Here is a 72089-nt window from a genome sequence, read left to right as displayed (position 1 = left end):
GGCCCCCTATCGCAGCCACTCCCGCTCATAGCAGCCCGTCCTCAGTCTCTGGCGCGCTAGGTGGGCCTTCGTCTTTGGCTGAGCTCGACGCCGTCACGGTAATTACATGTCGCACCAACATATATATATATATATATATATATATATATATATAATATTCCATTTTTCGTTGCCTTTCGGATGTTTTATGCCACACACATATGTGTTTGCAGGCCAAAGAAACCCCGTGCACCATACTCTACTTGATCAAAGGCCAGAAGGTGGACGTGGAAAGTGGATGATAATGAACCCCTTGCAACCCACGTTCCACAACCAGTCGATCCCCGCTGGGCACTTCAGGGTTAGCTTGTCCAGTGTGAAATCGGGGCACGAGCATTTGCCTCCTCCAGTACATCCTGTGGGAGAGGACGACGAGACCCCGCCGCGGATTGGAAACTGCAAGGGTTGGGTGCTGCTATGGCCGAAGAATCTTATTTGTCTAGAGCCGGCCGAGAGCACACCAATAACCACACATCAACAACCATGTGCGGAGACCACCACCCCGCCTACGCAATTACCAGCTCCTGTAGTGTTGGGTGAGAGCGGCGGACGACGTGATGAAGGGGGTGCAGTAGTACTGGCTGATGTAATCGGTCCTGTAGAACATATAATGGATGATGAGATGGAGGTCGACCCAATGGGTTTCCTCAATACAAACGCGTATGACTGTGACATATATATGATGAGTCAACCATATGACGAATCGGGCTATCAGCATGCTAATGAGGATATGGATGATCTGCCCGGGCAGGAAGGTCGTACCAGGGATTGCAAAAAGTCTCTCTTCATGAAATCCTCATAGGACACGCCTGAAAATGCCGCCTCAACACAGGCTCAACTAGCCGAGGGTCGTACAGTGCTTAGCCTGGGAACACTGGGGCAGGGGTTAAGGAAGGGTCTGGAAGGTGTGCCCAAGAAAAAGGAGAGGAAGAGATCGGGGAAGATAGCTGCCTCCAAACAAGCCAGAGCACATAGCAGCCAGATGATGGATTCTGAAGAGCGTGTACCCGTGAAAGGTGCGGCCATGTTCCATCTCACGGACGAGCCAATGCTACCGTCGAAACCGCTAGAGGCACTATCAGGGGATCTCAGGAGACTGCACGACCATGTGCTGTCGACTGAGAAAAGCCTACTAGCCTCGAAGGATCCAGGATATCCGACATACGCGGCTCGTGTGCCTGAGGGGAAGTGCTACGTCGACACACGGCCCACGGAGGTGTTCTTCCTATGGTTTGACCATATCTTTGAGATGTTTCTGACAAGGCGGCTCGATTTTACAATCGTCCGCCTTTTTGCGCTACATATGAGCTTCGTCATGAAGGGAGAAGAAGTCTCGCAAATCTGTGTGGTGGATCCGTACTACATGCATGAGTCTTTCTTGAGTCTCGGTGACTTTGAGCGTGCAACTGCTAGGGACTACCTCCAAAACTTCATGGTACAGAATAAGGACCAGGAAATTGTCCTCCTGCCTTATCATCCAAAGTAAGTCAGTTCCGGACAACCCTTTCGTACATTTCAATCATTCCTTCTCGCTCATATGAAGAATAATTTGAGGTATCTTTTCCCCGCAGCAACGGGCGCGCCGTCCTTATTGTTCTTTACCCGCGAGTCTCCCACGCCGTGTATTTCGACCCTTCCAGAGACTACGAGAAGAAGGACTACACCCACATAATGAATATTTTGGATGATGCTCTCCAAGGCTTCAGCATTAGAGGTGGCCACATGCAGATCAGGAAACAAAGGAACAAGAAGATGGGTTTCGCGCATAAAACTAACTTCTGCTGCATCCATGTCACAAAACCAAGCAAGAAGGATGGATTCTACATCCTCCATCTCATGATTGAGTTCAACACGGATCACCAAAAGCTTCGCATGACAAGCAGAAATGATGAACATATCCACAAGTGGCTAGATTCTCATGGAGAAGCGGATTATAAACTTAGAGATGACTTCTTTCGCATCCAAAGGGACATTGCGACGATCATCATGAAAGAAGTCATCGGTGAGAAGGGGATGTTCCACCACGGCCCTATATCGCGATCTGACGTCCGAACTCGCATAGGCATGCAATGTCAAGACCTCACACCATTCAAGAAGCTAGGGTCCATCCTCGATGATATGGAAGGATGGAACTTCTAGTGATTTACGATGCCGATGATGATTATATGTGTCGGTTGAACTTGTATACTTTCTGTAGCGATGAAACTTTGTGATGTCCACGGTCCCTGCCGAACTTGCGTAACGCTAATTTGTTTGTTTGGGTACGATGACCTGCGTACCTCTAGTTAATTAGTTTGCGTAGTGTATGTTGCATCTAGTTGCTAATTAACCCTTTCTTTTTTGTGTTGCTCTAATATATTTTGTTGCATATGATTGTACATCCTCTTGATGAACATGCATCTCTAACAGGTACCTAGTTTCTTGATGGTGAGATGGCGGTGCTATGTCGTGTACAAAGGGAAGGTTCCGGGGGTGTACAACGAGTGGCCTGAGTGTCAGGCGCAAGTGAATGGGGTCTCGGGCGCCAGCCATAAATGCTTCAAAAGCAGACAAGAAGGAGAAGCTAGTTACTTGAGGTTCACGCTAGCGCGAGAGAGGACTCGTAACCGCCGCCTCATGTACTGCATAGTTCCGCTCTCACTCATAGTGATAGCTCTTCTCGCATATACCATTGTTTAGATGGATGACGTTGTAGTTGCAAGTACTCGAGACTTGCATGTATCGCTATTTTTGAGATGATGACAAGATACCACTTTGTATTGGATGATGATTATGATGAGACTATTTGTATGTATATGCTATGATTACATTTGTGGTCTCGCAGCCATTGGTATGTGTATCATGATGACATTTGTATCTGCTAAAGATTCTTGTGTAAAGCCTGTTCAAATACAAAACAAATATGCAGAAAAAAAACAAAAACTACTAAAACTAGTAGTAGCGAGTGGAGAAAAGTTAGCAGCAGCGCCACGATAGCAGTAGCGCGTCCAGGCAACGCGCGCTAGAGCTATTAGCAGTAGCGAGTTTCCATGAAGTGCGCTGCTGCTGCACTTGTATAGCAGTAGCGCCGGTGAGCATGCGCTACTACTACGTGTTAGCTGTAGCGCCTTATTAGTAGCGCCGGTCCTCGCGCTACTGATACACCTAAAACCCGCGCTGCAGCTAGCCTTTTCCCTAGTAGTGAGTGCCAGTTTCTGTTTTTTCCTTGTTTTTTAGCTTCGCAGAAAAGGAATACCAAACGGAATAAAACTTCACAATGATTTTTCTTGGACCAGAAGACACCCAGGGGACTTGGAGTCCAAGTCAGAAGAGCCGCGAGGCGGCGGCAAGGGTGGAGGGTGGCCCTAGGGGGGCGCGCGCCCCCTACCTTGCCACCTCCTCGGGACTCCTCTGACATAGCCCTTTGCCCTATATATTCATATATATTCCAGAACCACTAGAAGCATCCACGAAAACACTTTTCCACTGCCGCAACCTTCTGTTCCCGTGAGATCCCATCTTGGGGCCTTTTCCCGCATCCTGAATGAGGGGGATTCGATCACGGAGGGCATCTACATCAACTCTATTGCCCTCCCGATGAAGCGTGAGTAGTTTACCACAGACCTATGGGTCCATCGCAAGTAGCTAGATGGCTTCTTCTCTCTCTTTGATTCTCAATACCATGTTCTCCTCGATGTTCTTGGAGATCTATCCGATGTAATCTTCTTTTGCGGTGTGTTTGTTGAGATCCGATGAATTATGGATTTATGATCAACTTATGTATGAATATTATTTGAATCTTCTCTAAATTCTTATATACATGATTTCGTATCTTTGTATTTCTCTTCGAATTATTGGTTTGGTTTGGCCAACTAGATTGGTTTTTCTTGCAATGGGAGAGGTGCTTAGCTTTGGGTTCAATCTTGCGTGATTTCACCCAGTGACGAAGTAGGGGTAGCGAGACACTGCCGGCAGAAACGACACCTATGGGATCACAAAGAATCCTTTCTACGGTTGACAGGGCGCGGGGCTGTGGGAAGAGCGGGATTAGAAGATCGACGCGGGGGAGTTATCAAGGTTCGCTCCGCAAGCGATGGGTAATACCCTACTCCTACTGGTGTATGTTTATCTAGTGTTCTTGGACTTGCTACAGAGCGTGCAGGGTCCAAAAAGTTCGAATCCTTTCTCAGTACGCCGCGTGCCTCCTTTTATAGTCAAAGGGGCTACCATAGTGGCACACAGGAGGTGGAAAGTTGTACACTAGTCGAGTTTATCTCTGGCACCGTAGGACAAAATGCATTAAATGCGCTACTTAGGTGTCCTCTTGCTTTATCGGGGACGGCAACGAAGCCCGTCCCGTCCGTCGCCGCTTCGCCTTGCTCCGACACGCGTCTAGGACAACGAGGCATGCAGCGCCATGTAGGCTGGCAGGCTGCTGAGCTGGTGTGGTGGCAGGGTCTTCACGAAGATCTGCATGTCACCACGCAGGTGCTTGCTGAGTTGACCTGGGAGCTGCATGCCGCCACACAGGTGCCTGCCTAGTTGGCGGGCTGGCACCTGTGTGGGAACGGCGGTGGAGCCTTGGCGCGGGCCTGGCTGCGGCCTCGTAGATGTCCTCGGCAAGAGCCTTACCCGGGGGCCCCGGCAAGGATCTTGGCGGGGTCTTGCAGGCGTCCCCGGCAAGGGTCCTGCCGAGGGTCTCGTTGGCGTTTCCAGCAAGGATCTTGCCGGAGGTCTTCGTCTTCTGGTTCTCATCTACTCTTGTATGCTCTTGGCCTTCACAAAGATCTGCATGCCACCATGGGGGCGCCTCCCGAGCCTTGGTTCCAATGTGTCGATGGTGTCGGAACTCTCGAGCTCAAGGGTGGCGGCCTCGTTGATGTTGGGCAAGTTGCCCCGGCAAGGCTCTTGCCAGGGCTGTGGAAGCCGCCCCAGCAAGGGCCTTGCCAGGGGAGTTTCACCTCGCCCTTCTGCTCTTCACGATTCTGGTCTTGAACACTGCTTTGGTAGTCTTGCGTCCTTGCCTCCTTTGCCCCGCCAAGCATGGTCGTAGGTGCGGCTGCAACTGCTCGCGCACAAGTAAAGGGGTACCAAAAGGACCCCTACTTTTGTACACCGACAGGAGCCCCCGGGCATGGGCCACACATAAGCGCAGAGCGTTGTTGGGCCAGACCCAGAACGGCGCGCGGGCACGTGAGGCGGAGTTTTTACTGTAGTAACTTCCCTTGCCAGTTGCGCTTCCCAACGACCCGCGTTGAATGCGTGACGTGGGGGTCGTGCGTGGGGCGGTTGCTGCACGCGTGCATCACATCGTGGTAAATGGTAAAGAGGCGGCCTGCGCTTTCCCCATAAAAAGGAAAAACCGCAGGCGTGCTGCTCACCATCTGCGCCTTTTCCAATCTCGGAACCGCCGTTCCCCTCTTCTTCCTCAGGCGAAAGATTATAAGCTCTCGCCTCTGCTCGCCGCCGCCGCGCCCCCATTGCTCTCGATTCTTCGCCCTCTCCTAGCCGCCATGGCACCCAAAACCAGCAAGGGCAAGGGAGCGGCCAAGGACATCGGGGAGAAGGAGGCGCCGGACAGCGAGCTGGCGGTGCTTCGGATGCAGCACGCCTACTTCCCTTCGACAGTCGACGCGGTCCACTGATAACCCACAAGTATAGGGGATCGCAACAGTTTTCGAGGGTAGAGTATTCAACCCAAATTTATTGATTCGACACAAGGGGAGCCAAAGAATATTCTCAAGTATTAGCAGCTTAGTTGTCAATTCAACCACACCTCGATAACTTAGTATCTGCAGCAAAGTGTTTAGTAGCAAAGTAATATGATAGTAGTGCTAACGGTAACAAAAGTAACGGAAGCAAAAGTAGTATTTTTGGTGTTTTGTAGTGATTGTAACAGCAGCAATGGAAAAGTAAATAAGCGAAGAGCAATATGTGAAAAGCTCGTAGGCATTGGATCGGTGATGGAGAATTATGCCGGATGCGGTTCATCATGTAAAAATCATAACATAGGGTGACACAGAACTAGCTCCAATTCATCAATGTAATGTAGGCATGTATTCCGAATATAGTCATACATGCTTATGGAAAAGAACTTGCATGACATCTTTTGTCCTACCCTCCCGTGGCAGCGGGATCCTAATGGAAACTAAGGGATATTAAGGCCTCCTTTTAATAGAGTACCGGAACAAAGCATTAGCACATAGTGAATACATGAACTCCTCAAACTATGGTCATCACCGGGAGTGGTCCCGATCATTGTCACTTCGGGGTTGCCGGATCATAACACATAGTAGGTGACTATAGACTTGCAAGATAGGATCAAGAACTCACATATATTCATGAAAACATAATAGGTTTAGATCTAAAATCATGGCACTCGGGCCCTAGTGACAAGCATTAAGCATAGCAAAGTCATAGCAACATCAATCTCAGAACGTAGTGCATACTAGTGATCAAACCCTTACAAAACTAACTCGATTACATGATAGATCTCATCCAACCCATCACCGTCCAGCAAGCCTACGATGGAATTACTCACGCACGGCAGTGAGCATCTCTGGAGCCCCGAACGGACTCCAGATCAGCCCTCTTGAGAGGTTTTAGGGCTTGGCGGCGGCTCTATGGTAAAACGCGATGAATCCTTCTCTCTGATTTTTTTCTCCCCAAAAGTGAATATATGGAGTTGGAGTTGAGGTCGGAGGAGCGTCATGGGGCCCACGAGGTAGGGGGCGCGCCCTAGGGGGGCAGGAGCACCCCCACCCTCGTGGACAGGGTGTGGGCCCCCTAACGTGGATTTTTCTTTCGTTATTTTTCTTATTTTCCAAATAGATGTTCCGTGGAGTTTCAGGTCATTCCGAGAACTTTTGTTTCTGCACATTAATAACACCATGGAAAGTCTGCTGAAAACAGCGTCAGTCCGGGTTAGTTCCATTACAATCATGCAAGTTAGAGTCCAAAACAAGGGCAAAAGTGTTTGGAAAAGTAGATACGACGGAGACGTATCAACTCCCCCAAGATTAAACCTTTGCTTGTCCTCAAGCAATTCAGTTGATAAACTGAAAGTGATAAAGAAGAACTTTTACAAACTCTGTTTGCTCTTGTTGTTGTAAATATGTAAAGCCAGCATTCAAGTTTTCAGCAAAGATTATAACTAACCACATTCACAAAAACTCTTAGGTCTCATGTTTACTCATATCAATGGCATAATCAACTAGCGAGCAATAATAATAAATCTCGGATGACAACAGTTTCTCTAAACAATCATAATATGATATAACAAGTTGGTATCTCGCTAGCCCTTTCTGAGACCGCAAAACATAAATGCAGAGCACCTTTAAAGATCAAGGACTGACTAGACATTGTAATTCATGGTAAAAGAGATCCAATCATAGTCATACCCAATATTAATTAATAGTAATTGATGCAAATGACATCTGCGCTCTCCAGCTAGTGCTTTTTAATAAGAGGGTGATGACTTAACATAAAAGTAAATAGATAGGCCCTTTGCAGAGGGAAGCAGGGATTTGTAGAGGTGCCAGAGCTCGGTTTTGAAATAGAGATAAATAATATTTTGAGCGGCATACTTTCATTGTCAACATAACAACCAAGAGATGGCGATATCTTCCATGCTACACACATTATAGGCGGTTCCCAAACAGAATGGTAAAGTTTATACTCCCCTCCACCAACAAGCATCAATCCATGGCTTGCTCGAAACAATGAGTGCCTCCAACTACCAACAGTCCCAGGGGGAGTTTTTTTTGCAATTAATTTGATTTAGTTTGCATAAAGCGACTGGGCATCCCGGTGACCAGCCATTTTCTCATGAGTGAGGAGCGGAGTCCACTCCTCTTGAGAATAACCCGCCTAACATGGAAGATAAGGGCGGCCCTAGTTGATACATGAACTATTCGAGCATACAAAACAGAATGTTTATTTGAAGGTTTAGAGTTTGGCACATACAAATTTACTTGGAACGGCAGGTAGATACCGCATATAGGAAGGTATAGTGGACTCATATGGAATAACTTTGGGGTTTAAGGGATTGGATGCACAAGCAGTATTCCCGCTTAGTACAAGTGAAGGCTAGCAAAATACTGGGAAGTGACCAACTAGAGAACGACAACAGTCATGAACATGCATTAAAATTAATAAACGTTGAGTACAAGCATGAGTAGGATATAATCCACCATGAACATAAAGATCGTGAAGGCTATGTTGATTTGTTTCAACTACATGTGTGAACATGTGCCAAGTCGAGTCACTTAAATCATTCAAAGGAGGATACCACCCCACTATACCACATTACAACCATTTTAATAGCATGTTGGCACGCAAGGTAAACCATTATAACTCAAAGCTAATCAAGCATGGCACGAGCAACTATGATCTCTAATTGTCATTGCAAACATGTTTATTCATAATAGGCTGAATCAGGAACGATGAACTCATCATATTTACAAAAACAAGAGAGGTCGAGTTGATACCAGCTTTTCTCATCTCAGTCAGTCCATCATATATCGTCATAATTGCCTTTCACTTGCACGACCGAACGAGGTGAATAATAATAAGAGTGCACGTGCATTGGACTAAGCTGGAATCTGCGAGCATTCAATAAACAGGAGAAGACAAGGCAATATGGGCTCTTGGTTAAATCAAGAATAATGCATATAAGAGCCACTTCAACAATTTAATTATGGTCTTCTCCTATCGACCCCGAAAGAAAAGAAAAGAAATAAAACTATTTACACGGGAAAGCTCCCAACAAGCAAAAGAAGAACGGGAAATATTTTTGGGTTTTCTTTTAATTATTACTACTACAGCAAGAAAAGTAAACTAACTAAAAGTTACTACTAATTTTTTGGTTTTTCTTAAGGTTTATTAAACACACAAGAAGAAAGCAGGAAAAAGAAAAATAAACTAGCATGGATATTACAGTGAAAGGGTATGAGCACCGACATCTAGCAATGAGTGTGTGAACATAAATGTAATGTCGGTGGGAAATACGTACTCCCCCAAGCTTAGGATTTTGGCCTAAGTTGGTTTATTGCCATGGATGGCCTGGCGGATATCCGTAGGTGTAGCTGGGGTCGTACTGAGATGCAGCAATTATCGCCTCCTGAGCTGCAGCGTGGTGGCGAGCTGCCTCCGCCCTCCTCTTGTACTCATCTGCCTCCTCTCTGGTAATAACATATCTTCCTTTTGCCTGATAATCAAAGAAGGCAGGAGCAGGGAGAGTAATACGGACAGTGCGACATCTGTCAAAGATTAAGCGATACCGGTGAGGTGATTCATTCCTCTCGACAAACTCGTGGTGGACCATAGTATTATAGTCTAAATAAGTAGGAGTCAACTCAACATCATCCTCACGAACGTCCACACCAAGAAAAATCAGCTAAGCGGGTTGCATAAATTCCTCCAAAGAAATCTCCATTAAATCTATTATGATGCAACCTACGTGCAACAATGGCTCCCAAATTATAAGATTTGTCTCCTAACACAGCACTCCTAAGAATACTATGGTCAGGGACACACATATGACATGCTTCATCTTTACCATTTATGCACCTACCTATGAAGAGAGCAAAATAATGTATAGCAGGAAAATGAATGCTCCCTATGGTAGCTTGTGCTATATCTCTAGATTCCCCCACAGTTATACTAGCAAGAAAATTTCTAAATTCAGATTTGCGGGGTTCACTAGCAATACCCCATTGTGGAAGTTTGCAAGCAGTAGTAAAATCCTCTAAGTCCATGCTATAAGATTTTTCATAAAGATCAAACAGGACAGTTGGAGAATTATGTGAAGATGAAAATTCAAACCTCCTCACAAATGAACTAGTGAGATGATGGTATTGGCTGCACTTTTCTGCCTCGAAGCTCACAAGATCAGCGTTACGCAAATATGCGTTAAATTCTTCCTTGATTCCTGCTCAATCCATAAAATTTTCTGAAGGCCATTCACAGGGCCGCACTGGAGCGTCCCTTGATGGCTCGTCGTCAGCATCACGCATTGCAAGCCTGGGTCCTTGCTTCCTTGAAGAACCACCTTGGAACATTTTCCTAAGCATATTTCTTCCTCTGAAAAATTTCTGAAATTTTTAGCAACTTCAAACAAAAGTGAACCAAGCTCAACAAAATTGATAGCAACTACTCCTACAACTACTTGGAACCATATAAATTTGACATGCAAGCTCAAGAACATGGTCACCTAGGCAGCACAGATTTGCAATGAATAAAGCACTAGAACAAAAACTAATTGGACCAATGGAGGAGTCACATACCAAGGAACAATCTCCCCAAGGAGTTTTGTGAGAGGTGCTTTGAGCAAGGAGATCGAAAATCGCAGCAAAATGAGCTAGAACTCGTGCTTGAGCTGGATATTGGTGTTTGTGGGAGGAAGAAGGAGTGTGTGGGTGCAGGAATAAGTGGAGGGGAGCCACTGTGGGCCCACGAGGCAGGGAGGCACGCCCAGCGGGTAGGGCACGCCCTCCACCCTCGTGGCTAGGTGCTTGCCCCTCCTGTTGTGTTCTCAGTGCCAGATATTCTCAAATATTCCAGAAAAAATCATATTCCATTTTCAGGGCATTTGGAGAACTTTTATTTTCGGGGTAATTTTATATTGCACAGATAAATCAGAAAACAGACAGAAAAATACTATTGTTTACTTTATTTCAACTAAATAACAGAAAGTAGAAAGAGGGTACAGAAGGTTTTGCCTTCTAGTTTCATCCATCTCATGCTCATCAAAAAGAATCCACTAACAAGGTTGATCAAGTCTTGTTAACAAACTCATTCCGAATAACATGGAACCGGAGAAATTTCGAATAACACTATGTTACCTCAACGGGGATATGCACATCCCCAATAATAAGAATATCATATTTCTTCTTGACAGTAGGAAGAGGAAATTCAAAACCTCCAAAAATAATCGATGGAATTTTTCCAATAGAGTTGATACTGTGGACTTGAGGTTGTTTCCTCGGAAAGTGTACCGTATGCTCATTGCCATTAACATGAAAAGTAACATTGCCTTTGTTGCAATCAATAACAGCCCCTGCAGTATTCAAAAAAGGTCTTCCAAGAATAATAGACATACTATCGTCCTCGGGAATATCAAGAATAACAAAGTCCGTTAAAATAGTAACGTTTGCAACCACAACAGGCACATCCTCACAAATACCGACATGTATAGCAGTTGATTTATCGGCCATTTGCAAAGATATTTCAGTAGGTGTCAACTTATTCAAATCAAGTCTACGATATAAAGAGAGAGGCATAACACTAACACCGGCTCCAAGATCACATAAAGCAGTTTTAACATAATTTCTTTTAATGGAGCATGGTATAGTAGGTACTCCTGGATCTCCAAGTTTCTTTGGTATTCCACCCTTAAAAGTATAATTAGCAAGCATGGTGGAAATCTCAGCTTCCGATATCTTTCTCTTATTTGTAACAATATCTTTCATATACTTAGCATAAGGATTCATTTTGAGCATATCAGTTAATCGCATACGCAAAAAGATAGGTCTAATAATTTCAGCAAAGCGCTCAAAATCCTCATCATCCTTTTTCTTGGATGGTTTGGGAGGAAAAGGCATGGGTTTCTGAACCCAAGGTTCTCTTTCTTTACCGTGTTTCCTAGCAACAAAGTCTCTCTTATCATAACGTTGATTCTTTGATTGTGGGTTATCGAGATCAACAACAGGTTCAATTTCTACATCATTATCATTACTAGGTTGAGCATCATCATTAACATTTTCACTAGGTTCATGTTCATTACCAGATTGTGTTTCAGCATCAGAAATAGAAATATCATTTGGATTCTCAGGTGGTTCAGCAATAGGTTCACTAGAAGCATGCAAAGTCCTATCATTTTTCTTTTTCTTCTTTTTAGAAGGACTAGGTGCATCAATATTATTTCTCTGAGAATCTTGCTCAATTCTCTTAGTGTGGCCTTCAGGATACAAAGGTTCCTGAGTCATCTTACCAGTTCTAGTAGCCACTCTAACAGCATAATCATTTTTCTTACTATTCATTTCATTGAGTAAATCATTTTGAGCCTTAAGTACTTGTTCTACTTGAGTGGTAACCATAGAAGCATGTTTACTAATGAGTTTAACTTCACCTTTAACATTAGCCATATAATCACCCAAGTGTTCGATCATATAAGCATTTTGTTTTAACTGTCTACCAAAATAAGCATTAAAATCTTCTTGCTTAACCATAAAATTATCAAACTCATCCAAGCATTGGCTAGCAATTTTAGTAGGAGGGATTTCAGCTTTATCATATCTATAGAGGGAATTTACCTTTACTACCTATGTCAGGTTATCAAGACCATGAGGTTCTTCAATAGGTAAAGGATTAAGATAATATGTTTCTTCAACAGGCGGTAAATTAAGACCATGTATTTCTTCAATAGGAGGTAAATTCTTAACATCTTCAGCTTTAATACCTTTTTCTTTCATAGATTTCTTTGCCTCTTGCATATCTTCGGGACTGAGAAATAGAACACCTCCCTTCTTCGGAGTTGATTTAGGAATAGGCTCAGGAGCTGGCTCAGGAAGTGTCCAATTATTTTCATTTGTCAACATATTATTCAATAGAATTTCAGGTTCATCCGGTGTTCTTTCCCTGAAAACAGAACTAGCACAACTATCCAGGTAATCTCTGGAAGCATCGGTTAGTCCATTATAAAAGATATCAAGTATTTCATTTTTCTTAAGAGGATGATCAGGCAAAGCATTAAGTAACTTGAGAAGCCTCCCCCAAGCTTGTGGGAGACTCTCTTCTTCAATTTGCACAAAATTATATATTTCCCTTAAAGCAGCTTGTTTCTTATGAGCAGGGAAATATTTAGCAGAGAAGTAATAAATCATATCCTGGGGACTACGCACACAACCAGGATCAAGAGAATTAAACCATATCTTAGCATCGCCCTTTAATGAGAACGGAAATATTTTAAGGATATAAAGATAGCGAGATCTCTCATCATTAGTGAACAGGGTGGCTATATCATTTAATTTAGTAAGATGTGCCACAACAGTTTTAGATTCATAGCCATGAAAAGGATCTGATTCTACCAAAGTAATTATATCAGGATCAACAGAGAATTCATAATCCTTATCAGTATCACAGATAGGTGAAGTAGCAAAAGCAGGGTCAGGTTTCATTCTAGCATTAAGAGATTGTTGATTCCATTTAGCTAATAACCTCTTGAGTTCATATCTATCTTTGCAAGCTAAAATAGCTAAAGCAGCTTCTTTCTCAAAAACATAACCCTCAGGAATAACAGGCAAGTCTTCATCATCACTTTCATCAATATAATCAGTTTCAATAATTTCTTTCTCTATAACCCTAGCAATTTGTTCATCAAGAAATTCACTAAGTGGCACAGTAGTATCAAGCATAGAAGTAGTTTCATCATAAGTATCATGCATAGCAGAAGTGGCATCATCAATAACATGCGACATATCACAACGAATAGCAGAAGCAGGTTTAGGTGTCGCAAGCTTACTCAAAACAGAAGGTGAATCAAGTGCAGAGCTAGATGGCAGTTCCTTACCTCCCCTCGTAGTTGAGCGATAAATTGTTGTCTTAGTGTCTTTCAGGTTCTTCATAGTGACCAGCAGATATAAATCCCAAGTGACTCAAAGAATAAAGCTATGCTCCCCGGCAACGGTGCCAGAAAATAGTCTTGATAACCCACAAGTATAGGGGATCGCAACAGTTTTCGAGGGTAGAGTATTCAACCCAAATTTATTGATTCGACACAAGGGGAGCCAAAGAATATTCTCAAGTATTAGCAGCTGAGTTGTCAATTCAACCACACCTGGATAACTTAGTATCTGCATCAAAGTGTTTAGTAGCAAAGTAATATGATAGTAGTGGTAACGGTAACAAAAGTAACAGAAGCAAAAGTAGTATTTTTGGTGTTTTGTAGTGATTGTAATAGCAGCAACGGAAAAGTAAATAAGCGAAGAGCAATATGTGAAAAGCTCGTAGGCATTGGATCGGTGATGGAGAATTATGCTAGATGTGGTTCATCATGTAACAATCATAACATAGGGTGACACAGAACTAGCTCCAATTCATCAATGTAATGTAGGCATGTATTCCGAATATAGTCATACGTGCTTATGGAAAAGAACTTGCATGACATCTTTTGTCCTACCCTCCCGTGACAGCGGGGTCCTAATGGAAACTAAGGGATATTAAGGCCTCCTTTTAATAGAGTACCGGAACAAAGCATTAGCACATAGTGAATACATGAACTCCTCAAACTATGGTCATCACCGGGAGTGGTCCCGATTATTGTCACTTCGGGGTTGCCGGATCATAACACATAGTAGGTGACTATAGACTTGCAAGATAGGGTCAAGAACTCACATATATTCATGAAAACATAATAGGTTCAGATCTGAAATCATGGCACTCGGGCCCTAGTGAGAAGCACTAAGCATAGCAAAGTCATAGCAACATCAATCTCAGAACATAGTGGATACTAGGGATCAAACCCTAACAAAACTAACTCAATTACATGATAGATCTCATCCAACCCATCACCGTCCAGCAAGCCTACGATGGAATTACTCATGCACGGCGGTGAGCATCATGAAATTGGTGATGGAGGATGGTTGATGATGACGACGGCGACGAATCCCCCTCTCCGGAGCCCCGAACGGACTCCAGATCAGCCCTCCCGAGAGGTTTTAGGGCTTGGTGGCGGCTCCGTATCGTAAAACGCGATGAATCCTTCTCTCTGATTTTTTTTCTCCCCGGAAGTGAATATATGGAGTTGGAGTTGAGGTCGGTGGAGCGTCAGGGGGCCCACGAGGTAGGGGGCGCGCCCCCACCCTCGTGGACAGGGTGTGGGCCCCCTGACGTGAATTTTTCTTCCGTTATTTTTCTTATTTTCCAAATAGATGTTCCGTGGAGTTTCAGGTCATTCTGAGAACTTTTATTTCTGCACATAAATAACACCATGGAAGGTTTGCTGAAAACAACGTCAGTCCGGGTTAGTTCCATTCAAATCATGCAAGTTAGAGTCCAAAACAAGGGCAAAAGTGTTTGGAAAAGTAGATACGACGGAGACGTATCATCCACCTCAGGGACTACTTCAGGCCCCTGTGGGTGAGGGCGACGATGGGGCACCCCGCCATGCGCATCGTCCCCGCCGATTTCGCCAAGGCCGGCCCAAACCGGTACCCTTTCTTCATCGACTACTTTTCTTGCGGGCTCTGCCCCCCCTTTCTCTGATTTCTTCAACGGCATCATGCACACCTACGGCTTTCACCTCCTCGACTTTACGTCGAATGCCGTGGTGTGCATGGCCTTCTTCGCCCATCTCTGTGAGGGCTTTGCCGGAGTGCTCCCCAGCACGGCGCTCTTCCGCCACTACTTCTATCCCCGCATCCAGCCAGGGGATGCCATTTTTGGGTGCATCACCTGGATCCCGAGGACCCAGGAGAAGGGCACATACCCGGAGGGTGCCCAGGAGGAGAGGTGGGATGAGTGGCGGGGCCGGTGGCTCTGGATCAGGGAGAAGGATCTGCAGGAGTTCTGCCGAGTTTGTCAGAGCCTGCTGACCCGCTGCAAGGACTGGAGCGACCTCAACGCCAACGACAAGAAGCTCACGGTCGCCACCACCAGGATCCATCGCCTCACCATGGCCGGGCTCACCCTTGAGATGATTGGGGCCGATTTCATCCGTCGCTGAATCGCCCCACTGCACAACAAGGGGAGACCGGCCTGGGACTTCAGGAATGCAGCCGACATCATGAGGCTCCGCCCTGGCCTGAAGCATAACTTCACGGTGATGGGGCACGCCCATTTCTGCCAGAGGCTCTTTCAGCTCAATGTGGACGGCGACGGCAGGGCTGAGAGGACCGGCAAGGCCGTGAAGACCTGCAACGCCGTCAAGGGGCCTCTGCCTGGGTTGCCGGTGGGATTGGTCCCGCTGAGCAACAACTCTCGCCAGTCCGCTATCATCGCCATGATGTCGGATATAACGCGCACGGCCTCAACCTGGCCTGGGGCGAGCCACCAGCAGAGAAGGTGCAGGAGTTTTTCAACAACCTGTCAGAGAACTATGTCCATGACGAGCCACTGCTCATCCGCGACACCACCAAGGAGGAGCTGGACTACATTGCTGCCAGGGCGGCGGAGGCGGCGATTGCCTGGGAGGCCGGTAGCATCGGCACCGTGGAGGACGAGGCCGACACGGCCACGGAGGAGACGGAGCTCGCCCAATGGGCGAAGTCTGCCGGGGAGGCCAGCGGCGCCGGGGCCCCCCTCATTGAAGATGTGGGCGACGAGTCGTCCGAAGAGGAGGCCGAAGCGGACGACCCTCCGGCCGTGGGGAAGACGCGCGTCCTGCGGCGGGCCAGCTCCGGCGAGCTGATCCGGCCTGACAGGACCACGCAGCGGCAACCGGCTCAGGAGCAGCTCGTGCGCCAGACGAGGGCGAGAAAGGCCGCGACAGCGAAGAAGACGGTGAAGGCCGTGGTGGAGAAGAAGACGGCGACTGCCTCCTCCTCGTCCAAGCGGCGCCGGACCCCATCCCCTTCTCCCTCTCCTTCGGACAGCACCCTAGAGGCCGAGTTCGACCTCGGGTCTTTTAGCCTGAAGAGGAAGAGGAAGCCGGTGGAGGAGGAGGTGGAGGACGAGTAAGTATTTCGCCCCATCATCTCCTGACCTCACGCCTGTGTTATCCTTCTTGACTTGATGTTATCTTTACAAGGACACGGAGATGCTAGCCCAGAGGGTGGTGAAGAGGGCCAGGGTCTTGACCAGCGACAAGCCCCTGGTCGGCGCTCCGCACACGTTGGTGTGGTGGAGATCAGCCCGGACAACAGCCCCCGACGCAGCCCCCGTTCCATCCCCCGGCGTGAGTTCATTACTCACTCTTCGTTGACGCGTGCCGGGACATGAATCCTTGGTGCTGACCTTGTCGGGTTTGCAGGAGGAGAGAGGCGGCAGGAGGCGCCACTGAGGGCCACTCCCAACACGCCGCCCTCGTTGACCACGCCGCCCAGAGGGGCATCCCCGGCAAGGGCACCAAGCACTGAGCCCATGCGCACGGAGGAGGAGGAGGCGAACTTGGGTGCTGGTGGTTCCGTCCCGGCAACAAATGTTGGCAGGGAGGGAGCCACTCCTTCTCAGCCCGGCGGGGGTAAGTTGTTTGCTTCCCGTCCCTGTTCTTTCTCTTGTTCTGAGTTTTGATATTGGCCTCGCTCCATTTATTTTACTGGTTTTCAGATCCTCCCTCGATGGACAAGGACGACATCGACATCGTCATCAAGGAGGTCGCCAGGGATGCTGAGGCCGAGGCCACCAAGGTTGCTGTGACGCCCCCGATTTGACCGTACACTAATCATGCACGCAAATGTGTACGATCAAGATCAGGGACTCATGGGAAGATATCACAACACAACTCGACAACATAAATAAGTCATACAAGCATCATAATACAAGCCAGGGGCCTCGAGGGCTCGAATACAAGTGCTCGATCATAGACGAGTCAGCGGAAGCAACAATATCTGAGTACAGACATAAGTTAAACAAGTTTGCCTTAAGAAGACTAGCACAAAAGTAGCAACGATCGAAAAGGCAAGGCCTCCTGCCTGGGACCTCCTAACTACTCCTCGAAGCCGAACTCCATGTAGAATCATCCTCGGGATCTCTAGCTCCTGGACTCCAGCATCTGGTTGCGACAATCAGGTATAGAAAGGGGAAAAGAGGGAGAAAAGCAACCATGAGTACTCATCCAAAGTACTCGCAAGCAAGGAGCTACACTACATATGCATGGGTATAGGTGTAAAGGGCCATATCAGTGGACTGAACTGCAGAATGCCAGAATAAGAGGGGGATAGCTAATCCTATCGAAGACTACGCTTCTGGCAGCCTCCATCTTCCAGCATGTAGAATAGAGTAGATTGAAGTCCTCCAAGTAGCATCGTATAGCATAATCCTACCCGGCGATCCCCTCCTCGTCGCCCTGTTAGAGAACGATCACCGGGTTGTATCTGGCACTTGGAAGGGTGTATTTTATTAAGTATCTGGTTCTTGTTGTCATAAGGTCAAGGTACAACTCCGGGTCGTCCTTTTACCGAGGGACACGGCTATTCGAATAGATAAACTTCCCTGCAGGGGTGCACCACATAACCCAACACGCTCGATCCCATTTGGCCGGACACACTTTTCTGGGTCATGCCCGGCCTCGGAAGATCAACACGTCGCAGCCCCACCTAGGCTCAACAGAGAGGTCAGCACGCCGGTCTAAACCCTATGCGCACAGGGGTCTGGGCCCATCGCCCAGTGCACACCTGCACGTTGCGTACGCGGCCGGAAGCAGACCTAGCCCCCTTAATACAAGCGCGAGCTTACGGTCCAATGCGGCGCGCGCCACTCAGTCGCTGACGTCAAAAAGTGCTTCGGCTGATACCACGACGTCGAGTGCCCATAACTGTTCCCGCGTAGTTGGTTAGTGCGTATAGACCAAATGGCCAGACTCAGATCAAATACCAAGATCTCGTTAAGCGTGTTAAGTATCCGCGAACGCCGACCAGGGCCAGGCCCACCTCTCTCCTAGGTGGTCTCAACCTGCCATGTCGCTCTGCCATAAAGTAACAACTGGGGGCCGTCAGGAACCCAGGCCCACCTCTACCGGGATGGAGCCACCTGTCCTTTCAGCCCCCTCACAAGAATCACTTGCGGGTACTCAACGAGCCGACCCGACTTTAGTCACCACATGTGTCATGTATATAAAGTATATAGTATATACCCGTGATCACCTCCCGAAGTGATCACGGCCCAGTAGTATAGCATGGCAGACGGACAAGAGTGTAGGGTCACTGATGGAACACTAGCATCCTATACTAAGCAGTAGGATAGTAGGTAAGGGTAACAACTGTAGCAACAATGACAGGCTATGCATCAGGATAGGATTAACGGAAAGCAGTAACATGATACACTACTCTAATACAAGCAGTATAGAGAAGAATAGGCGATATCTGGTGATCAAGGAGGGGCTTGCCTGGTTGCTCTGGCAAGTAGGGGTCGTCAACTCCGTAGTCGAACTGGGGTCGCCGGTAGTCTCGGGGTCTACCGGAAAGAAGTAACGGAGGGGGAACATAATAAATAACAGAGCAATCAAAGCAACACAAAGCGTAACATGAAAATACGCGGTGCTAGGTGTGCCCTAACGCGGTAGTAGGTGATACCGACGAAGGGGGGAAAACATCCGGGAAGGTATTCCCGGGGTTTCGCGTTTTCGGGCAGATGAACCGGAGGTGAAATGTTACAGGTTCACTATGCTAGGGACGCGTAGCGGATGAACGGGCTGCGTATCTGGATTCGTCTCGTCGTTCTGAGCAACTTTCATGTACAAAGTATTTTCATCCGAGCTACGGTTTATTTTATATGAATTTTAAAAGATTTAAATTAATTTTATCATTTATTTAATTAATTTAATACAACATTATCCAGAACAGTGCATGCTGACGGCATGACGTCAGTAGTCAACAGGGCGTTGACTGGGTCAAACTGACGTGCGGGTCCCGCATGTTATACACTGCTTAGTTTAATTCGGGTTTAGCTAATTAATTACTTTTAATTAAATTAACTAATTAATTAGATTAATTTAAACAGGATTAATTAACTTAATTAATTTAGTTAATTAATTAATTAAATTTACTTTTATTTTTTTTCGTTCTGGGGGTGGGGCCCATATGTCATAGGCTCATGGCCTTAACGGGCGCTGGGTGCACGGGTGCTGGGCAGCGGGCGCACGGGCGCCAGCCCGAACAGAGGCGCACCCGACCGGGCGCTGCGGGGTGGCAGGGGAGCTCCGGCGAGGGGGGTACGGCGCGCGGGGCGGGCAAGGGCACCGACAGGGCAAACGGATCCGTGGCGGGCGGAGCAGAGGGGGCGTGGGCGCGGCAAGGGGGCTGTGCAGAGCAGCTGCAGGGGGTCTCGGGCGAGCGGCACAGGAGTGGCATGCCACCAGGGCGGGGACGGCGCTGCGCGGGCGTGCGCATCGAGCGTGGCCGGGTCGCGCGGTGCGACAGCGGAGTACGGGAGCAGAGAGGGGGAGGAGAGGGGAGGCGCAACCGGCGCGGCGGCTCACCACGAAGCTGTAGGGAGGGGGCAGTGGGCTCGAGGCGGCTTGGGTGGACCGGCAATGGCGGGGCGAGGACGAGGCGACGATGGAGAGGCGGGGCGGGGCAGTCTGGCGACGGCATCGGGGAGGCGGCGACGTCAGGGGCAGGCGCAGGGTCGGGGCGCGTCGTGCGGGAGGAGATGGGGAGGCGGGTGCCTGTGAGGTGGCGAGGGCGATGTCGAGGCTCGATGCAGGCCGTCGATGGAGAGGCGGGGCGGGGTCGAGGAGGCGGTCCGGCGGGGGCTAGCGATGGCGTCGTCGTGGACGATGGTGTCGAGCGGCACCGGGCGGCGAGGCACGGTCGTCGGGGCGCAGCGGGGTCGATCCCGATCTAGGTCGGGTCGAGGTGGGGCGGGCGCCATGCGGGGGGAGTCGGGGAGGCAAGCGCCGGCGAGGGGGTGGCCGGAGGCGCCGGGCGGCGGCAGCGTGGCGAAGGGGTCGGGGCCCTCTGCCCCGATCCAGGCGGGGAAAGGGGAGAGGGGCGTGCGGGGAGCGAGTGGGGGAGTGGGGATCGGGAGGAAGTGGGTTGACCGGCTAGGGTTTCGGGGTAGTGGGTGTATAGGCGCAGCTGGTGGGCTGGCCTGGTGGTCTGGTGGCCTGCTGGGCCATGGCCTAGTTGGCCAGGGTTTTTTTTGACTTTTTTTTATTTCCTTTATTTTTATTTATTCTTTTGTATTTTATTTTAGTTACATTTTATTTTAGTTTTATAAAATGCCAAATGAGCACCTAAATTAGTATTACTAATTAGTCCACTGCCACAATTATTTTGGCACATTATTAAATTAGTTATATTATTATAACTCTATAAAAGGCATTAAGTTAATTGTCTTTGTTGCTGTTTTAATTACTTTAGAGCCCTAAAACATTTTATCAAAGTTGGTCTCTCCACCAATATATCCTATGAATTATTTGCCACAATAAGAACATTTTAGTTTTTATGTTTGAAAACATTTACTGTTTGCCAATATTTTAAATGTGAATTTGAATCGTTTTGAACTAACGCGAGTTTATCAACAGTAACCGTGGTGACATGGCATCTTTAACAGAGGTTTACTGTAGCCTAATTGTCCGGGCGTTACAATTCTCCTCCACTACAAGAAATCTCGTCCCGACATTTAAGGGGTAGAGCAAGGGGGAAGGTTTGGTAACGAATCTAGCGGGTCTTTTCATTCTGGCTTGCTCTTCTTGAAGAGGTCGATCCATTACGTTGATGTCTTCAATTCTCTGCTTTAGGTCATCGTGATGAAGTCGGCATTCTTCCTTCAGGAATTCCATCGTACTTACGAAAGAATAAAGGGTGGGTATTCCGGGAGAACGGACCTCTGCAAGGTTGACTATCTGGTCAATAACATCGGGGAAGGTGGTGGAAAGTAACTCTCGAATTGAAACTTAAGAAAATATCGAGAGCAAAGTAAGAAGGTGCAAAATAGAAGTTTTCAAGCGCATAGGAAATCATTCGTTGCCTGAAACGAAGTGTTGAAGGGGTTTAGAGCAATGTGAATAAGCATTGCATCTGATATCAGAATAGATCACCAGGCAGGTGGGCGTGAATTACATACAAAGTCAAGCACGATGAATAACTTTGACAACAGGGTGTACAGGAGAGTCAGGTTTCGATCCTGTGGAACTGTGGGTTATGGGCCCACCATGTGGGTTAAAGTAGGAAGGACGGTGACATCTTGCACGATCATGTAAGCAAGGCATGCCAGGGAATAACCGGTCAGTTATGTTGGCAGCATCGTTGGTACCAAGGGCGAGGGACGAAGAGAACCATTTTCCTGCTCGTTAAACAAGGAGGACCAATAGGCAAAGTTCTCGTCCATCGGTGGTTACCGAAATGCCATCAACAAATGCAACAGGGTCTTACTGACAGAGTAGTACACCGAGGTGTTTACATAAGCAGTGAATTATTACTGCTTAGATCATATAGATCACAAGAAAGATTAAATAAAATAATGGAAAAGAAAAGGGTGATCATCAGATTAAACAGAACAATGGAAAGGAAAATGTGTTTAAACACATATTTCAAGGGTATATCCTTCCCAAGGACAAGCTGAGCATTATATCCATGACAGGATATAATGTAGAAAACTCTTTAGGTAGGGGAGAGAAATTTCATGACATTACCCATACAACGGTGTTTGGATAATTGAGCAGGAAACATTTAGCATTGGGCTTCAAATGTTCTTGTTGAAAATCGGAGTACCATAGACATGCTTCGAGATAGCATTGACATGGTCAACAGGTGAAGATCAGACTTTGGAAACAAAAAGGATCCATCAGGAACAACTTATAGAATAAGTCTTACAATTTCCTCATGGAAGAATGGATAACCTTGCTGAAAGGAAGAACTATAACAATAGGTCCTCCGGTCAAGTGTGCTAGGCATGACATCACCTTACCGGGTCATATAAAGACCAATGTTATAACTCTTGAAAATATGCTCCAACCATCATAGCTGGCCGAGATTCAGATCTAATCGGTGTTAGGAAACCTCAGACTCAGGATGCTTGAGAAGAAAGGTGCAACACAAATTGTCGGAACGACATCGAAGATTCTCGGGAGATGAACTATGGAAGCGAGTTCCGAACAAGGGTTCATCATTAAATCAAGGAGAGGTGAGGAGGTGACTGATTGACTCAGCGACAATCCATTGAGATTTCCAAAAGATGGATTTCCACAACTATGTGAACGAGGAGATAACACTAACTAGATCGAATGACTTAATGATGTATGCTCGAGGAAAACATACACAGTTAAAAATTGGTTGAAATGTGCACCCGAAATATGGGCTAGGTAGCACGATCAATGTTTGAATGATGATTCATTAAGCCATAGACGTAGAAAGAAACTATAGACCAATAACTTCAAAGCAATAGGGTTGCTAGAAGTTTAGAATTTACACATCACAACCATTTGTCAGTATTTCATTTAGAAACAACACGGGGACCAAGAAAGAATGGTGATGGCGAGAAGTATCACTGTACCAAGAATTCTTAAGAGGTCGAGCAATCTCAAGACATTCCTGACATAAAAGATGGTAATACTCCAAGGTAAAGAAGAACTAAGGCTGGATAGCGAGGATCTCAAGGTACAACACAAAACACGAACAAGTTTGTGTTGAACGGAAGGCAATAAGGTGGTCAATGATAACACAAATCATCGTGGGCAAGGGTGGAATTTCTCATCATGAATTCAAGTGCTATCCTAGAAGAGCTCAGAATGCCGATGATGATCACGACACATTTGTCGAGAGATTTCATGAAGATGTAATCGATTGGCAATGACATCAAGTCAAAGGAATGATGAAGCGAAAGGATATTGGAACCACGGTTACGACACAAATTCGAATCAAGCTTGCTGCTCAAGGTGAAAGGGTATTATGGGGAAGATCGACGTAAGCTTTGCTCACCGTCGAAAGTTGTGCTCCGGGAAGAAGTACCGGGTGGCACAGTTTAAAATTTAGCACGATAATGATATAGCCAATCAGGCTAGGAATGATGTGTTTGGGTACAAACTCGTAAGTAAAGAAGATTACTAAACTGGTTGAACCGTAGTGCGGACTCGGTTCAGTTATCGGTGTCTTTGAGTGTTTAATAACTGAGAGCCCGTGAAAAATTGGAATCAGTGAGAATATTAGTTGATGAAGAACTCACAAGAAGTTATGTAGTTCCGTGGTATTCTCGAAATACTTGAGGGTACTACTCAAGGGAAGATCAGCATAGAAACTGAACTGGAGTGTAGACTTGCAATAGCAGATACTTTAATCTTGTCATGATAGACGAGGCAATGGAATGGTTTCCTTCCAGATGTATTGAATAAGGTTAGAATGGTTGAAACCATAATTGCAAGGGATCCAATTTACTACACCGGAAGAATTATTCGAATGTTTAAATATTGCAAGAAGATTTCATGATAAGTTCCACATCGTGTCCGTGGGCATGAACACAAATGTTCAAGGTCGACTCCCACTTCTGCAATGCATAACCTTTCATTCACTTCTCGTTTACGAAGAAGTTGTAGTGCTGAAATTTTATCTGGCGAAGCACCAGAAGAGTACGACTCGTGAAAACTTTTGGGTTCACACAGATTAGAGAAGGCTTCAACCCATAGGGGCATCTTGGGAACATATATCGCAAACTGCAGGAGTAAATAACACAAGCTCGAAAGGAGAGCATTGTTGACAAAGCATAGGATACAATTTACCAAAGGCATTATGTATCCGAGAAAAGACTCACAAAGTTATTGAATATGAAGGACGTCGTCGGATAAAATCCAACAAGGCTATGATGGTCCATAAAGGATCTGATGTGAGTATCGGCACACAACCAGAGGAAGAATCAATGCAAAGACCTTGGATTATAGAAACAACTAAGTAACTTAGAGCTCAATTGCAAAGGAATTATGATTTACAAAGCGAAGGATCAGAAACAGACGCTATGATCAAGGATGGATAAGTTCAATAGACATAGGGGCACAATCGACGACAATTTGATTGGGGAGAACCAACTCATGTTTCAAATGACGTCTGAGCCGGAAGGATGAATTCTAGGGTCTGATTGAGGATTGTGAGCATTCGCAACAAATTGAATCAACAGACTCAAAATGATAATGACAAGAGATGCCAATAAGATTACGAGACTTAAGATTAATCATAATGCAAGTAAGCAAGAATTTCAAGAGCAAAAAGGCTCCTGAGGATTTTCGGAAGATCGAATGATATTTTGAACACTTTTGTGAAATACTTGAATCAACTGGGGATGAGCGGATACTCGGTAAGTGCGAGAATTATCCGTAGGGGTATTCAGGTGATAAAGAACAGCAAGGCAGTAAGCTCAAAGGATTCTCGTAACAACAGAGAGAATTTCGGGGTATCTTGTAATAACAAGATCAACTGGGAAACATTGTATGAATGGCGAGTTTACGTGGTTATCCATAGGAGTTTATCGATGAAAGGGAATTGCAAAAGCGATGAACACAAGTTCTCGGGTTATCAGCAGAGAGTATCTTCAGGGTCTTCACGTGCAGCAGACGATCCTCAGTAATAAGGGGCTCTCCGGGTGAAAGTGATAACGAGATCCTAATGTTAGATTTAGCAAAATTCACTTAACCCGAATAGAAGAGAGATCAGAGTCCCAGAGTATAGACAAGGAGTAAAAGATCCTAATACCACCCAATGGCGACGTGGGCCCGTAAGACACACAACCATGTTAGTAAAAGTTTTTCAATGACTAGACTCGACTTCGGCCAAAGAGTTGGAAAGGGGGATCCCTACAAGCAGTCGGCTCTGATACCAACTTGAAACGCCCCCGATTTTACCGTACACTAATCATGCACGCAAATGTGTACGATCAAGATCAGGGACTCACGGGAAGATATCACAACACAACTCTACAACATAAATAAGTCATACAAGCATCATAATACAAGCCAGGGGCCTCGAGGGCTCGAATACAAGTGCTCGATCATAGACGAGTCAGCGGAAGCAACAATATCTGAGTACAGACATAAGTTAAACAAGTTTGCCTTAAGAAGGCTAGCACAAAAGTAGCAACGATCGAAAAGGCAAGGCCTCCTGCCTGGGACCTCCTAACTACTCCTCGAAGCCGAACTCCATGTAGAATCATCCTCGGGATCTCTAGCTCCTGGACTCCAGCATCTGGTTGCGACAATCAGGTATAGAAAGGGGAAAAGAGGGAGAAAAGCAACCGTGAGTACTCATCCAAAGTACTCGCAAGCAAGGAGCTACACTACATATGCATGGGTATATGTGTAAAGGGCCATATCAGTGGACTGAACTGCAGAATGCCAGAATAAGAGGGGGATAGCTAATCCTGTCGAAGACTACGCTTCTGGCCACCTCCATCTTGCAGCATGTAGAAGAGAGTAGATTGAAGTCCTCCAAGTAGCATCGCATAGCATAATCCTACCGGCGATCCCCTCCTCGTCGCCCTGTTAGAGAGCGATCACCGGGTTGTATCTGGCACTTGGAAGGGTGTGTTTTATTAAGTATCCAGTTCTAGTTGTCATAAGGTCAAGGTACAACTCCGGGTCGTCCTTTTACCGAGGGACACGGCTATTCGAATAGATAAACTTCCCTGCAGGGGTGCACCACATAACCCAACACGCTCGATCCCATTTGGCCGGACACACTTTTCTGGGTCATGCCCGGCCTCGGAAGATCAACACGTCGCAGCCCCACCTAGGCTCAACAGAGAGGTCAGCACGCCGGTCTAAACCCTATGCGCGCAGGGGTCTGGGCCCATCGCCCATTGCACACCTGCACGTTGCGTACGCGGCCGGAAGCAGACCTAGCCCCTTAATACAAGCGCGAGCTTACGGTCCAATGCGGCGCGCGCCACTCAGTCGCTGACGTCAAAAAGAGCTTCGGCTGATACCACGACGTCGAGTGCCCATAACTGTTCCCGCGTAGTTGGTTAGTGCGTATAGACCAAATGGCCAGACTCAGATCAAATACCAAGATCTCGTTAAGCGTGTTAAGTATCCGCGAACGCCGACCAGGGCCAGGCCCACCTCTCTCCTAGGTGGTCTCAACCTGCCCTGTCGCTCCGCCACAAAGTAACAGTCGGGGGCCGTCAGGAACCCAGGCCCACCTCTACCGGGATGGAGCCACCTGTCCTTTCAGCCCCCTCATCAGAATCACTTGCGGGTACTCAACGAGCCGACCCGACTTTAGTCACCACATGTGTCATGTATATAAAGTATATAGTATATACCCGTGATCACCTCCCGAAGTGATCACGGCCCAGTAGTATAGCATGGCAGATGGACAAGAGTGTAAGGTCACTGATGGAACACTAGCATCCTATACTAAGCAGTAGGATAGTAGGTAAGCGTAACAACTGTATCAACAATGACAGGCTATGCATCAGGATATGATTAACGGAAAGCGGTAACATGATATACTACTCTAATGCAAGCAGTATAGAGAAAAATAGGCGATATCTGGTGATCAAGGGGGGGCTTGCCTGGTTGCTCTGGCAAGTAGGGGTCGTCAACTCCGTAGTCGAACTAGGGGTCGCCGGTAGTCTCGGGGTCTACCGGAAAGAAGTAACGGGGGGGAACATAATAAATAACAGAGCAATCAAAGCAACACAAAGCGTAACATGACAATACGCGGTGCTAGGTGTGCCCTAACGCGGTCGTAGGTGATACCGACGAAGGGTGGAAAACATCCGGGAAGGTATTCCCGGGGTTTCGCGTTTTCGGACAGATGAACCGAAGGTGAAATGTTACAGGTTCACTATGCTAGGGACGCGTGGCGGACGAACGGGCTGCGTATCTGGATTCGTCTCGTCGTTCTGAGCAACTTTCATGTACAAAGTATTTTCATCCGAGCTACAGTTTATTTTATATGAATTTTAAAAGATTTAAATTAATTTTAGCATTTATTTAATTAATTTAATACAACATTATCCAGAACAGTGCATGCTGACATCATGACGTCAGCATGGCGTCAGTAGTCAATAGGGCGTTGACTGGGTCAAACTGACGTGCGGGTCCCGCATGTCATACACTGCTTAGTTTAATTCGGGTTTAGCTAATTAATTACTGTTTAATTAAATTAACTAATTAATTAGATTAATTTAAACATGATTAATTAACTTAATTAATTTAGTTAATTAATTAATTAATTAAATTTATTTTTATTATTTTTTTTTATTTTTTCGTTCTGGGGGTGGGGCCCATATGTCATAGGCTCATGGCCTTAACGGGAGCTGGGTGCACGGGTGCCGGGCAGCGGGCGCACGGGCGCCAGCCCGAACAGAGGCGCACCCGACCGGGCGCTGCGGGGCGGCAGGGGAGCTCCGGCGAGGAGGGTACGGCGCGCGGGGCGGGCAAGGGCACCGACGGGGCGAACGGATCCGTGGAGGGCGGAGCAGAGGGGGCGTGGGCACGGCCAGGAGGCTGTGCAGAGCAGCAGCAGGGGGTCTCGGGCGAGCGGCGCAGGAGTGGCACGGCACCAGGGCGGGGACGGCGTTGCGCGGGCGTGCGCATCGAGCGTGGCCGGGTCACGCGGTGCGACGGCGGAGTACGGGAGCAGAGAGGGAGGAGGAGAGGGGAGGCGCAACCGGCGCGGCGGCTCAACGCGAAGCTGTAGGGAGGGGGCAGTGGGCTCGAGGCGGTTTGGGGTGGACCGGCAATGGCGGGGCGAGGACGAGGCGACGACCGACGATGGAGAGGCGGGGCGGGGCAGTCTGGCAACGGCATCGGGGAGGCGGCGACGTCAGGGGCAGGCGCAGGGTCGGGGCGCGTCGTGCGGGAGGATACGGGGAGGCGGGCGCCTGTGTGGTGGCGAGGGGCGACGGTGAGGCTCGATGCAGGCTGTCGATGGAGAGGCGGGGCGGGGTCGAGGAGGCGGTCTGGCGGGGGCTAGCGATGGCGTCGTCGTGGACGATGGCGTCAAGCGGCACCGGGCGGCGAGGCACGGTCGTCGGGGCGCTGCGGGGTCGATCCCGATCTAGCTCGGGTCGAGGTGGGGCGGGCGCCATGCGGGGTGAGTCTGGGAGGCAGGCGCCGGCGAGGGGGTGGCCGGAGGCGCCGGGCGGCGGCAGCGTGACGAAGGGGTCGGGGCCCTCTGCCCCGATCCAGGCGGGGAAAGGGGAGAGGGGCGTGCGGGGAGCGAGTGGGGGAGTGGGGATCGGGAGGAAGTGGGTTGACCGGCTAGGGTTTCGGGGTAGTGGGTGTATAGGCGCAGCTAGTGCGCTGGCCTGGTGGTCTGGTGGCTTGCTGGGCCGTGGCCCAGTGGGCCAAGGAATTTTTTACTTTGTTTTATTTCCTTTATTTTTATTTATTCTTTCATATTTTATTTTAGTTACATTTTATTTTAGTTTTATAAAATGCCAAATGAGCACCTAAATTAGTATTACTAATTAGTCCACTGCCACAATTATTTTGGCACATTATTAAATTAGTTATATTATTATAACTCTATAAAAGGCATTAAGTTAATTGTCTTTGCTGCTGTTTTAATTACTTTAGAGCCCTAAAACATTTTATCAATGTTTGGTCTCTCCACCAATATATCCTATGAATTATTTGCCACAATAAGAACATTTTAGTTTTTATGTTTGAAAACATTTACTGTTTGCCAATATTTTAAATTTGAATTTGAATCATTTTGAACTAACGCGAGTTTATCAACAGTAACCGTGGTGACGTGGCATCTTTAACAGAGGTTTACTGTAGCCTAATTGTCCGGGCGTTACAGTTGCGGCCGGGGAAGCCGCCAAGTCCGCTGCTGAGGAGGCCGCCAAGGGGCCTGCCGGGGAGACCAGCGAGACCGCTGCCGGGGAAGCCGGCAAGGGGCCTGCCTAGGAGCCTGGCAAGGCTGCCACCGAGGAGGCCGCCAAGGAGCCCGCCGAGGAGGAGGCGGCCAACGACCAACCTTCCTCCCCTGCAGCCCCTGCCTTGGACAAGTATCTGGAGGTGCGTGACGACTTCTTCGTTCGCCTCCCTAGGACGATGGGTGGCAGAGCGCCAGCCGAGGGGGAGGTGTTCGACGACGAGATGCTCGCCATCGCCGGGCTCCAGGTTGTTGATGACCCGAGCGTCGGCGGTGACGGTTCTCAGGAGGAGCAGCTTCTTCGGGCCACGAGCGTCAACTTCCAGAAGCTCCAAGCGCTCCACCGTGCCCTCCTTGACAAGGTGAAATCCAAGATGGCGGCGGTGGACAAGGCGGAAGCTGATTTTGAGGAGCGCGTCACTCAGGCGCAGGCCTGGTTCCGCGAGGCCCAGGAAGAACTGAAGGCTACCCAGGGCGAGCTGGCTGAGCGCAAATGTGAACTCATCCTGAAGTATGCTCATATCAAGAAGGCCCAGGAGTTGGCGAAGGAGCAGGCCGCCAAAGACGAAGCCGCCCGGCAACAGCAGAAGGCCCTGCTGGACTCCCAGGAAGAAGATCTTGTTGCTCGTGAGCAGGCGCTTGCCGCCACGCTCCGCGGCAAAGACGAGGAAATCAGAGAGATCGTCGCACAGCTGACCCGGGAGCTGGAGCAGAGGCACAAGGGCACACTCGATGCTCTGACCCTGGATCACGCCGTCAAGGTGAAGGAGCTGGAGCGGGATGGGCTGAAGAAAAAGGTCTTGGAGCTGACGGAGGAGAAGGACACGGCCAACGGCGCCTTGGCGGATGCACAGGCCGTAGTCTTCGGTAAGGCCGAGCTACTCTCCAAGGCCAACGACTCCATCAATGACCTGAAGCTGAAACTGGATGGCCTGGAGGGGACGTTTTCGGAGGTCAGGGCCCGTGAGGAGACCCTGAACAAGGCCCTGGAGGACGAGAAGCATCCGCGGAGCAACGATGCCGCCGATCATGAGGAGTACGTGAAGGGCGTAAACCTCTGGATCAGCCACCTCGTCGACGTCACGGAGAGGCTCACCGCACAGCTAGCCGCCATGGGCCTGCCGGATGTCAGGTACACCCCGGAGCCGAACGTGAGCCCCAATGCCAGGCTGACCCTGTTCTTCAAGGGCGTCCTCGGAGCCCTGGAGCGGCTCCGCTCCAACCGAGCAGTTTATCTGGCCAATGAGTCCCGGAGGCTCTGCCGGGGTGCCCTGACCAAGGTGGCATTCTGGAACCCCAACATCGAATTCGCCGGTGCGCTGGAGAGCTTGCCAGAGGACGCAGACCTCACAGCGCTCAAGGGGCGTATCGAGCCCATCATCAACTGTCGGAGTTCAGAGGGTGGAGGGCCAGCGTCGGGACTAGCCACCCTGTTTCTCATCGCCGCTGCGGGTTCATGACCAAGACAATTTTATCTTAAGTTAGAACCACAGCAACAATCGATGTAATATAACTCTGCAATACTTTTAAATGATGCATGGTATTTTCCTGTTCGATCTTTCTTGGTATGTACGCCCTACGCTTCGTTCGATAGGCTTGCCGGCGCGTAAACCCAAGCCGCGGCGCTTTGAGGACGGATCTTTAGCAGCCTGTCGGGCGTGCTTGCTGCCGGGCAAACCACCTTACTGCTCTCAGCACGGCCGCTTGAACTGTAGAGCGGACTCGAAACAGAACAAGGGCGTTTCCAATAGCGGATAGGCCACCCTGCCGCTCTTAACGCGGCCGCTCGAACTGTTTAGCGGACTCGAAACAGAACAAAGGCGTTGCCAATAGCGGGAGGGTCCCATCGCGTGCAGGTTTTCCATACAAAGAGCAAGATCTTTCGAGGAAAATAACTTTATAAAAAAAGGGAATTACTCAAAGTTTTGCGCGACTTAACTTTTCCGTCACCACGCGGGTGGTTGTTGCGGCTGCAAACGATACTACTCCGCCTCGCTGATGGCACCGTTGGGGCCTTCTCCCTTGAAGCCATCACGATGATGTAACCAACGTGCTTGCTTCTAGACCAGATTTCCACAGCTGCGCCCCCTACCTGGCGCGCCAAAGATGTCGGCGGAAATAACACCTATGGGATCACAAAGAATCCCTTCTACGGTTGACAGGGCGCGGGGCTGTGGGAAGAGTAGGATTAGAAGATCGACGCGGGGGAATTATCCAGGTTCGGGCCGCAAGCGATGCGTAATACCCTACTCCTACTGGTGTATGTTTATCTGGTGTTCTTGGACGTGCTACAGAGCGTGCAGGGTCCAAAAAGTTCGAATCCTCTATCAGTACGCCGCGGGCCTCCTTTTATAGTCAAAGGGGCTACCACAGTGGCACACATGAGGTGGAAAGTTGTACACTAGTCGAGTTTATCTCTGGCACCATAGGACAAAACGCATTAAATGCGCTACTTAGGTGTCCTCTTGCTTTATCGGGGACGGCAACGAAGGCCGTCCCGTCCGTCGTCGCTTCGCCTTGCTCCTACACGCATCCAGGACAACAAGGCATGCAACGCCATGTAGGCTGGCAGGCTGCTGAGCTGGTGTGGTGGTAGGGTCTTCACGAAGATCTACATGTCACCATGCAGGTGCTTGCTGAGTTGACCTAGGAGCTGCATGCCGCCACGCAGGTGCCTGCCTAGTTGGCGGGCTGGCAGCTGTGTGGGAACGGCGGTGGAGCCTTGGCGCAGGCCTGGCTGTGGCCTCGTAGATGTCCTCGGCAAGAGCCTTGCCCGGGGGCCCCGGCAAGGATCTTGGCGGGGTCTTGCAGGCGTCCCCGGCAAGGGTCCTATCGGGGGTCTCATTGGCGTCTGTGGCAAAGATCTTGCCGGTTCGTCTTCTGGTTCTCATCTAGTCTTGTATGCTCTTGGCCTTCACAAAGATCTGCATGCCACCATGGGGCGCCTCCCGATCCTTGGTTCCAATGTGTCGATGGTGTCGGAACTCTTAGGCTCAAGGGTGGCGGCCTCGTTGGTGTTGGGCAAGTTGCCCGGGCAAGGCTCTTGCCGGGGCTATGGAGGCCGCCCCGGCAAGGGCCTTGCCGGGGGAGTTTCACCTCGCCCTTCTTCTCTTCATGCTTCTGGTCTTCAGCACTGCTTTGGTAGTCTTGCGTCCTTGCCTCCTCTGCCCCGCCAAGCGTGGTCGTAGGTGCGGCTGCAACTGCTCGCGCATAAGTAAAGGGGTACCAAAAGGACCCCTACTTTTGTACACCGACAGACACGTATTGAATTGTTGCCATCGAGGATAAAAAGATGGGGTTTACATCATATTGCATGAGTTTATTCCTCTACATCATGTCATCTTACTTAAGGTGTTACTCCGTTCTTTATGAACTTAATCCACTAGATGTATGTTGGATAGTGGTCGATGTGTGGAGTAATAGTAGTAGATGCAGACAGGAGTCGGTCTAGTTGACACGGACGTGATGCATACATAATCATTGCCTTGGATATGGCCTGTCTAGGACACTGTCAGCTGAACTCCATCCTGGTGCTTGACAGCTATCTTGTCGGCTTGCTTGATCACCCAGCAATTTCGATTAGAATGAGTGGCCGGTTTGTCAGGAGTACCATGGATGACACATGGCCTGTCTAGGATCTGATCCAACATTGAGGGATCCTCTCTATCCATTTGAGCAGGTTTATGTTTGTTACCTCTGCACTGATTTATGGTCGCGCATTGACTACTCCCATGTCGACGTTATTGGAGCTGGGCGTGGTAGGGCGCGCGATGCGCCGAGGTCGATTGCTCTGGGTAATCCAGCTATCCTCTCCCGCACATAATATAGTCATTAAATGAGGGCCGCCATTGTTCGGGGTCTCTCGTGCAAGAGCTCTCGAACGAGCCATTCGTCGTGGATGTTGTACTTAAAGGCATCGATTGCTTTCGCATCTGGACAGTCCATGATTTGGTTCTTTTTATTTAGGAACCGATTCCAAAATTGTTGCTGGGCTCTTTGGGCTTCTGTATGATCAGGCCGAGGTCATTAGCGTTCACAGACCGGCCATGAGTTCCTTGAAAGTTAGCTCGGAGAGCCTCCTCGAGCTCTTCCCAGCTATTTATTGAATTTTCGGGCAAGCTATTAAGCCAATGGTGCGCCAGTCCTTGAAGCCTTAAAGGCAGATATTTGACATCATGAAGGTCATCACCTTGGGCCATATTCACGTGCATGAGGAAATCCACAATCCACACTGTCGGATTCGTGGTCCCTGTATGTTTCCATATTAATGGGTTTAAACCCAGCGTGGAATGGGTACTGCATCACCTTATTGGTAAAACACCTTGGGTGTGCTGCTCCTCGGATACGAGCTGCAACGTGTCAGATGTGTGGTGTTGTTAATTCCTGATTATGTGTATAATCACGTGCTTGGCCATATTTGGCCATCCAGGCCAGTTGCCCCTCCTGTCCAGCAAGTGGTTGTTCCTGGGATCTGTAGGTAGGACCTACAGGAGACCCTGGTATCGGGTCTGACCTATCCTGTGGATCGTGACTATTCCGAAGCGGGATTGGTGCCTTGCCGTGACGGTGTCTTTCCTCTGGAGTGTCATAGCGTTGACCGGGTGGCTTCATTTGTCTTCGGGAAGGGTTGTCCAGATTAATGGCTCCACCCAGCATTGACCATGGGGAGCGGGGAGTAAATTGCACAGAAGTACCACAATTGGGGCATTGAAAGCAGATTGGTACCAAGTTTGGTAATTTTTACATGTCAGTACCAAGTCTGGGGCTAGACGTTACAAAAAGGTCTAAATCGCGTATAAACGCGTATTGACAGTGTATCTGACTGGCAGGACCCGCCTGTCAGCTGCTGACGTGGCATTTTTTTGCAGAAACCCCCCGCACCTCCTTCGTCCTCACGCGCGGCGGCGCCCGATCTGGATAAGTCGCAGTGACCTCCGACTCGCTTCCTCCGCGGCCCTGGCGGCGGCGGCCAACCTTGCCCTTCCCGGTGCATCGCCAGAAGAAGAAGGCGAGGAGCAGCGAAGCGGCGGCGCCGAAGACCCCGGCAGCAATAACGATGTCGAGGCCGGTGCCCCCAAGGCCGCTGCCGCAGCGCGAGGACACAGGGTGGCCGCAGAGGCCCGAGTTCCCAGAGAAGGAGTCCTTGGAGAAGGCAGAGCCGAGCTGGGACGGGATCTGGCCCTCGAGGCGGTTCCCGGAGAGGTCGAGCGCCTTGAGGCGGTCGAGGCACGCGAGGGAGGGGGGTTCTGGCCGGAGAAGGCGTTGTCGCTGAGCTTGAGCGAGTTGAGGAAGCGGCAGTTGGCGAGCTCGGAGGGGAGCGGGCCGGTGAGGCGGTTGCCGGAGAGGTCGAGGTTGACGACGAAGGGGATCCAGTCGCAGAGCGCGGGGGGTATCTGGCCCTCGAGCGCGTTGGAGGAGAGGTCGAGCGTGTTGGCGGAGCGGCAGTACTGGAGCGCGGGGGGGGGGGGGGGGGATTTTGCCCTGGAGGCCGAAGCCGGAGAGGGAGACGGCGAGGATGCGCGACTCCTGCGGGTTCCAGCAGGAGATGCCGGAGAAGTCGCAGACGGCGCCCGCCGAGGTGTTGCTGGTCCAGGAGGTGAGGCGGCCCTCGGGGTCCCTGAGGTCGGCCTTGACGCCCTTGAGGCACCGCGCGTCGTCCTCCTGCGGCTCCGCCGCCGACCCCGGCGCCGGCTGCGGCGCGGCGAGCGGGAGGGTGAGGGCTAGGGCCAGGGCTAGCAGAAGGAGGTGCGGGGGGTTTCTGCAAAAAAAAATGCCACGTCAGCAGCTGACAGGCGGGCCCTGCCGGTCAGATACACTGTCAATACGCGTTTATACGCGATTTAGACCTTTTTGTAACGTCTAGCCCCAGACTTGGTACTGACATGTAAAAATTACCAAACTTGGTACCAATCTGCTTCCAATGCCCCAATTGTGGTACTTCTGTGCAATTTACTCGGGAGCGGGCGACCTCCTTGTTGATTTCTAGGAAGGAGTTCCTCCAGGGTTGTCGCTGCTTGTTGCGAATGGTTCTTTGTTCGAATTCTTGCTCGGCGATAAGGACCTCAGTCCACTTGTCATTTAGTTTGTCCTGCTCAGCTGGAAGCTGTTCGAAGTTCTGTTTCATTCTTTTGGCGGTACTAATTAACTGACGCGGAAAGCCTGTCATCGAGGGTCGGTGAACGGCTCCTCGGGGATATCAAAGTCGTCGGATCCGAGGCTTAAATCATCCTCGGTCTCTGGATAATAATCATAATCATTGCGGTCCTCCTCATCCCTTGTATTGTCCAACATACAGACGTCTTGGGTGGAGGGAACCGCTCGACTTTCAGTCTCCTCGACGGTGATTGGGAGCACGTCCTGCGATGGATCGATGACAATTTCTTCCGAATTGGTATGTTTTTCAGAGGCGTGGTCCGGTATGTCGGTTAAATCTTCGACAATAGCAACTTCATGGGTGGCGGATGGGACGAACTTTTCCATGTCCTTAGGCTCTCCTTTGATCTTGTCGACCCGCGACGAGATACAGATGGACCGCTAAGGCCGTTGGTAGCACAGTGCACAATAAGTTCTACTTTGGTTTCTTCTCCAACGCTGCATGTGCCATCAGATCTAGTGGTGGGATCAGGTGGACTGGTTTGTCTTCCCCTTCGTGTTCAATGCAGGGGAGCCATTTGTGTCTTTGTCAGGTCGATGGTGCTTCGGCAACAACAATGCCTATTTTCATATTCCATCAACTCCGGTCGATGTCTAGGTGTGATCAGCTCAGCCGCGTCCTCTTCTTTGGGCCATCGATCCTTCGGGATCGACGTCGCCGACACTTTCTGGCAGAGATTGGTGACTTCCCAATTGCGTGCATGGTACACCTTTATTGTTTTGGCGACGACGAGTAACTCCTTTGGCAGCAACGACAATCAATAAAGGATGGAGAAGATGGATGATTCTCTAAGGAATGGATTGTATATCCATTATCCTTTTGCAATGTTGATGTTCTCAAGAGCTACGGCTCATTCGGAAAGAAAAAGGGAGCCCGTGACTGTTTATTCTAGGTCGAACGTCCCACAAGGTTGGCTGACTTTTCAGAAAAGGCAAACAATTTCTAAAATGATAAGTACCTGACATCAGGTATAAGTACATGGCAAGTCGAATGTTTTTTATGACAATTCTAGTGATGTAAGGATGACAAGTAAGTCGACACACATGGTAATTTTCTGTTGAAAAATAGGCTGAAGTACGAAGTTGTCATGCTTGCCAACAATAGTCGCCTTTCTTGCGTCACTAAATTTGCAATAGAAAATATTTGATTCGTCATATACCTAACGTTCGAGTGTTATCAAATTTCAACAATTTTGGGGCATGTAATCCCAAATTTCCGTGTACATATTGCAAAGCCCAAAGCCTGATCATAGACTAGCCACTGTGGCATTATTCTCCCATTTGCTGGGAGTAGCCAGCCAGCTAGCATACACGTGCCTGTCTGATTCAATCATTTTGTACCATTGTACAGCCCAGCATCCGAGCAATGTTTTCCAGCGAGAGTGGTCACTGAAACGGGAGAGGATAAGAAAGCAATGTCCTGGTATGCGCCCACCGGTCCAGTCCATATTTTTTTTTTCTGAGGGAAAGCGGTCCAGTCCATGTGTGCTTCCATGCATGCACGGCTCGCTCATAACTTGATTGATGCATGCAATGTCATCCGTTGTTTAGTTCCATCTGAGAATTAGATATTTTGAGACTCATATCTTCAAAATGGAAAAGTATATATATAGATAGTGATATTTTCTTAGTTTCTCGTCATGCATACACAACGACGTTATTTGGTGTCAGGTTTTTCAGATCTATTCAAGAATTCAACGGCGACGACTACGGCTCCGGGGCACTGTTCATTAAGGGCACATGCACGAACACTTTCCGGCTGTCATCGACAAGGTCAGGCCGGCTCCGGTATGAGAGTGGCGACAACGGCGTGTCGGCGGCTCGTTCTGGGCGATGGCAATGGTCGTTCAGTGGTCCATGGACCTCGATATAATTTTTATTTGTTTGAGGTGGTTTGTACTTTCGGTGAATCTTTATAATATATTTGATTATTTTCGTAAAAAAAGATGGTGATATTTTCCAGCTTAAGTAAAGGGAAACGTTTGGGGCCGGGGCACCGGCAGAACGATTCGGCCGGTCTCCCTCTTCCTCGCGCAGCGCACGTACAGGAGGGCACCAGAGCCGGCAGGCACCACGCGCGGGCCAGACGACCAGCGGGCTTCTTCGACCGCTGCCGCCAGAGAAGAGCGCCTTGTCGTCCGCGTGCGGCCGCCCCTCACCGAATGTCGTTCGCGTGCGGCCGCCCCTCGCTGGATCTCGTTCGCGTGCGGCCGCCCCTCGCCGGATCTCGTCCGCCTGCGGCCGCCCCTCGCCGGACTACTACCCCTCTGCCTCTTCCCAGAATCCGCCCCTCTGCCTCTCCCTGGAATCCGCGCCGGCCGCCCCTCGCCAGACCTTGCAGCGCTCGAGCCTCCCCAGCCATGGCAGACTACACCCCACGGTGATTTTTTGTTAGAACCGGTTGTAGCAAATTCAATCGCCGGTGGTAGCAAAAATCTACTACTGTTGCAGCAAAACGGCGTCATCGTCATCGCGAGCAAACACTAGACATCGCGCTTTTTTGTTACATGCTACAACCTGTATCACATTTTGCTACAACCGGCACACCACTCAGCTACAACCGGCGCCGAGTTTTGCTACATCGGATATACAGAAAGTTGCAAGCGTTCAGTGCCATCGAGGAAAGCTACAACCGTCTACAGAAAATGCTACAACCTTCGATGAAAAAAGCTTCAACCAAACGAGAGATGAATTTTTCACCCAGGCGCTGCTCAAAACGAAAAAAGTTTCAATCGTTTACAGAAAAGCTTCCACCGTAGAGGAGAAAAGCTACAATCGTGTCAATTTTTTGCTACTACCGTCTGTGTGTTTTGCTACATCCATTCATGCGGCCATGGTGATTTTTTGCGACTGAGGTGTGACCGGCGACGACGAGGGCGAACATTTTTTGTTGCAACAACCTTGTTTTTTGCTACCATTGGCGATGTGTTTTGCTACATCCGATTAACATGTTTGCTACAATGGCGACGCTGATGGATTTTTTTGCTGCAACCGTTGTCTTCATTTGCTACGACTGACACGGGAAAATGCTACCACGAGGCATCTCTGTTTTTTGCTGGAACCAATCATCGGTAAGGCGGAGCTGCATCCATGGCACTCCGACGAGCAGCGGGGGCAGCGAGCGGTCGGGGCGAGCTGAGTCCCGGAGCGCGGGGCGGCCCCGACGAGTGGCCGGGGCGGCGAGCGGACTTGGACGAGTTGAATCGCGGAGCTGCATCCATGGCGCTCCGATGGGCGGCCGAGGCGGCGAGCGGTCAGCTGCAACCAGCGGCCGGGGCGGCGAGCGGGCGGGGCGAGCTGAGTGCCGGAGCGTGGGGCGGGCGGTGAGCGGTCAGCTCCATCCCGATCCGTTGGATCCTTATCCAACCAGGGCGTCGTCTTCCTCTCGTGAGCGCGGACGGGGAAAGGAACCCGATCTCGCCGCCCGTCTTCGCCGGCCGCCCCACGCTCCGGCACTCAGCTCGCCCCGCCCGCTCGCCGCCCCGCCCGCCGGTTGGAGCTGACCGCTCGCCGCCTCGGCCGCCCATCGGAGCACCATGGATGCAGCTCCGCGACTCAACTCGTCCAAGTCCGCTCGCCGCCCCGGCCGCCCGTCGGGGCCGCCCCGCGCTCCGGGACTCAGCTCGCCCCGACCGCTCGCTGCCCCCGCTGCTCGTCGGAGTGCCATGGATGCAGCTCCGCCTCACCGGTGATTGGTTCCAGCAAAAAACAGAGATGCCCCGTGGTAGCATTTTTCCGTGTCAGTCGTAGCAAATGAAGACAACGGTTGCAGCAAAAAAAAATCCATCAGTGTCGCCATTGTAGCAAACATGTTAATCGGATGTAGCAAAACACATCGCCAATGGTAGCAAAAAACGAGGTTGTTGCAACAAAAAATGTTCGTCCTCGTCGTCGCCGGTCACACCTCAGTCGCAAAAAAGCACCATGGCCGCATGAATGGATGTAGCAAAACACACAGACGGTAGTAGCAAAAAATTGACACGATTGTAGCTTTTCTCCTCTACGGTGGAAGCTTTTCTGTAAACGATTGAAACTTTTTTCGTTTTGAGCAGCGCCTGGGTGAAAAATTCATCTCTCGTTTGGTTGAAGCTTTTTTCATCGAAGGTTGTAGCATTTTCTGTAGACGGTTGTAGCTTTCCTCGATGGCACTGAACGCTTGCAACTTTCTGTATATCCGATGTAGCAAAACTCGGCGCCGGTTGTAGCTGAGTGGTGTGCCGGTTGTAGCAAAATGTGATACAGGTTGTAGCATGTAACAAAAAAGCGCGATGTCTAGTGTTTGCTCGCGATGACGATGACGCCGTTTTGCTGCAACAGTAGTAGATTTTTGCTACCACCGGCGATTGAATTTGCTACAACCGGTTCTAACAAAAAATCACCGTGGGGTGTAGTCTGCCATGGCTGGGGAGGCTCGAGCGCTGCAAGGTCTGGCGAGGGGCGGCCGGCGCGGATTCCAGGGAGAGGCAGAGGGGCGGATTCTGGGAAGAGGCAGAGGGGTAGTAGTCCGGCGAGGGGCGGCCGCAGGCGGACGAGATCCGGCGAGGGGCGGCCGCACGCGAACGAGATCCAGCGAGGGGCGGCCGCACGCGAACGACATTCGGTGAGGGGTGGCCGCACGCGGACGACAAGGCGCTCTTCTCTGGCGGCAGCGGTCGAAGAAGCCCGCTGGTCGTCTGGCCCGCGCGTGGTGCCTGCCGGCTCTGGTGCCCTCCTGTACGTGCGCTGCGCGAGGAAGAGGGAGACCGGCCGAATCGTTCCGCCGATGCCCCGGCCCCAAACATTTCCCTTAATAAAAACACAACGTGCACTGTAATAACGGAGAAATAGGCAAAACCGATTGCCAATGTCCGAAAGTTGCGTCTGCCTTCACGTGTCTTACGAAGAAGGCAGGAGTTTTTTTCCACTTAAATACGACTAAGACAAGACTGATCAATAACAAATTCTTCTTTTTTGCGGGGTAATCAATAACAAATTTCACGTTCTAAAACGACCTTTAATTACAAGGGTTAATCTATCCACCTGCGCCCTGTCACGTCTATCTGCCGTGATCGGCGCCGCATGTTCGGTCCGCATTGCTATCATGGATCAGTCCAATGAAAAACCAAGTGACAAATATCCGGATCTGTGTTTACTCGAAAGCTGGAGCTGAAAGAAAGGAGAGCAAAAAGTTGCTAATCAAGAAAAGGTATCTGTCCTAGTAGCGACGCGTTCGTTTCCCGTCACACCGATCGAAGTTATGATCGTGCAATCCAGGCTTGTGTCCTGCCACATTTTTCGTTTCATCAAGAATTCTATTATCAGCAATGTTCAGCTCCTAGGAGTTAGTACAGTATCTCTATGATGGGTATTGAGAAAATGTAAGGTGCTGCGGATTCTGAAATAGCCAACAACAAAATGGGTTTTGTAATTATCAATTTTCTTGTTTGCACATAAAAGGTGCCCTAAATTAGGAAAAAAGTCACTTATAATAAATGATAGTTATTAATTGTGTAACAAATGATATTGAAATATTTTAAAAGGCAGAGTTATGCGAGTACCCGTCTCCCTGGGCTCTTCGCGGGCGAGGAGCGCCTCATGTCCGTCTATTTCCAGCTGGCTTGCCGCGGGAGCCTTTCAGGGGCGACGCGAGCCGTCTGATCTGCCCGAAGGGCTCACGCCTGGGCGACCCAGCTGGACGGTCCATGACAGGTGGACCGCCCAGCACGCTTGGGTCTACCTTCATTGGGCGGCAGCGGGCCCACCTGTGAGCGTCCTGGGGTGCATTTTTTTACGTGCGCGACGGGCAAGACGGGCCCGCCTGGTAGCGGCGTGCGTCCGCGTCAGGTCACGCGCTAGTCATCCCGTGCATTGCAGTCGCACCGACGGCTCGCGCGTGATGCCCGTGCCATCCGTTTTCGAGTGGCGTGCCGCGAGGGCCTCTCGGTGACTCTCCGAGCCGTCCAACCTGTTAGGACGGCTCGCTCCCGAGCGACCTGGCTAGTTGACGGCCCCATGATGGGTGGATTTTATGCATACCTTTTAGAGTATATTTTAGTGTCAAAATCCTCGTATCATATCAATCTAGCACTTATTCATGTTTTCAATGTATAGTTTTCTGTATTTACTTGTTTTACCAAGTTCTTTGCATAATTTATATTTATATTTATTTATTATTAGTTTTCCTTTCTTTCGTGATGTTCATAGGTGTGTTGACATGTTTATGGTCTCGGGACATCAAAAGAACCAAGTTGGGAGTCCAACAGAGAAGTTTCAGGCACCAAATCACGGATCTTTGGAGAGTTTGATGATTTGACATTTATCAAAGTGTCCAAATTGAAGATTCAAGGCCTCTAACGCATCGGCCTTTGCTCTACCAATCCAACGAGCCTAAAAACATCAAAATCAGAATTCATATAAAGAAATGATGACTAAAATACGAAGCAGCTCCCGAAGTCCATAGAGAATGACTGCCTTCCATACGAGTGTAGCCGTTTGTACGGGAGCTCGTATGACCTTCGGGCAGCTCCGAAAATTTGTTAGAACTTTCCCGATTCTGCTTCGATTTTGTATCCGTTTCTTCCTATGGTATCCTTGACTACCAATGCTTGGATGTGGATTTGGCTCCCCTAGAGCCCTTGGATGAAAGGGAAGAGGCTAGATCAATGGAGGACATCCGAGGAGTACTCTTATAAGAAGACCTCCAGCCTTAGCCGCCGCATCAAGCCATCTCCATCCTCCACAAGTCTCATCTACAGTCACCACACCTATGTTGCAGCGACTCCAGCATAGAGAGAAGGGCCAAGAAAAGGAAGAAGGAAGGAAGGAGGCGCCACCATGCTGGCGCCGGCCCTCCAGCCAGCGCCCTCCTCATCACTGCCGCCATGCCTCTCTCCATCTCCAACTTCGTGTTGGATTGTATCTTGTCCGTAAACTCTATGTACTCCATCACCATGTTTGAGTAATATAATTAGTTCTTGGGGGAATAATATGAACTCTAGTATGTAGTAGTACCGATTGTCTTGCGCCATATGTGACCCTCTTTACATGTTTGTGTTAGTAGTCTTCTTGATGTTGGGGGAAGTCGACCATTCAACATATGTAAATTTTGGACGGAAGGTTATTATACTGTTCGCGAACCGGCTGGTTGCGGAGGTGGGTGTGCGACAGGCCCTATCTCCCTTCGTCCCGGATTGTTGCGGCAGGGGGTAAACGGAGACCACTTTGACTGCGTCGACGGGGACCTTTTCTCCTTAATCACCATTTCATAACCGGAGTGTCGAAGAATGATGGTGTCGTATGTGATAGGAGCCGCCGCATGTATGCACATATATGTACCCGCTCCGCCCACAAAGAGAAACATGTAAAGTGGCTTAGTATTCGTAAAACATACGGGTAGAGATGACTCCGAACACCTTGAGAATGCCCTTATTACTCAAGCGTCGCCCCTTTATTTTATTTGCTCTTTTATTTATGTTTTTAACTCCTCATAGTTGTTTAGATAAAACCACCCTTATTATAGTTTCCGCTAGCAACTGACGAATAGACTATTTCCAGATAATGCTCTGGGTGTGAACATAGCCACGTAAGTGAAGACGTAGCTGCGAGGTTGGTAGTTACCTCTGCAACACCGCTCCTTGTGGGAACGACATACTCTACTTACCGTGAATTGCAATAGCCATGTGCCCTTGTAGGTCATCAAGTTGCATGAAAATTATCCGCAGAGATCAAAGTTGTTGAAGCTCGAAGGAAGGATGAAATTCTTGACTGGATGTATGGTTTTTTGGATGGCGTAAATTATTATTGTCAAGAATATCTTTCTGGTAATAAAAGACATAAGATGATACACACGAACAAGTGAGCTCATAGGAAGAATCTAGCAAGAGAAGAGGAGGACGGACGGTTTGACGGCCTTCTCACAACTATTAGTTTTGATAGTGATTTCTTGCAATTATTTGAAGTGCACACTGATAAACGTATGGCTACCATGGATATGAGGAAATTGATAAACTTGTTGGATAAATGTGCATTTGTGTTGTGTTCCTCATATCCAGTTTCTTGCAGAAGTTGTAATGGTAAGATCCACCTTAAATTCCAGTGTGCAGATGCTCATGACGAGATCATTGCATCTTACAACAATGGTCGTGAGAGTGATGACACTAAGGAAACATTACAATATGTTTTATGCATAAGTGCCTGGATGTTACTTAGTGAAGTTAATCAAGAAGAGTCAAGTCCAACTACACACCGGGTGGATATCCCTTGGGATCTGGTGGATTTATGGAGCATAAAAGCCCAACTATATTGCTCTAAAGAAAGCACTATCGGGAGGCAGCCCAAAAGTAAGTAGGAGTTTTTATTAGTTTTGAGTCATTATAGTTTAGTTTGCATTAGCACTTCGCATGAATTGTTGTTAAAGTTGGTTTGGTTAGTCTTCATTAGGTGAAATTTTTGTCTACTCAAAATTTTATATGTGGTACAATTGCACGATTGGATCTTCTTACTATTATCCTAGTACAAGTGTTGGAATTAATCCCGCATGAATTTTGGAAGAAAACAAAGTTCTAGATGAAACAAAAGAAAATATGACATTTCATAAGACCAGCCATGGTCGTATGCACCATTGTATCGAGCGAGGGAGGTGCCAACCAAAAACATCCAGAGGCGACAGATCCAACGACGGCGTGTCATGCGACCGCAAGTGCTCGTATACGCGTTCGTATGTCTCCTCAACAAAGACAAGCAGATTGGAGAGACAAAGACAACGTCCATACGAGCATCTCGTATGAGTGCTTGTATGAAGCTCTGGCCGAAAGTAATCGTAGATCTAGAATGCAAGACATCATTTTGTAGGAGTGCTCACGCTCGTACACGTGCTCGTATGGTTGGGTGCTGACGCTGTGTGCCATGATAGAGTAAAAGATGCCGGACCATACGACCAAGAACGGTCGTACGTGTGCTCGTGCCAAGGCTAGAAAATGCCTAATTTGTTTATTTCTTTAAGACAAGGTTAGTGGATTATACTTTAACCATCCGTATGCATTTTAATGTTTATTATTCACCATTGCCTCCCAACAAATAAACTTTGTAGTTCTTCATGCTTTATTTTATTTCTTTTGCCCGGTTGGGTATATGAACTATGTTCGTATCCCGAAGCATGTGTTCTTTTTATGTTTTGTGTTTATTTTGCCAGAGGTTTGGACCTAGTGTGGTGACACGTACGGTATGGTGCAAACTGTATGAAAACCTCCACAAGCCACACAGTCACTTCGATATGACAAAATATTCAACTACAAGTGCCATGTTTTGTTGTACAATATAAAAAACATTTGATGAACCGTAGGACCATGTCCATTTTAAAGGAGAGGTTACTTGCACCTCAACGGTAAAAAGTTTTTATTAACCTTTCTTATATCTAAGCTTGGGTAGATCACCACTTTCCATAATCTCCTTCAATAAACTGCACTTTCTCTTTTTGTTTCATAATTTTCTTGAGACTAGCTCTTGCAAAGTTCTAAGCTTGGGGAAGTTATTTTTGCATGTGTAGAGTCTTGTGCAATGATCTTTATTTGATGAATACTGTGCAATCATGTGTCTCACTATTCACTGGTACCCTTACGTGCTATACAAACGGTTTTTAACCCCTTACCGGGACAGAGTTTTAAACCTTCGCTTAATGAGTGTGGGCGATAGGGGGGTCATTCCCACATGACCCAGAAACCGTCGGGGATAGGCGAGAGGCTACTCACGATCGCCATAAAATAAACATATGAGAAGTTGCGCCTATCCCACGTGTTACATCTCAACGTTATGTTTCTGATTCGAGAGACATTCGAGACGATGTGTTTGCGATAGGTGTATGAAAAAGGTGGACCTCACAAATATTTAATCTACCGATGTGTTTGCGATAGGTACGTTATCGCACATAGTTCAAAAATGTAAAATGTGTGCGGTGCCTCTACCATCACCAACATGTCCATTTTCGTAACTATGTGCCATAGGTATTCCTGTCACACACACATGCATGTTTGAAACGTTTGCCCTATTACCATGAATCGCAGACGCATATGAGACAAAACTGTGTGTGCGTCCGTCGGGCATCGCAAACGTTTCACGTCAAAGAATCGTCTGTTCTTTATTTTTCCACCGTACATGTTGTTTTCTTTCTAACCGTGTGTACATTATTTATTCGCTCCTATTTAATTTTATTTTTCCTGTAATTTATTATTCGAATTGGAAATTTAGAAATATGAAACGTGGAATTCAAATTCTCAGCACAATGGTTCAACAACCAATTCATAAATAAAATTCTCAAATCAATATGTTCGGTAATTACAGGATTATGCAGCAATTAACTATGATGAACCATAATATATAGAGGCGGTAAAGGTGAAGAGACAAGTGTAAATCATTTTGGCTGCCGATGCTGTTGAAGAAGCGGAATGCCCATAATGTACCCTCCTGCATGCTATAGGCGCGAACAACTTCTGTCCAACCCCTTGTGACGATGGCCCGCCCATCCTTCACCGCCTTCAGGAAGACTTCTAGACCATCATCATGGTAGTATGAATTATATACTTTAACCTTAGTTTTCTCCACTCCGGTCATGTAGTTTGCAAGGTAATCATCGGTAAATTGCTTTGGAAACCACTGAAAAGAGAAAACTTTCAGATACTCATGTCTAATAGAGTAACTTGTTGTGGGCAGGGGAAAAAGGCAACACATTACTTACCATCCTAAAGTTCACTGTTTTCTTGGACAGAGTGTAAATAAAGAGCTTAATTCCCATCACCCGTCTCTTTTGCCTAACAATCTTTCTTAGTTTCCTCACTTGACACTTGTTCATGAATATCTCATTGCCCCATACACAAAAGGGATCGAAGCGTGGATCAGTACCGCTTATATATGTAGCTACAAGCAACAAGTAAATGTTAGAAACTAAACCGCGATTACACAAATGATGTAAAATACAACTACCTCGGTTCCTAAGTACAAGTAGTTTTGGAGATTTCAGTATGAACTACATATGAATGTATATAGACATAGTTTAGATTAGAATGTAGATTCACTCATTTTGCTCCGTATATAGTCTATATTGCACTGGTACCGTAACGTGCTATACAAACGGTTTTTAACCCCTTTCCACGACGGCATTCTGAACCATCGCCGAGTGAGTGTGTGTGATAGGGGTTCCTTCCCACACGATCCAAAAACCATCGAGGATAGGCGAGTGGCTACTGACGATCAGAATAGAATAAACATATGAGAAGTCGCCCCAGTCCCACATGTTACGTCTCGACGTTACGTTTCTGATCCGAGAGACATCCGAAACGATTACGCCGCTATAGTCGTGTGAAAAAGGTGGACATCAACATTTAATCTACCGATGTGTATGCGATAGGTACATTATCTAACACAGTTCAAGAATGTAAAATATGTGCAGTGCCTCTACTAATGCCAACGTGTCCATTTTCATAGATGTGTGTGATAGGTATTCCTATCACACGCACACAGGTTTGAAACGTTTTCCGTATTACCATGAATCGCACACGCATTTGAGACGAAACCGTGTGTGCATCCGTCGGGCAACGCAAGCGTGTCACATCAAAGAACCGCATGTTCTCTATTTGTCATCTCACATGTTATTTTCTTTCTAATCGTGTGCACATTCTTTTATTCGCTCCTGTATAATTTTATTTTTTCCTGTAATTTATTAGTTGAATTGGAATTTTTGAAATATGAAACGTGGAATTCAAATTATCATCACAATGGTTCAACAACCAATCCATTAATAAAATTCTCAGTACAATATGTTCAGTAATTACAGGATTATGCATCAATTAACTATGATAAACCACAATATTTAGAGGCGGTAAAGGTGAAGAGACAAGTTTAAATCATTTTGGCTACCAATGGTGTTGAAGAAGCGGAATGCCCATAATGTGCCCTCCTGCATGCCATAGGCACAAACAACTTTTGTCTAACTCCTTGTGACGACCGCCTGCCCATCCTTCACCGCCTTCAGGAAGACTTCTAGAGAATTATCATGGTAGCATGAATTATATATAGTTTAACCTTAGTTGACTCCACTCCGGTCATGTAGTTTGCAAGGTAATCATCAGTAAATTGCTTCGGCGACCACTGAAAAGAGAAAAAATTTAGATACTCAGGTCTAATAGAGTAACTTGTTGTAGGTAGGGGGAAAAGGCAACACATTACTTACCATCCTAAAGTTCACCGTTGTCTTGGACAAAGTGTAAATGAAGAGCTTAATTCCCGTCACCCGTTTCTTTCGCCTGACAATCTTTCTTAGTTTCCTCACTTGACGCTTGTTCATGAATATCTCATTGCGCCATATGCAAAAGGGATCGAAGCGTGGATCGCTACCGCTCATATATGTACCTACAAGCAACCAGTAAATGTTAGAAGCTAAATTAAGATTGCACAAATGATGTAAAATATAACTACCTACATTCCTAAGTACGAGTATTTTTAGAGATTTCAATATGAACTACATACAGATGTATATAAAATTATAGACATAGTTTAGATTAGAATATAGATTCACTCATTTTGCTCCGTATGTAGTCTATATTGGAATCTCTAAAAAATAATTATATTTAGGAACATATGGTGTATAAGACATGGGATGCAGCTAACCTCGACGGCAAACAATAGCATCGCCCATTATAGCCCTGTGTAAGTACATGGAAAGGCAATGTTAACTACAACAGGGTTAACATCCATCAAAAATAGAAAATGGTAATAAACGGCTGCATCTGTAGTGATATCTTCATTGCGAAAGAGTAGCACGGTAGCAAAAGGACGGATTAAAAAATGGATAGAATTGTTCACTACAACAGACAACCTAGTATAGCCATTGAAACTGGTACTGATAGAAATGAAATTGACAGAGTTAAACATCACAAGGCAGGTGCTGCTAGAGCAGAGAATGGTTGTGTTGTCTATAAAAAGGTAGGGAAAAAAGATAAGACGGGTTAGGCGTGTTTACTACAACATGCTTAATACATAACCGTACAAAGCGTGGGCATTGCAACTGGTATTGGTAAGATTCAACTGGTCAGTTCATACTTGGTAAGTTTTGAGGGGTAGTTGCTGGGGCATTTCATATGGGCAAGAGCCTGCCCCTAGTCGGCCGCAGCGGAGGCGAGGTGTTCCTCCGTGTCGAAGCGTAGATCAGAGCCGCTGACATGTGTACCTACAACATGCAAGTAAATATTAGAAGCTAAACTGCAATTGCACAAATGATGTAAAATACTGTAAGACATGGGATGCAGCTAACCTCGACAGCAAACAACAACGTCGCCCGTTATGGTCCTGCGTAAGTACATGGAAAGGCATGTTAACTACAACAGGGTTAGCATCCACCAAAAATATCAAATAGAAATAAGACGATAACATCTATAGTATATCTTCATTGTGGAGAGTAGCACAGTAGCAAAGGGACAGATTAAAAAACGGATACAACTATTAATTGCAATAGTATTAACAACATCCTAAGTCATGTTTTGTAAGTTTGTAGCTGCTATAGGTGAAATTGAGTTGGATAGTTCATACGTGAACATCACACAGTGTGTAGTACTGAAAATAACAAGGCACATTTAACAACAGGCAACCTAGTATAGCCATTGAAACTGGTACTGATAAAAATGCAATTGGTAGAGTTAAACATCGCAAGGCAGGTGCTGCCAGAGTAGAGAATGGCCCAGTTGTCTATAAAAAGGTAGGGAAAATAGCTAAGACATGTTAGGCATGTTTACTACAACATGCTTAATACATCAACCATACAAAACATAGCCATTGCAACTGGTATTGGTAAGATTGAACTGGTGAGTTCATACTTGGTAAGTCCTGAGAGGTAGTTGCTGGGGCACTTCATCTTGGCTAGAGCCCGCCCCAAGTCAGCAGCGGCGGAGGTGAGGTGTTCCTCTGGGTCGAAGCATGGATCAGTGCCGCTGACATGTGTACCCACAGGCAACCAATAAGTGTTAGAAGTTAAACTGCAGTTGCACAAATGATGTAAAATATTGTAAGACATGGGATGCAGCTAACCTCATCGGCAAAGAACAGCACCGCCCGTTATGGCCCTGCGTAAGTACATGGAAAGGCATGTTAAGTACAACAGGGTTAGCATCCACCAAAAGTAGCAAATGGAAATAAAACGACAACATCTCTAGTGATATCTTCATTGCCGAGAGTAGGACGGTAGCAAAGGGACAGATTAAAAAATGGATACAACTCTTAATTACAACAGGTTTAACAGCATCTTGAGTCATGAATTATAAGTTTGTTGCTGGTATTGGTGAAATTGAGCTGGACAGTTAATACTTGAACATCACACAGTGTGCAGTACTGAAATAAACAAGGCACGAATATGCTTAATACATCAACCGTACAAAACATAGCCATTGCAACAGGTATTGGTAAGATTGAGCTGGTCAGATCATACTTGCTAAGTCTTGGGGGGTAGTCGCTGGCCAGAGCCTGCACCAACTCGTCGGTGGCGGAGGCGAGGTGTTCCTCCGGGTTGACACACACAACGGCCATCGCACCATCGACCGCCATCAGCTCCTCAATCTCCACATGATATGTGGTTAGGCTTGCACGGCGGTACTCTGGAGGTAGGGGAAGTGGGGATTTGGAGGCATGAGGATGTATCGCAGGCTCCATTTAAGCAATCAGGTCGGGGCCATGATAGAGATTGGTGGGTTACCTGACTGGATCGATGATGCTCGGGCAGAACATAGATGTGGATAAAGCTGTGGTTGCGGCGGCGGTGGTTTGAGCTGCCAGGAGGGGGGATACTGCGGAAATGTGATGGGTGGGGATGTGGTGGGAGGAATAAATTCTGAAATTGCGCGCCTAATAAAAATTTCGCTGTGAAACTTGGGCGGGGGAAACACACAACACAGATGAAGCGCGTAAAATACTCGTGCGCAAGAAAAGAGAAAATTGGCGGATCCCATCTCCAAAAATATGTACATGTGTGGTTGATTTTTTGGATCAATGCTACGCTTGCTTTATTAGGAAACATCGCACAGGTAACTGACTTATCGATCATTAACGGAAAAAACGCACACAGGTATGCCATAGAAACCATTTGTACTGTGATCTTCTAATAATTCTTATATCTATCAACATCTCCAGCCGCACACAATTTAAAAATCTCTTTCATTGTAGCAGGGTTACTCAATGTACATGAACGAGGCAAAAGTGACACCCAATGAACAATCATCGGTTTATGAAATGCAATCAAGTGTCAACCTGCCTCGCTCACATAGCTCGAATTGATCCGATGCAACAAAAGAGAAGCTTGCTGCCATCCGCCGTCGCAGCTATTTAAGCCTGTGTGCGGCCAACTCGCACGGCGACGTGGGACTAAAAACCAGTTGCGGCCAACTCTAGTCTCCGGTGGCTTCGGGTGGCTGTGGGCGGAGGTTCTAAAAGAAAAGGACATGGAGTAGATCAACCCCGTGGTGTTTTATACAATAGACTCGGTGGTCCTTGCTTTTCGTGTTGTTTATACAGAATCAGTATTCCTTAGTATTCAAGAATATGCCAAAATATGTGTTGCAATACATGGCACTTGATATGTCTCGGACGTATCTACTTTTCCAAACACTTTTGCTATTGTTTTGGACTCTAATTTTCATGATTTGAACGAAACTAACCCGTACTAACATTGTTTTCAACAGAACTACCATGGTGTTGTTTTTGTGCAGAGATAAAAGTTCTTTGATGAGCTGAAAATTTACATAGAATATTTCCAGAATATATAAAAAATATTGGTGAAGAGAACTACTCTAGGGGGGCCACCCAGGAGCCACGAGCTCAGGCGGCGCCCACCCCCTAGGGCGCGCCCTGTGAGCGTGTGGGTCCTGCAAGCCTCCGTTATCCCTAAGTCCAACTCCATAAGCACCGTCTCGGGGAGAAGAAAAATCAGGGAGAAGGAATCGTCGTGTTTTACGATACGGAGATGCCACGACCCCCTGTTCTTCACTGGGAGGGCTAATTTGGAGTCCGTTCGGGGCTCCGGAGGGTGGAATTCGTCGTCCTCATCATCATCAACCCTTCTCCATCAACAATTCCATGATGCTCACCATAGGGAGTGAGTAATTCCTTCATAGGCTTGCTGGACGGTGATGGAGTTGGATGAGATTTTTCATGTAGTCGAGTCAATTTGCTAGGGCTTGATCCCTAGTATCCACTATGTTCTGAGATTGATTTGCTATGACTTTGCTATGCTTAATGCTTGTTACTAGGGCCCGAGTGCCATGATTTTAGATCTGAACCCTCTATGTTTTCATGAATGTATTTGAGTTCATGATCATATCTGCTAGTTATATGCGCTTGTTATTGTTCTGATACGTAGACCCGAAAGTGATTATAGTTGGGATACTCTCTGACGATAATTGTAATTCGAGGAGTTCATGTATTCACCATGTGTTCATGCTTTGTTGCGGTTCTCTATTAAAAGGAGGCCTTAGTATCCCTTAATTTCCTTATTGACCCCGCTACCACAGGAGGGTAGGACAAAAGATGTCACACAAGTTCTTATTATAAGCACATATGTGTAAGTGCATCTGGTGCCCCTTAGTGATTTTGGTGTATTGAAGACTTATAGGTTAAGGGACTAATGTGCTTGTGAGTGTACACAGGTCTTATAAGTCTCTGAGGAATTTGATATATCCAAAGAAAGTCGACCCCTAAAAATGAATGTCTTCATCTGAAGACTTTGGTTTTCTTTAAGACTTTGAAAATGAGGAAATTGGTGTGACCTTGATGATACTGATGCGAGGACTATGAAGCGTGAAGACTTTTGTTTTCGTAGTTTCATTTCCTTCTTTTGAGTCATAGGAAACACCGTACTATTAAAGGGGGTCGAGGTAATACTAAGGAAAAATTTCCAAGTGGTGCTCATCTCAAAGCCTATACACATTCCCAATCCTTCGAGTGAAGCCTTTGGAAATCTCTTGCAGTTCAGTCAATTTCTTCAGTGACAGAGATGAAGTTCTTCTGGTCTCTGAGGAATTTGTTCTGACTGGGGAGTTAGGAATTAACTAGTGCGAATTGCCTGCAGTGAGGAACATGATAGCCCTGAGGAATTTGAGAGCTCAAATTTCCGACCGTTGTTGTGCTTCGCGCCAGCTGTCCCAAATATCTTGTCCACATAACGGTCATATCATTAGGGGAATTTATGTCTTATCATGTTGGGCTGCTCCCTGGCTATAAATAGCCGCCCCCCTCAATGATGACCAACAAGTATAGAGGATCTATCGTAGTCCTTTCGATAAGTAAGAGTGTCGAACCCAACGAGGAGCAGAAGGAAATGATAAGAGGTTTTCAGTAAGGTATTCTCTGCAAGCACTGAAATTATCGGTAACAGATAGTTTTGTGATAAGGTAATTTGTAATGGGTAACAAGTAATGAAAGTAAATAAGGTGCAGCAAGATGGCCCAATCCTTTTTGTAGCAAAGGACAAGCCTGGACAAACTCTTATATGAAGGAAAACGCTCCCGAGGACACATGGGAATTATCGTCAAGCTAGTTTTCATCACGCTCATATGATTCACGTTCGTTACTTTAATAATTTGGTATGTGGGTGGACCGGTGCTTGGATGTTGTCCTTTCTTTGACAAGCATCCCACTTATGATTAACCCCTATTGCAAGAATCCGCAACTACAAAAGAAGTATTAAGATAAACCTAACCATAGCATGAAACATATGGATCCAAATCAGCCCCTTACGAAGCAACGCATAAACTAGGGTTTAAGCTTCTGTCACTCTAGCAACCCATCATCTACTTATTACTTCCCAATGCCTTCCTCTAGGCCCAAACAATGGTGAAGTGTCATGTAGTCGACGTTCACATAACACCACTAGAGGAAAGACAACATACATCTCATCAAAATATCGAACGAATACCAAATTCACATGACTACTTATAGCAAGACTTCTCCCATGTCCTTAAGAACAAACGTAACTACTCACAAATCATATTCATGTTCATAATCAGAGGGGTATTAATATGCATAAAGGATCTGAACATATGATCTTCCACCAAAAACCAACTAGCATCAACTACAAGGAGTAATCAACACTACTAGCAACCCACAGGTACCAATCTGAGGCTTTGGGACAAAGATTGGATACAAGAGATGAACTAGGGTTTTAGAGGAGATGGTACTGGTGAAGATGTTGATGGATATTGACCCCCTCCCACTGAGGGGATTGTTGGTGATGATGATGGTGATGATTTCCCCCTCCCGGAGGGATGTTTCCTCGGCAGAACAGCTCCGCCGGAGCCCTAGATTGGTTCCGCCAAGGTTCCGCCTCGTGGCGGCGGAGTTTCTTCCCAAAAGATTGCTTATAATTTTTCTAGGGTAAAAGACTTCATATAGCAGAAGATGGGCACCGGAGGCCTGCTAGGGGCCCACAAGGCAGGGGGGCGCGCCCGCCACCCTCGTGGCCAGGGTGTGGGCCCCCTCTGGTACTTTCTTTCGCCAGTATTTTTTATTAATTCCAAAACGTGCCTCCGTGAAGTTTCTGGACTTTTGGAGCTGTGCAGAATAGATCTCTAATGTTTGCTCCTTTTCTAGCCCAGAATTCCAGCTGCCGGCATTCTCCCTCTTCATGTAAACCTTGTAAAATAAGAGAGAATAGGCATAAGTGGCGTGGTTTTGTCACGGCAGATGTCCTAGGGAAAGGACTTAGTCGTGGAGCCACCGCGACAGGTTAGTTTAAAGGGGTTAAAGCGGACAAAGGACGTAAATAGTTTATACTGGTTCGGCCCCTTGCGGTGAAGGTAAAGGCCTAATCCAGTTGTTGTGGATTGCTAGGGTTTTCATGACCAGGGAGCGAATCCGCTATGCCTGGCTCTCGAGTTGTTGTTTTCTGTCTCCAAACCGTCGCGGGGTCGTCCCTTTATATACATAGGTTGACGCCCGTCGGTTTACAGAATCCCGAGGCCGGCTCATAAACGTGTCCGGCCCGGTCTCTACTCTTCCTATCTTACAACACAAGTTTACATATTAATGTCGGTTTATGTCTACATGCCTTAATCCTCCTTTGGGCCCTGGGCCTTCGTAAAGCGCCACAATCCTTGTCTTCATGGGTTTCAAATTTAATAACTTATTATGGGGATAACCCAACCTCTCCTGGCCGGTTTATACCCAGTAGTAATATCACCAACATTAGGCCCCAGATTGATTTGAACTGGTTCATGTCAATCTTCAACACTTGAGAAAAATTCCTCCTTCAGCACCTTCGCGTAAATCTTGTAAACCGCCATGACGTCATCTTCCAGGATCATGATAAACCGCCATGACATCACCTGTTATTAAAGATTGCATATATCTCACCTTCATTAATGAGCTTCCGACAATCGAGGCGACAACTCTGTCACATATCCAGCCTTTGGGCTCCTCGATTCTCGCGCATGTCACTTATCCTTTCGCCTTTATAAATAAGGCCGGGGGTCCTTTTCATTTCCCCCCCTTGCCTCTTCGTCTTTCTTCTTCCTTGGGCCGACCTGACCGTCACACGTAGCCGCCGCCATCAAGCTCTGCCCTCGACTTCACCTCCGGCCGCTGCATCAACCTGATCATACCAGAGAAACGCGGTGCTCCTGCGCTGTTCCATCAGCATCAGTAAGTTTCTCCTTTCCTTTCTCTAGATCCACCATTAGGGTTTCGGTGTTCATCGGAGTTCATTGAAGCTCTGGCGCTGTTCTTCCCTGTTCTTCTTAGTAGCATAAATGGCAAGTTTGGATCTGATATTTCTTGTGGGGCCGTAGCCATAGTCCCCTTTTTCCTCATTATAGCATCCCCTTCGTATAGAAAAAAACTCATCTGAATTTGATGAACTGTTGAAGCACCTGTATTTTAGGTCTGAATATATTTTGGTTTTCTGACACGCTGCAGATCTGAACTTATCATACCAGTTTGTGAAACCTGTGTTCCCCCTTACTTAGCTATTTTAGATCTGTACCTTTCATACCAATATAGGCGGTTTAGCTTTTTAGAAAATGATAATCCGGTAGGTACCATTAGTCCCCTATTAAACCGCCAATGCATTTATCTTCGTAACTTCTCCAATATCAGACTCCGGTTTAACAATGTGTATATGCCTCTGTTTTCTGCTTCTGATCTTGCGTCGCTTTATATTTGTCCGTCATAAATCTCAATCCGGCATTGATCTTTTTCCAGCTTTTCATTGAAATGGCCAAACAATTTTATGCTTGTAACTGGGTCCCTTCCCGGGTTACAGAAGCGCAACTAGGGGGATGTGTCACAACTGGCGCTTTAGTGAAGAAAGAAGTTATCCAGTGTGAAAGGATGGATATAGTTGACTAGAGGGGGGGTGAATAGGCAACTAACAATTTTTAGCTTTTCTTTACCAATTTAAACTTTGCATCAAAGTAGGTTGTCTAGATATGCAACTAGGTGAGCAACCTATATGATGCAACAACAACAAGCACACAAGCAAGCAAGGGATATAACACAAATAAGCTCGCACATGTAAAGGCACGAGATAACCAAGAGTGGAGCCGGTGTAGACGAGGATGTGTTACCGAAGTTCCTTCCTTTTGAGGGGAAGTACGTCTCCGTTGGAGCGGTGTGGAGGCACAATGCTCCCCAAGAAGCCACTGGGCCACCGTATTCTCCTCACGCCCTCACACAATGCGAGATGCCGTGATTCCACTATTGGTGCCCTTGGAGGCGGCGACCGAACCTTTACAAACAAGGTTGGGGCTATCTCCACAACTTAATTGGAGGCTCCCAACGACACCACGAAGCTTCACCACAATGGACTATGGCTCCGCGGTGACCTCAACCGTCTAGGGTGCTCAAACACCAAAGAGTAACAAGATCCGCAAGGGATTAGTGGGGGGGAATCAAATTTCTCTTGGTGGAAGTATAGATCGGGGCCTTCTCAACCAATCCTGAGCAAATCAACAAGTTTGATTGTCTAGGGAGAGAGATCGGGGGAAAATGGAGCTTGGAGCAACAATGGAGCTTAGAGTTGGAAGAGGTAATCAACTAGAGGAAGAAGACACCCCTTATATAGTGGAGAACCAAATCCAACCGTTATCCACTTAACCAGCCCGCGACCTATGGTAATACCGCCCGGGAAATGCGGTACTACCGCAAGGCCTTACGGTACTACCGCGACCGACCGCGGTACTACGGCTGCTACGAAAGGAACTAGGACAGGCCTGAAGCGCTGTGGCTGAGGGCAGTACTGCCGCAGGAGCAGTACTACCGCTCCCCCTTGCGGTACTACCGCAAGGCAGGATTGGCCTAGCCTGGGAAGGGTGCGGATGAATAAAAATACATCCGTGCCAACTTCTGCTGAAAATCAATCGATGCAAAAATCCGACAAGGTACTACCGCACATGGCATGCGGTACTACCGCGCAGGGAGGGGATGCAAAAAATTACATCCGCCCCTACTTTCGCCCAGGTAGCTGTGCCAGACCAGGACTCACGGTACTACCGCGCGCATGGGGCGGTACTACCGCGTAGGGCGCGGACGTAAAAAAATTTGTCCGCTCCTACAGCCGCACGAGCAGCTGAGTCTGGTCTGAGGCCACGGTAGTATAGCTCCGTAGAAGCGGTACTACCGCAAGGGGGTGCGGTACTACCGCAGGGGCCGGCGGTACTACCGCTCCGTGGAGCAGTACTACCGCATGCCCCAGAACAGCAACACTAGGAATCCTTCTCTTTGCATAGAAACGAAGAAAACGGAGGATGCTCCAAAGCGCAAGGGGAAAGGTGGTGTATAGGAAGAAAACGTGTACGTGATGATTCCACCCGAACCTTTCCGAAGCGGACCCCCTCTTAATAGTACGACTTTCCTACGACTCAACTCCACTGAAAAGAAACGTAGAAAAACGCCGTCTTCAATAGTCTTCGAGGGGCACCAAACCGTCTTGTGCCTAGCGATGAAACGTCTGAAAAACTCAAGGCACACGATTAGTCCGCAAAAGCATTGTCATCAATCACCAAAACACCTTAGGGATAAATATGCCCTTACAATCTCCCCCTTTTTGATGGATTGATGACAATACGGGATTTGCACAAAGGGAAAAGATATAGAGCATAGGAAAACCCCACATCTCCAAAATATAGACGGGCTCCCCTAGATGTGTGCAATCTAGATAGGTGCTTTGGACTGCACGGCACACATACTAGGATCAACACCCCCCCCCTATATTTTACAGACAAGGCATATCTTGCAATAATAAGGCTAACACTAAGCAAGATAGCAAACAAGAGCATAACATAAATAGCACAATATATCATAAGCTCACTAAGATACGATAGAGTGCATATGTCTTACACCATATGAAGGATAAGTCTCACAAGCGCAAACCAAACCAAATCAAACGAGGTTCAACTGAACAAATGCAAACGAAACAACATGATAAAATGACTCGCAAATCCCTACACTCTCTCCCCCTTTGGCATCGAGATGCCAAAAAGGCAGAGAGGACACCTACACATAAGGGGTGGCTCAAGCGGAGTAATCACGCGCATGCTCCTCGTCAGACTCGGTAGCGGGGACGGTCTCCTCAATGTCCTCCTCAGAATCAGTCCACTTGAAGCCTTGCTTCGCCATCCACTCAGCCTCTAGAGTGATAACCTCCTCAGAACCACCAGAGACTTCCTCTCCAAAGACCCTCATAATCTTCTTGTCGCGGCGGCGACTCTCCTTGGAGGCAACATGAGTCCTGTACTGCCCCTTTGCCTGCATGCAGAACAGAGTCTTCATCTTGTCCTTCAACTTCTTGGCCCACGAGGGCTCAGAGGAGCGAGGGGAAAACCCAGCAGCGCGGTCCTTGTCAGCATCCTCTGCCTCACTCTCCTCCCCATCAACAACCCTCTTAGTAGCCGTCGCCTCAGCACGAGTAGTAGTGTTGGCCCACTTGGGCTTGACACGGAGCCTGATGGAGTCATGACGAATCCAGTTCGGAGCAAGGAACTCATCACCGGGGAACAGCTTCTCCCAAGTCTTGGAGATCAACAGAAACAGGTACGGTCCATAGATGGGTACCTTGCGGTTGAACACCGCGAACCGAAGCTCACACCACATGATATGTGAGACATCAAGTGGTTGAGACTGAGACACACGCGCCTCCTCACACAGGAGCATCATATCCACCAGATAGGCATGCACCTTGTCCTTGTCACCAATGCGAGGAAAGAGAGAGTTGCGGAAGATGCGATACATGATGTCCAGAAAGGGGTTCAGCACCCATGCCGACTTGCCACCGGGAAGCTTCTTCTCAACATAATACTGCTGGAGCTTGTTCTTGCTGGCTGACTCAGGGCTGGCATGAGGGCGAACACCAACGGGCGTGGTGAGCCCCTCATCAGGGACATGTAGCAGGTCCATGAAGTCCTTCCAGGTAGCAGTCAACTGACGTCCATTGGTCATCCAGGTCATCCTGTGATCCTCCCCAGAGTGAAAGTGAACTGAGGCAAAGAACTGGGCAATAATCTCAGGGTCATAGTCCAGGTGGAAAGAGATCACATGTTCAATGCCAAGCTGCTCCACTAGGTCCAGAGCCTCCCCAAAGTAAGCACGGTGCTTGTCCTGCCTCATGTGATGCATGTCTATCCAGTGCACATCCACATAGGTGTTTTGCTTGGCCTTGATCACATCCAGATAAATGAGAGTCTGCTGCTTGGTCCAAAACAGGTCATTCCCTCTGAAGTTAGCACAGGCATTCACATACAGGTTGATCTGCCTTCGAGAGATAAACTCAGAAAGGGGCATCTCGTCCATGCCCTTTGCGGGTTCCTTGTACTTGCTAGCGGTGGTCTTGACATGGCGCTTGGGGGCATTGGAGCCCTCTGGAGCTTCATCTTGATTGCGCAGACGTTTGGAGCTAGTGTCACGACTGGGATTGGAACGGCGAGTAGGAGCACCGGAGCCATCACCTAAGACAAAAAGCACAACGCACACACGAAAAGCGAGAAGAATCAATGCGAAGACCTCAGCAAAACAAGGGAAACATGTGGAAAGCATACATGGTAATTGCCAAGAAGAAGATTGGACAACAACGGTAGTACTGCCAGTTCGCGCGGTACTAAAATTTTAGTACCGCTCCTAGTCGCGGTAGTACCGCGTGAAGGCATGGTAGTACCGGGGCTCGGAGCGGTAGTAGGACTTTAGTACCATGGCTCGTGCGGTAGTACCGCACCTGAGGGGCGGTAGTACCGTACCAGCGGTAGTACCGCACCAGAGATGCGGTAGTACTGCATCGGCGTCAGATCCGAACCATTTGAATTTGAGAACAACCGCGAAAACAAGGTGGTACTACGGTTGATCAAATCTACCATGGGACAACATATCAAGTATAATTTCTACGCAACACTACTCTCCTACATCCTAGTCTTGCATAGATTTGGCCTAAAATCTCAAGAACACATGCATCTCCCCAAAAACCTAGAGGCAAAAGAACGAACACGAGAGAGAGAGGGATTTGGGGAGAAACCTTGTTCCATGGCAAGAGGAAGTGGTGGGGAATGATCCCACCAGTCGGAATCCGAGGAGAGGGGCCGGAGACGGAGATCCGGCGAGGGTCTCCGGCGCCGTTCTTGAGCAGGAGAGAGAGAGAGGCAATGGGGAGAGAACCAAACGAATGGGTATGGGGGAGTTGGAACTCCCCCTGCCTGGGTCTTAACCCCACGCGCCCTCGGCAGCGCGGTAGTACCGCATCTCATCGCGGTAGTACCGCTTGGGCGGAAGTGCCGCTTCGAAGCGGTAGTACCGCTCCCTCAGGCGGCAGTAAAAAATTACTGCCGCGCTGGGTGCGGAAGTACCGTGCGCTCCACATGCGGTAGTTTCGTGGCAGGCTGCGGTAGTACCGTGAGCTCAAGAAGATGCAAGTTTCGAACGAAAGATAAAGGGTCTTCGCAAGGAAACTTCAAGAAAACGAGACACCACAAGAACACGCTCAACACGAAGAAAGAAAGGCAAGAGACAACAAGGACCAACCACGAGACACAACCTCTCCAAGGAGAGGGCGGTGGCCGGAGCCACCTATGTTTGAGTCAATTGGTATGGCACCGCGAAGAATTGTCCTTGGGCCCATGATCAAAACTCGTCTTTGAAGCACAAGTACCATAAAAAATGGCTAATGTGAAAGAGTTGATAAATTTATGCATAATGGGGGGAGGGAGAGTTCATTGAGAGAACAACACTTCCCCTATATCCATGCCTACATCTAAACTAGACAACAAGTTGAGTATGGTGGGGTGTGCAAGGGTTCAAGCAACATTGCTCAAATCAATGATATTTGGCTCATGCCTTAACTCGCGAAATCTTGCTTCATCCAAAGGCTTCGTGAAAATATCTGCAAGGTTATCATGAGTGTTGACATAGTTGAGCTTGATCTCCCCTCGCCTAATGTGATCCCAGATGAAGTGATACCGAATCTCAATATGCTTCGTCTTGAAGTGTTGCACCGGGTTGAGAGAAATCTTGATGGCACTTTCATTGTCACACCAAAGAGGCACTTTGTCACAAATGACACCGTAATCCTTTAAAGTTTGCCTCATCCATAAGAGTTGTGCACAACAACTACCGGCAGCCACATACTCCGCTTCGGTGGACGAGAGAGACACACAACTTTGCTTCTTGGAAGACCAACTCACCAAAGAGCAACCAAGAAATTGGCACCCTCTGGAAGTGGACTTCCTATCCACTTTGTCTCCCGCCCAATCGGAGTCCGAATACCCTACAAGCTTGAAGTTTGTTCCTCTTGGGTACCATAAGCCAAAGTTTGGGGTATGAGCCAAATATCGAAAGATTCGCTTGACCGCCACAAAGTGGCTTTCCTTAGGTGCGGCTTGAAACCGTGCACAAATTCCCACACTCAACATGATATCCGGTCTAGATGCACAAAGGTAAAGCAAGGATCCAATCATGGAACGATATACCTTTTGATCCACCGCTTTACCATTGGGATCAATGTCAAGTTGGCACTTGGTGGGCATTGGAGTGGAAGCCGGCTTGACATCACTTAGCTTGAATCTCTTGAGCATGTATTGAGTGTATTTGGCTTGATTGATGAAGGTTCCTTCTCTTCTTTGCTTCACTTCGAACCCGAGAAAGAACTTCAACTCTCCCATGGAAGACATCTTTAACTTTGAAGTCATGAGAGCGGCAAATTCCTCATTGAAAGCTTTGTTAGGGGAACCAAAGATAATATCATCAACATATAGTTGGCACACAAACAACTCCCCTTTGACCTTCTTAGTAAAAAGAGTGGGGTCGATTAGCCCACTTCAAATCCACGGTCTTGTAGCAACTCGTTAAGGTGGTCATACCACGCACGTGGGGCTTGTTTAAGCCCATAGAGTGCCTTATCGAGTTGATACACATGATCGGGAAAGTAGGGATCCTCGAACCCGGGGGGTTGCTTGACATATACCAACTCATTAATAGGACCATTAAGAAAAGCACTTTTAACATCCATTTGTTGCAACTTAAAGTTGTGATGAGAAGCATAAGCAATCAACAAACGAATGGATTCAAGGCGAGCAACGGAAGCAAAGGTTTCACCGTAGTCGATACCCTCGACTTGGGAGTAGCCTTGTGCCACCAATCTAGCCTTGTTGTGAACAATGGTCCCATGAGCATCTTGCTTGTTCTTGAATATCCACTTGGTTCCAATGACATTGTGGTTCCCCGTTGGCCTTGGCACCAATCTCCACACCTTGGTGTACTTGAAGTTGTTGAGTTCTTCATGAATGGCATTAAGCCAATCCGGATCTTCGAGCGCCTCATATACCTTTTGGGGTTCAACACAAGAGACAAACGCGTGATGTTCACAATAGTTTGCCAATTGTCTACGAGTGCTTACCCCCTTTTGGATGCTTCCAAGCACATTCTTCATGAGATGACCCTTGGTGGAGAGCTTGGAAGCAATCTTGGCGGCATGACGCTCCAATTCCTCCTCGGGGGTGAGTCGAGGAGCGGTCACTTGATCATCTTGAGCGTCGTCTTGAGCTTGTTCTTGATCTCGAACTTGCTCGGAGGAGAGAACTTGACCTTGGGCATCACTTGGTGTTTCAACACCGTCTTGAGATTGATCTTGCCCTTGGACTTGTTCTTGAGGTTGAGGGCCTTCATTTTGTTCTTCGGAAGCGTGTGGGCCTTGGGTTGGTGATGGCTCCACTTGAGTGGAGCATTGTCCTTCTCCTTCGGCCACAAGGGGTTCCTCAATGGGTAGGATAAACCAACTCCCATTCTTCTTATGGCTTGGGGAGGAATTTCATCACCTACATCACAAGTGCCACTTTGCTCCACTTGGGAGCCGTTATTCTCATCAAACTCCACGTTACACGTCTCCTCAATAAGACCCGTGGACTTATTGAGGACACGGTAAGCATGAGAGTTTGTAGCATAACCAACAAATATGCCCTCATAAGCTCTAGCCTCAAATTTAGACAACCGAACACCTTTCTTGAGAATGAAACACTTGCACCCGAACACCCGAAAGTACTTGAGGTTGGGCTTGTTACCGGTGAGTATCTCATATGGAGTCTTGTTCAAGCCTTTGCGGAGATAGAGCCGATTTGATGCATGACACGCGGTGTTGATGGCTTCGGCCCAAAAGTTGTATGGAGACTTGAACTCCGCCATCATGGTCCTTGCCGCATCCATCAACGTCCGGTTCTTCCTCTCCGCTACACCATTTTGTTGAGGGGTGTAAGGTGCGGAATATTGATGCTTGATCCCCTCATCACTAAGAAACTCATCCAAGGTGTAGTTCTTGAACTCGGTGCCGTTGTCACTTCTTATTGTCAAGATCTTTGCATTGTGTTGACGTTGGGCTTCATTTGCAAAGTCAATGACGGTTTGTTGGGTCTCGCTCTTCCTCTTGAAGAAATATACCCAAGTGTATCTTGAATAGTCATCCACAATCACCAAGCAATACTTCCTACCCCCAAGACTATCAAAGGATGGAGGCCCAAAGAGATCCAAATGAAGGAGCTCCAAAGGCCTCTTCGAGTAAATGATAGTCGTGGGAGGGTGAGCCTTCTCATGTAGCTTTCCTTCGATACAAGCACTGCAAGCACGATCTTTAGCAAAACTAACATTCGTTAGTCCACGGACATGGTCCCCCTTGAGAAGACTTTGCAAAGATCTCATATTGACATGGGCTAAACGGCGATGCCAAAGCCATCCCACGTCAACTTTAGCCATTAGGCATGTCGCGGTCTTAGTGGGTCGCTCCGAAAAGTTAATCACATAGAGACCGTTCTCGACATGCCCAACAAAGGCTACTTTAAGAGTCTTGCTCCACAAGAGGGCCACGGTATCAATATCAAAGAAAGTGGCAAAACCCATGAGTGCAAGTTGACGAACGGAAAGTAAATTGTATGCAAGGGACTCAACAAGCATGACCTTCTCGATCGTGAGATCATGAGAAATGACAACCTTGCCAAGTCCCAATACCTTAGAGGACGAGGCATCACCCCACTCGACATTGGTGGGCATAGATGGAATCTTGTGAACATCCACCACCAAGTCCTTGCTCCCGGTCATATGATTAGTTGCTCCACTATCGAGCAACCATGATCCCCCACCGGAAGCAAACACCTACAAGAAATCAATGCTTGGTTTTAGGTACCCATTTTGTAATGGGTCCTTTGATGTTAGTAACAAGGGTCTTAGGAACCCAAATAGACCATTCAATGTACTCATAAGGAGAACCAACAAATTTGGCATAAACATGCCCATCACTTGCACGGCACAACACATAAGAAGGGTTAAAGTCGCCGGCTTTGTTGGAAGGGGTGGCATTGCCTTTCTTGACACCACCACCCTTCACATTGTTCTTCTTCTCCTTGGAAACACCCTCTCCCTCCTTCACAAAGGTTTGCTTGAGAGGGGGAGGTCATTTGGTCTTGTCATTCTTCTTCTTGTTCTTGGGCATGGGTGCGAACCCAATCCCTTCCTTGGCCACAACTTCCTTTTGATTGCTCAAAAGGTTGTTGAGGTTCTTCTCACCTTGAATGCACGACACAAGGCCTTTCTCAAGTTGCTCCTTCAACTTAGCATTCTCCTCAACAAGATGCACATGCTCACAACAAGGGTTAGTAGCATTTGCATTATCAATTAACACCATATGAGGAAAGGTGGCTTTCTCCTTGGTTAGCTTCACTTGGAGTTGATCATGAGACTCCTTGAGGCTAGCATGAGCACCCTTCAAGACTTTGTGAGCCTTGTCAAGTATGTCAAACTCCTCTTTGAGTCTAACAAGATCAACCCCAAGCTTGGCCTTCTCGGAATTGAGCACACGAGAAACAACAAGTGCATGATTAAGATCATTCTTTAACTTAGCATGATCATCGTTGTGTGACTCCTCAAGAGCCAAACGAAGACCACGCTCTTCCTCAAGAGCATTGGAAAGATCCGAAATCTCATTGGCATAGTCTCGACTATGCCCTTCCATCTTAGAGATGGTATCTTCGTGAGCCTCGATCATGTCATTGGCTTCACCAAGTTGTTCCAAGAGAGCAACGAAGTGCTTCTTGGATTTACCCTTGAGTTTACCCATAAAGGACTCAAACTCATTCTCCTCCACATTAGTTCCCTCATGTTCATCAATGCTATCCATCAAAGAAGGATGATTAATGATGGTAGTTTTGATGTTGGGGGTTACCTTGTTGGTGGCTTTAGCCATGAGGCACTTGGCGGTGATGCTCTCGTTCGGTGAATCGAAGAGAGACACTCGTGGAGTCGTCGCAATGGTAACGGAGGCCATGGCAACCGACTCACCATCTTCATCATCATCATCATCCTCATTGTACTCTTCTTGTACCACCAATGCCTTGGGAGGAGTCTTCTTGGTGAAGTTGCTCTTGTTGGGGAAAGACTTGGCCTTGTCCTTTCGGGTGAGCTTGCCACCATTGTCTTCCCTCTTCTCATATGGGCACTCCGCAACAAAGTGGCTCACATTGCCACAATTATAGCAAGTCCTCACACGTTGCTTGACCTTTGCGCCACTTGAATTGTTCTTGTTGAAGTTGGGCCTTGAGTTCTTCTTGCTCCAAAATTGCCTTGAAGCAAGAGCCATGTGTTCATGATAGGCATACTTTGTATCTTTGGGGTTGCTCTCCTCTTCTTCCTCTTCATCCTCCTCCTCCACATTAACCTTGGCCCTTAGTGCAAGGTTGGGCTTCTTTACTCTTTGAGACCTTAGCACCGCATTGTCGGTGGTCTTGTCCAAGATGCTCATAGCAACGAACTCATCCAACACTTCACTTGAGGACAAGGTGTGGAAGTCCGGCCTTTGACGAATGACGGAGGACATGGCTTTGTGGTAAGGCATCATTGCCTTGAGGAATTTGCGCTTGATCCAATTGTCATCCGTGTCCTTGCTTCCATGATCTTGGAGTGAAACCACGAGTTTGGTTACCCTCCGATAAAGCTCACGAGGTTCTTCATCTTCTTTCATTGCAAACTCATCGGCTTCATCTTGCACCACTTCATAGTTTGAGCGTTGAATGCTTGCACTTCCCCGGTAGAGAGAAACAACTTGGTGCCAAGCATCTTTGGCCATGGAGTAGGGCCGGAGATGAGGAAGATCTTTGGGTGGAATTGCTTCTTGGATGATGAAGAGAGCATTCTCATTGAATTGATTATCCACGGCTTCTCTAGGAGTGAAGTTGCTTCGGTCATGCGGATAGAAACCTTCTTCAATGATTCTCCAAAGATTAGTATTCACATGATTTAAATGACGCTTAAAGCGATAGACCCAAGAATCAAAGTCCACATTCTTCTCAATCTTAGGGGCAGGGCCGGCATGATTCAAATGAGTGGAAGGAAGCGGTCCACCATAGACAAGTGGAGGTTCCACATGGGCAAAGATGCCGGTGCCATTTTTACCACTAGAAGGAGCTTTCTCGCTAGTAGCTTCCCCCTTGTCGAAGTTAGCATCCATCACCTTGTTAGCAGGATCACCCATTTTCAACGGTGCGGTGGATAGTTTAAGCCCTTCTATGAATTTATTAAACATGCTTTCAACCTCGGTCGTCATGGAGGTCTTCAATGTGTCCAAAGCCACATTGAATTCCTCACGAGAGACCGCGGTTCCCCCACCGGCCGTAGACGAGACCGGATTCGCACCGGAGTGCTCCTCCACACCGTCTACGACGTAAACCATACTCTTCGGACGGCAAAGTCCTTAATAAAGAAACGAGGCTCTGATACCAATAGAAAGGATCGATATAGTTGACTAGAGGGGGGGTGAATAGGCAACTAACAATTTTTAGCTTTTCTTTACCAATATAAACTTTGCATCAAAGTAGGTTGTCTAGATATGCAACTAGGTGAGCAACCTATATGATGCAACAACAACAAGCACACAAGCAAGCAAGGGATATAACACAAATAAGCTTGCACAAGTAAAGGCACGAGATAACCAAGAGTGGAGCCGGTGAAGACGGGGATGTGTTACCGAAGTTCCTTCCCTTTGAGGGGAAGTACGTCTCCGTTGGAGCGGTGTGGAGGCACAATGCTCCCCAAGAAGCCACTAGGGCCACCGTATTCTCCTCACGCCCTCACACAATGCGAGATGCCGTGATTCCACTATTGGTGCCCTTGGAGGCGGCGACCGAACCTTTACAAACAAGGTTGGGGCAATCTCCACAACTTAATTGGAGGCTCCCAACGACACCACGAAGCTTCACCACAATGGACTATGGCTCCGCGGTGACCTCAACCGTCTAGGGTGCTCAAACACCCAAGAGTAACAAGATCCGCAAGGGATTAGTGGGGGGAATCAAATTTCTCTTGGTGGAAGTGTAGATCGGGGCCTTCTCAACCAATCCCGAGCAAATCAACAAGTTTGATTGGCTAGGGAGAGAGATCGGGCGAAAATGGAGCTTGGAGCAACAATGGAGCTTAGAGTTGGAAGTGGTAATCAACTAGAGGAAGAAGACACCCCTTATATAGTGGAGAACCAAATCCAACCGTTATCCACTTAACCAGCCCGCGACCTACGGTACTACCGCCCGGGAAACGTGGTACTACCGCAAGGCCTTACGGTACTACCTCGACCGACCACGGTACTACCGCTGCTACAGCAGGAACTAGGACAGGCCTGAAGCGCTGAGGCTGAGGGCGGTACTGCTGCAGGAGCGGTACTACCGCTCCCCCTTGCGGTACTACCGCAAGGCAGGATTGGCCTAGCCTGGGAAGGGTGCGGATGAATAAAAATACATCCGTGCCAACTTCCGCTGAAAATCAATTGATGCAAAAATCCGACACGGTACTACCGCACATGGCATGCGGTACTACCGCGCAGGGAGTGGATGTAAAAAATTACATCCGCACCTACTTCTGCTCAGGTAGCTGTGCCAGACCAGGACTCACGGTACTACCGCGCGCATGGGGCGGTACTACCGCATAGGGCGCGGACGTAAAAAATTACGTCCGCTCCTACAACCGCACGAGCAGCTGAGTCTGGTCTGAGGCCACGGTAGTACAGCTCCGTAGAAGCGGTACTACCGCGGGCGCCTACGGTACTACCGCAAGGGCGTGCGGTACTACTGCAGGGGCCTGCGGTACTACCGCTCCGTGGAGCAGTACTACCGCATGCCCCAGAACAGCAACACTAGGAATTCTTCTCTTTGCATAGAAACGAGGAAAACGGAGGATGCTCCAAAGCACAAGGGGAAAGGTGGTGTATAGGAAGAAAACATGTACGTGATGATTCCACCCGAACCTTTCCGAAGCGGACCCCCTCTTAATAGTACGGCTTTCCTACGACTCAACTCCACCAAAAAGAAACGTAGAAAAACGCCGTCTTCAATAGTCTTTGAGGGGCACCAAACTGTCTTTTGCCTAGCGATGAAACGTCTGAAAAACTCAAGGCACATGATTAGTCCGCAAAAGCATTGTCATCAATCACCAAAACACCTTAGGGATAAATATGCCCTTACACAGTGGAGGGTCGCCGGTCCAGAAAATCCTCCTGAGCCCAAGGATGGAGAAGTAGTCGTGTTTGTTGATCACCTGAGCCGAGGGTTTAGCCCTCCCGGATCAAAATTCTTCCTGTACTTGCTAGCTTCCAACTCCACCCTCAGGACATTGGCCCAAACTCTGTGTCTGATGTTTGCCATTTCCAAGTATTTTGCGAGGCTCATCTTCAAGAGGAGCCCACAGTTGAACTGTTTAGGGATTTTTCTATTTAAACCACCGTACAGAGTTTATAAACGGACCCAACACTGAACTTGGTGGCATGGCTATTCAAAAGAGGAAAGATGTCAGCTTCCCTCACGCCAAGCTTCATAGGCACCCCAAGGACTGGAATCAGACTTGGTTTTATTGCAAAGATACGTCTCCAACTGATGAAAATCCTCTGTCGGGTTACCGCCCTCAGCGTCTTAGTAACACACATCCCTTTCCTCGATTAACTGCAAAGGAAAGGTCCAACTACACTCCACAACTGTCAAAGCTGAGAGCCTTTATGGCGAACGGTTTAACAGGTGTTGATTTTGCTCGCCGTTGGATAACCTGGAGCATTTTGCCCTTAAGTCGGCGCCCCGGCTTGATGTGTGAGTACACAGGGAGTTTGAAAGATCCTCGGTGACATGTTGATATTCAGCTAACAGAAGCTGAAGTTACTGAATCTGTCAAGAAAATACTGAATGAACCGGAAGCTGTCTGTAGCCAAACCGGATTAAGTCCCTTCTGCGTTTCCAATAAACCGCCAACTGTAAGAATCACATAACTTTTTGTTTTAGCTTGCTCCTTTTTAAATATTGTCTCAAAATTTTATCCATCTTTGACAGGGCGATGATCTGTTCTGGAAGAAAAAGCCACAGGATAAACCGGCAAAAACACCTCACCCGAAGACGAAGGTTACCAAAAAAACCTGCCAAGAAGAGGACCACTGAGTCTTCTGAACCAAATGCTGATGCTGACCTGGCTAATCCGGATTCAGACGTAAAACTTGACTCTCTTGGTTCTTTTTTCATACACCTCATTGACAATGACTATTATCAGGACGACGCTGAAGGCAACCAAGCTGATGATGTAGAGGTAATTATTCTTTCCTTCGGTTCAGATCCTCTGCCAACACAGAAAATCCGTCGAGCAAACCGGAAAGTAAAATTTTCTCACCCCCTTGCTCACTTGGACCCAAACTTTCTTTTGAAGATGTAGCAACACGAAGCTCGCCGCACAACCCGGCACAGCGGCCAGGTAGTTACCTCCGCCGGTTTACCGAACACTCCAGTCCGGAAACGCCGATCAGAGGTCTCTTATATTCCTCATACTTCTTGCCCCAAGGCGGGTTGTTTCCGACAGCCTCTTAATCCATCTGATTCAAATTATCAGGTCACACCTCATTCATCTTCTGGCGAATCAACGGCCACACAACTTCCACCCCTCAAGATAGTTCCTGGGTGAGTTATGTTTTGATTTTATCGTTACTACATTATATCTGTCCAATTTATTGATCTTCATGTTTGTTTGGAGCGCCAAGCCTAGACCCAGCAAGAAGGCCCGGTTAAATAAACCGGCGGACGATAATGTAGTTATTGAACCGGAAAAAACTACAGACCCAGAAGGAACAAATGCTGATGCCATGCTTGATGATCCGCCACCACAAGATCATGACTTCTTTGCTGAACAAGTAGAAGTTGATACAATGGGCCATGCTGATGAACCGACAAGCCCGATCCGAACTGATGATAAATCGTCAAGCCCAGCTAAGGCTGCTGATAAATCATCAACTCCATCGAAGGCTGCTGATGACAAGGAGGATGAAATTATGATTACTGGCTTCGGCCACACCACTCCTAGCAATCCCGTTGCCTTGTCAAAGCATAATGCCAAGGACGAGCTTTCTGCTATGGGCAAAGGCAAGTGGAATGCCGATTTATCAAGCTATGCTCATCTCAACGCTCAAGATATTCATTCTGGCTTCTTGAACCGTCTATACACAAGCCGTGACTATGAAGCCGGCTTAGTAAATATGATGGAGTGATATGAGGTAACTACATAACTGTCTCTCTTATGTCCAATTTCAAATATCAACTCCAGTAGCCCCCAAGGGCCGGTTTATGATGTCAATCTAAACCGGGACTTTGTAATATCTCAACTTTGCATGCTTAGCCTCCAAGGGCCGGTTTAACTTAGGAAGATGAACCGGGACTTTAGAAAAAATACCCATAATGTTACTTTGAGCAATCATACATTAGCCCCCAAGTGCCAAGAATAATACTTGTATTGTGCTTGGGACTTGTAGACATTTCTGATAGTGAGCAAATAGGCTTTATCCCCCAAGTATCAGGTGCATAACTTGTTATGTGCTTAGTACTTCAAATATGTACTGCCAACTCATGATATGTCTGTCTCTTATATGATGAGCTGAGCAAAAAGGAAGCTCAAACCGCTGATCTGCAAGAAAATATCAAGTCCCAGCAAGCAGAAACCTCCAAAGCCAAAGATGAGCTGACCAGTGCCTTAGCCTCCATGGAAAAGCTGAAGGAGAGTTCCAACAAGAAGCGGACGGATTGGGACATAGAAAAATCCGCATTGCAAAAAAGAGCCGAGGATGCAGAGGCCGCCCTTAAACCGGTGGCGGAAGAACTGACTGGTCTAAAGCGGCAGATCAATGCTATGACCACTGCTGTATTTGGTAAGTCTCCTTGCTTTAAATTTTCAACATAACATCCCATACATTGCCGGTTTACTGATGTTTGTAATGATGCAGGGACTCGCATTACCCATCTGGGTTCTGACATGCAGAAAAAGTTGAAGGCTGCCTATACTCTTATAGAACAATTATATACCGGCGCGCAACGGATCATCTGCACTGCTTCTCACAACAAGCCGCCCCCAACTTTAATCAAGGAGACCTTAGAAAGGTTGTCAATGCTGCCTGCCCGGGTAGAAGAATTAAAGAGATCTGCTGCAAGGGCTGGTGCTCTGACCGCGCTAACCCGGGCAAAAGCATGGGTGCCTAATCTTGATCCGGTGGATGTGGGTAAAGGCTATCCAAGCTTAAAAGAAGACGGATCAGAATTTGGCAATGATGACCTCCGAGCCATAAACCGGGAAGTACGTCCACTGGCTTGCCAATTGGCTGAAGAAGCTGATCTTTCACATTATCAGGCGAGTTATGACATCAACAACAAACGGGTTGCTGCACCAACTCCTGAGGCTCAAAATCGTATCCCGCCAATTCGTAAGCACACCTATGCCCTTGACGTTGAACCGTCCAGACTTATAAGCGATGAAGCTGTATTCCAAGCCCTAACTGTGATCGATTGGGCAACCATTGACTTCCAGCCACTGGGTAGAGAAGAGGAGGACGAACCGGCGCAAGATGATCCGCAGCCGTCAAGTCAGCCTGGTGATGAGTCATGATCCATAGGCCGGTTTAGCCTTCTGCATACTGCAACACTTGCT

At 47.8% G+C, this 72089-nt stretch overlaps 1 pseudogene; it reads right to left on the bottom strand.

Annotated features, from left to right (window-relative positions):
- Positions 1–34331: 34331 nt before the first annotated feature.
- Positions 34332–35972, bottom strand: LOC123171062 (inactive LRR receptor-like serine/threonine-protein kinase BIR2; annotated as a pseudogene).
- Positions 35973–72089: the final 36117 nt, after the last annotated feature.

Source organism: Triticum aestivum, chromosome 7D (assembly GCF_018294505.1).
Source record: "Triticum aestivum cultivar Chinese Spring chromosome 7D, IWGSC CS RefSeq v2.1, whole genome shotgun sequence".
In the NCBI taxonomy this organism is placed as follows: domain Eukaryota; kingdom Viridiplantae; phylum Streptophyta; class Magnoliopsida; order Poales; family Poaceae; genus Triticum; species Triticum aestivum.
Note: the sequence above shows the minus strand (reverse complement) of the source record. Positions and strands in the feature narration are given on the sequence as shown.